Source organism: Ambystoma mexicanum, chromosome 6q, assembly GCF_040938575.1.
Source record: "Ambystoma mexicanum isolate Mex_15411 chromosome 6q, UKY_AmexF1_1, whole genome shotgun sequence".
NCBI lineage: Eukaryota > Metazoa > Chordata > Amphibia > Caudata > Ambystomatidae > Ambystoma > Ambystoma mexicanum.
Window position 1 is genome coordinate 1686277256 of NC_090937.1, and position 72089 is coordinate 1686349344.

The window sequence follows — 72089 nt, forward strand, 5'->3', positions numbered from 1 at the left end:
GAAAGTTCAAGGCATACACGGACCACAAGCCACTCCTCCCCATATTCACAGGCTCGTCATTGCACCCCCCAGCCAGAATAGGGAAATGGCTACTCCACCTACAAGAGTATGACTTTGAGTTGGCATACCAACCTGGCAGCGGGAACCCAGCAGATATTCTGTCCAGACTCCCCAGAGCAGCCACGCCAGGGGAGGTACACGTGGCTGAGGAAACAGAGGAACACATCTGCAACGTGGTTCACACGATGAAACCAAGAGCCATCGGCATCGAAGACATTGCGGAGGCCACACAAGCCGACCCATGCTGTGACCTGGTAAAAGACACGATCATCTCTGGTGAATGGAAATCCTTCCTACGGAACATTCACTATCGCACTGCCGAAGCCAAAGAATTCCTCGCTGGCATGTTCGCAGTAAGGCAAGACCTGTCAATCACGGAGGAAGGGCTCATATTAAGAGGGACCCGAATATTCATCCCCGCAAGCATGCAAGTCAGAGTCGTAGCGTTAGCACATGAAGGTCACCAGGTTGTGGTAAGGACCAAGGCCCAAATCAGACACTATGTATGGTTCCCATGGCATCGGCGAGAAGGTGGAGCAACTGATCGCAACATGTCTCCCATGTCAAATCACCAGCGCCCCGCCGAATCCCAAACAAATACTGTCGGCAGAACGAGGGTCCTCCAGATGGGACGCAATCAGCGCTGATTTCTACTAAGATACAGGAAGGCACGTACCTGTTAGTGGCAATCGATGACCATTCCAGGTACCCAGAGGTTGAAATCGTATCCTCCACAGCAGCAGAGGCAGTCATACCGGCCATGGAAAAAATGTTCGCCACTCATGGCCTTCCACAGCGAATCCAGAGTGACAATGGACCACAGTTCCAGAGCGATGAATTCAAGAAGTATCTAGCCGACCTCAGCATCCATTACCACCACATAATGCCAAGATGGCCAAAGGCCAACGGAGACGTGGAAAGGTTCTTGCGAACCCTCAATAAAGGACTGCGCCTTTCCCGTGTCAACTCAAACCCCTGGAGGGTGGACCTATACAGGTTCCTAAGAAACTGCATAGTGACACCCCACAGCACCACAGGGATACCACCAGCAGACATCATGTATGGAACCATGATCAATTCATCCATCCCACAACATCCGAGCAGGGGTACGGACACGTATGACAGGGCAAGAACTCAACACAGAAGGACTGTGGCGAACGAACACATGAGCACAATGAGACACGCCAAGAGGTCAAATCACTGAGTCGGTGACCAGATAATAATGGTGAGGAACCCATCCAAGTCCAAGCTGGACACCCAATACGACTCCAGCCCATGGACCATAACACAAAGGCGAGGGACCATGATAACAGCCACAAGGGGACGAAGACAGGTCACAAGAAATGCATCATGGTTCAAAGCGGTACCAAGAGACTTGTGGACAGACGGAGAGCAGTAACCAGCGGAAGAGGAAGATCCGTAAATACCCAGTGGCTATCAGATCTTTAGAACTGATCAGGACTCCGGTCGTGGTACGGCAGTCATCATCCGAGACACACTGATCGCTCATAGATGCACTTCCTTATCTATTGATGGGTGTCAATACACATTAATACAAATTGTTATGGATCCCACCATTTGCATTCTCACTGTTTACTGACCTCCCACAGCCACGCCGCTTTTTGAAGAACAGCTTCTCATGTAACTTAGTGATTTCATCAAGACTACATCTTACGTTGTTATTTTGGGCAATTTCAATTATTGGGCCTATCACCCTGATGATCAAGAGGCTGCTAATCTTATCCAGTTATTGAAGGCCCTCACCCTTGAACAGCTTATAAAGACCCCCACGCACAAAGATGGTCATGTCCTGGACTGGGTTCTCTCCCTTCGCCTAGCCCTGAATAATTTAGAAATTTTGGCAAATTTTGGCATGCCTGTGGTCTTGACAGAAGAAAGTTATCGCAGAAAGAAAGGGAATTCATTTTCCTAACTAAAAGTATAGAACTGGGTCTCAATGAAAAATCAGAATGATGAAGCCTACCTTATCCAATCAGTCACAAGATACCAACACGGGGCGACCACCAAAGCTTGTTCATGGTATATATAGGAACAGTTAATGAGACCATCTTACACGTGTCATGTGAGATACCCATAATCCACGAGACTGGCGTACAAGACTGGCTAAAGATAACATTTGGGCACATTGGAACCCAATCACCCGAATGAGACTCAGAGTTGAATACAGGACTAAGGCCCGGCAGGAACTAAGATTATTTCCAACTCTGAGTTATAGTAATAATTTAGAATGTAATTATAAAAAAACGCAATTACATTGGGTTGGTTTAACCTGTTAGATCAACCTGACTCTAGAATGGGAGTACAGAGTCTAGTCATGGAACTCTTGAGTGGGACTCAACAGATTGGGAACCCTCCAAACATATGGAGGCACAATAGCCAACAACTTGTGTTGAAAAGTGGGGTATGTAGGCAAACACATACACTGTGGTAGAATCTACCATGTGGTTTGCGGGTAGAGTTTTGCGGAAACCTCACAAGACTGGATGAGAACAAGTTACAAACATGAGCCTGGGACATCACGTTTCATAATCTGAAATTTTGGATGACAAAGCTAATGGGCTGTAAAATCCTGGAGTAGAGCCCAACAATATGAACATTTCCCCTAAAAAGAAGGTACGTATAATAAGAACTTATGTGTCAGAGAGCCGGGGACCTTGGAGGTGTGCGGGGCACTCGCGTTTTGGTGCACGCTGTTGCGCCGCGTGGGTTCGGTGAGCATTGGAGCCACACGAAGGTGCGAGTGGGGAGCCGAAGGCAGGAGACGGCCAGACATAAAAAAATAGAAAAAGGAATGAACACCCGGATACGCCGCCCCGATCACGTGACAAGGTAGTCACATGAGGATGTCAACGAATAAATAGCCAAGCTTGACACTAAGGAAAAGCAGGCGAACGGCAACATCAGAAGAGGGCCAAGCGGACGGAGGAGAAGGCAGACGACCCAGACAGGAGCTGGGCGAGGAGCAATCTGAACCCCAGATGGGGCGGGCCAGCAAAAGAAACCCCAGGTAAGATTGGAGGGCTTGAGAGCTAAAGTAGACTGTCACAGCAACACAAGAGAACAATAGACTGGGTCAGTGTAATGTAAGAAGAATGATCTAGCTTTTCTTTCCCCGCTATCTCCCTTCACCCAGAAACAACATTGAGTGTATCCATAAATATACCTATAGAGGACCCCGCACTGCCAACTCAAGATAAATGGAGTGATCTGCTGAGAGTTGCTAATTGAAGCCAACATACTTTGAAAAAAATCCCGGTACAACTACAGCCAAACTGTCATGTACAGGCGGGCAAGCAGGGCTAAGCAACGGATGCATGGCCCTTTAAGAACACTACAACCAGGTGCTTGGAAGTTGGCATGGCAACGCTGGCGTCCTCTTGGCATTTCCCACGGTCGACGCTGGAAGCCGCGGAACGCTGTCATGTGACCTCTCCTTCTTAGTCCCCGCCTTCGCTTCGTATCGGTGCTTCTGATTACGAGTGGTGGCCCCTCGTACCTAGCTCTTTGTATCCTGCTCCCTTGAAATCCGGTCTCTGTAACCCTTTCCCCCCCCGTTTCCTCCTGTATACCTGATTGCCTCGTTTCCTCGACCCGGACCGTTACCTGGCCTTGATTTTGGACTGCTTGGTTCTCGTCTACTGCCTGCATCGTTCTTCGACCTCGGACTGCATACGGACTTCTTGCCTTCGCCCTTCTGTTGTGGTTGCTCTTCGTTTTTGTCTTCTGGATCATCACTCACCTGGACTGCGTGTGGTCAATATTGTGGAACATTTTGAAACTTTCGAAATTTGGATTCTTGACCTTGGAACACTTGGAGTTTTGGATTGTTGAACTTTGGAACTTTTCGAACTTGCGACGCACTCTAACAAGTGTGCCCTAGGCGTCCTCGTGCCGGCGGGATAGGTGGTTGGGTTCTTCTTGGACTTGGCATCGGAGTTCCTTCCCTTCCCTGTCCCATCTGGTTCTCCCAGGTGTTGATCTGCATAAAACACGGTAAGCCATAGTCTCATAGGGGAAAGGGGTGGTTATTAGAATTGTGGAACACATTGCAATTTGTCACTACTTATCGGGTCTTGTTCAGAAGGGCGGTTGGTTATACTTTCTGTATTGTGTTAACTCCTCACTTGCAGATCCAACGCCTGTCCTCGACTACCCGTACCACCCATACTCTGCATTATCAACTCCTGCGGCACGTGTCTACTTCTGGGTCATCTGGATCTCATCAGGTATCCTTTTTTTCCTCTGATTGATCGCTCTAGCTGTCCATTTCTGGAGCCAGAGGGTTCCATCAGGTGGAAGAATTCTTCGGCTACACGACGTGGGCAACTGGATTCTGACATAATCAGAAGCCTTTAAAATGGATACCAATGAGACGCTGTCCACTATTTTACAATTGGTGGCCGATTTACGTAATGACATGACTGCGGCTCACTCAGCCACGCAGCGACGCATTGATGAGTTGCAGGCAGGGTTCCAACCCCTTGGGGTAGCAGCGCCTTCCTTGGCTAGTGTCTCTGGGGCAGGTGCTGGTCCTCCCCAACAGGGTGCTGGACCGGTTTATATGACTGCCCAGTTCCCTTTGGCTCCGCCGGAACGGTTCAATGGAGACCCCAGGACATTTAGGACCTTTCTGAACCAATGTAGACTGCAATTTCTGTGCCGTCCTGCTTCTTTTCCGGATTCCACTACCAAGGCGGCATTTCTGTTATCCCATTTAGGGGGTACCGCAGCTGCTTGGGCTAATCCGTTGCTGGAAGACGGCAGCCATCTTCTTTACAACTGTGATGCCCTAATCGAGGCTATGAGTCGTGTGTTCGACACACGGTATGCCACACAAGCTACTGATTTGGAACTGCTCGGTCTCCAACAAGGCAGTTCGCCTCTTTTGTCCTACCTAGCCAAGTTCAATCAGTTGGTGGCGGAAACCAGTTGGCCCGAAGAGAAGAAGGCCTCTCTCTTCTATAAAGGGCTATCCGATTCCCTGAAAGATACACTGGCCACCGTTCCGGTAATACCTACAGCTTTTTCGGAACTATTGGATTTGGTTCTCCAGATTGATTCCCGACAAGCAGCCCGGAGGGGTGAGAAGAGAACGGCTCCCCCTGTTGCTCTTTCCGTCCCTTTACCTGCCGCCGGGTCCTCGGAGCCCATGCAGATCGGGGCACTTAGATCTCCTCTGTCGGCTGAAGTTAGGGAACACCGGAGAAAGAATGGTCTATGTTTCTACTGCGGAGGATCCGATCACTTACTCCGAGAATGTAGCAAAAAACCTGCTAAGAAACAGGGAAACGCCAAAACCCGGTGACTGGAGGGGTCCGGATGCCGGGTATTTCTTCAAGAGACCCCACAGGTTGCAGTCCTTATTGTCTTTCTGTCTCCCTGTCGTTCCCCGGTTCTGAGAAATGGGCCGTGATGATGGTCCTGGACTCAGGAGCCACGGGGAATTACGTGGATGCTGCCTATGCCCGGGAGTTGGGTCTGCCGGTTATGCACAAAACATGTCCTGAAGTGGTGAATTCGGTGGATGGCTCTTCCTTGGTCTCTGGGTTAGTGACGAAGCGAACTACTGACCTCACCATGATCACAGACTGCGGTCATCAAGAGGACATATACTTCGATCTCATCGCAGCACCACAGTTCAAGTTCATTCTTGGCTTGCCATGGTTAAAGATGCATAATCCCTCAGTGGATTGGCATTCTGGGGAGGTATGTTTTCCGTCAGAATACTGTGAAAGTAATTGCCTTACTATCAGCTCAGTGATCACCAGCCCTAGTCAGGCTCTTGCTGAAACTACCCGTACTGTGAGGGCAGTTGTCAACACTGTCCTTCCTATGGTATACAGGGATTATCATGACGTATTTGACGCACGTGGGGCAGAGATACTACCACCACACAGGCCCTATGATTGCCCTATTGAATTGATCCCTGGAGCCAAGATTCCGTCTGGGCGCATATATTCCCTAACCCCTCAAGAGGACGTGATTTTGAAGGAATATATTGACAAATCCTTGAGTACTGGCTTTATTCGTCCTTCTCGCTCACCTGCTGCCTCACCCATGTTCTTTGTCCCTAAGAAGGAGGAGGACCTGCGTCCTTGCATCGATTATCGTGCTTTAAATGCCGTCACGATCAGGAATCAATATCCGATACCTCTGATTTCAGTCTTATTGGACCAATTGGGTGCAGCTAAGGTATTCACTAAATTGGATTTGAGGGGGGCCTACAATCTCGTACGGATTCGCAAAGGCGACGAGTGGAAGACGGCCTTCAAAACCAAATATGGCCTCTTCGAATACTGTGTTATGCCCTTTGGCCTGTGTAACACTCCAGCGACCTTTCAATACTTTATCAACGACATATTTCATGACATGCTAGACCAATATGTAGTCGTTTACTTAGACGACATCTTGATCTACTCTCCTTCAGTTGACACTCACGTCGTCCATGTATCTAACGTTTTGCAACATTTAAGGGAGAACCATTTGTATGCCAAGTTGGACAAATGCAAGTTTCATGAAACCGAGGTGGAGTTCCTAGGCTATGACATCACTAGCCGGGGAGTGCAGATGAGCCAGTCTAAGATTGCCGCGATATTGGAGTGGCCTTGTCCTAATACCTTGAAGGCTCTGCAATCCTTTTTAGGCTTTGCGAATTTCTATCGGCGGTTTATCCATGACTTCTCAGCCATTGCCTCTCCACTCACTAAACTAACCAGCACCAAATGTGTGTTCAAATGGAACAAGGACGCTCAACGGGCTTTTGAGACCTTAAAGTCTGCCTTCACCACGGCTCCCATCCTTCAACATCCGGATCCGTCTTTGCCTTTCATTGTGGAAGCAGATGCGTCAGATGTTGCACTGGGAGCTATCCTGTCCCAGCTTTGCCCGGAGTCCACTGGTTTACATCCTGTTGCGTATCACTCCAGAAAACTCACCTCTTACGAGAGGAACTATACGATCACCGAACGGGAATTGTTAGCAGTGAGGGACGCCTTTATGGTATGGAGACATCATCTTTTGGGGTCCTCCGAACCGGTTCGAGTGTTTACTGATCATCGAAACCTCTTGGCACTGCAATCGGTGAAGTGTACCACGGCGCGTCATGCCAGGTGGCATGAATTCTTTGCCATGTTCAACTTCACTATTACCTATCGCCCCGGTTCCCTGAACTCGAAGGCGGATGCTCTTTCCCGCATCCATGGAGTCCCCGAACCATCCGAGCTTAAGGGCGCTCTTCTACTGCCCAATCAAGTGGTGTGTGGGTGTACCTTGCGCCCCTCTCTGAAAACAAGGATCCAAGACTGGGTGAGAACCAACCCCTCCGAGATTGCTGGCCTGGGATTGGAGATCATCCATGCACTGCCTTATAAGAAAGATAAGATATATGTACCTGATTCCGACACGAGACACACAGCCATACAATGGTGTCATGATTCAGCGATAGCTGCACATCCAGGTACTGGGAAAACTGTTGACCTTTTGAGAAGGTGGTGCTGGTGGCCCTCCATGTCACGCGACGTTAGGGAATACATCGTTTCTTGTGCCACTTGTGCACAGTGCAAACATCAACCGGGCAAACCTGTGGGCCTACTTCAACCCATGCCTATACCAGAGAGACCTTGGCTTATGGTTTCTATGGATTTCATAGTAGAGCTTCCAGTGGTCGACGGCTATGACACCATATGGGTGGTCGTGGACTATTTCACTAAATCAGCCTTGTTCGTACCCTGCCAGGGGATTCCTTCTGCTCTGGTCTTGGCGGACCTGTTCTTGAAGAACGTCTACCAAAGATTCGGTCTGCCCTCCATTCTCGTTACTGATCGGGGACCACAGTTCACTTCTCGTTTTTGGAGAGCAGTAACTTCAACGTTGGGTATAGACGGCAGGTACTCCAGTGCTTACCATCCACAAACCGATGGGCAAACTGAAAGGCTTAATGCCACCATGGAGCAGTATCTACGATGTCTTACCCACCAACGCCAAGATACGTGGGTTTCTGTTCTTCCTCTGGCGGAGTTCGCCTACAATAACTCTATGCACACAGCGACAGGTGTTTCTCCGTATTTTGCCCTGTATGGCCAACACCCCCGTTCTTTGCCCAGTATTGCTGATTGGCCGTTACACAATCCGGCTGCCTCTGGTTGTCTTAGGAATCTATCCGATACCCACACTATGGTCAAGAATCAGCTGTTACTGGCCCAGTCTCGTACTAAGTCTTCTGCTGATGCACATCGCTCCCCGGCTCCTAGCTACCGACCGGGGTTGAAGGTCTGGCTGTCCACAAGGAACCTACATTTGACTGGTCGACGAGCCCTGTTGCCGCGGTTTGTGGGTCCCTACAGCATCCTGCAGGTTATTAACCCTGCTGCCCTCCGATTGGCCCTTCCTGCTAAATGGAAGGTACACCCGGTATTCCATGTCTCTCTAGTGAAACCATGCCACCCATCTACCAGACTACCTGCTCGTCCCCCGCCGGTTAAGGTGCGCGGGTTTGATGAATTCGAGGTGGGTGCGATCTTGGATACCAAGGTTCGAAGGAGCAGGCGACTCTATCTGGTCGATTGGAAGGGCTATGGTCCCGAAGACCATACGTGGGAACCTGCGGTAAACATCCATGCTCCGGCCCTTCTGTCTCATTTCTGGTCTGCTCGGGGGGTGAGACCCCCTTTGAGGGAGGATACTGTCATGTACAGGCGGGCAAGCAGGGCTAAGCAACGGATGCATGGCCCTTTAAGAACACTACAACCTGGTGCTTGGAAGTTGGCATGGCAACGCTGGCGTCCTCTTGGCGTTTCCCACGGTCGACGCTGGAAGCCGCGGAACGCTGTCATGTGACCTCTCCTTCTTAGTCCCCGCCTTCGCTTCGTATCGGTGCTTCTGATTACGAGTGGTGGCCCCTCGTACCTAGCTCTTTGTATCCTGCTCCCTTGAAATCCGGTCTCTGTAACCCTTTCCCCCCCGTTTCCTCCTGTATACCTGATTGCCTCGTTTCCTCGACCCGGACCGTTACCTGGCCTTGATTTTGGACTGCTTGGTTCTCGTCTACTGCCTGCATCGTTCTTCGACCTCGGACTGCATATGGACTTCTTGCCTTCGCCCTTCTGTTGTGGTTGCTCTTCGTTTTTGTCTTCTGGATCATCACTCACCTGGACTGCGTATGGTCAATATTGTGGAACATTTTGAAACTTTCGAAATTTGGATTCTTGACCTTGGAACACTTGGAGTTTTGGATTGTTGAACTTTGGAACTTTTCGAACTTGCGACGCACTCTAACAATTGTCCCCTAGGCGTCCTCGTGCCGGCGGGATAGGTGGTTGGGTTCTTCTTGGACTTGGCATCGGAGTTTGTTCCCTTCCCTGTCCCATCTGGTTCTCCCAGGTGTTGATCTGCATAAAACACGGTAAGCCATAGTCTCATAGGGGAAAGGGGTGGTTATTAGAATTGTGGAACACATTGCAATTTGTCACTACTTTTCGGGTCTTGTTCAGAAGGGCGGTTGGTTATACTTTCTGTATTGTGTTAACTCCTCACTTGCAGATCCAACGCCTGTCCTCGACTACCCGTACCACCCATACTCTGCATTATCAACTCCTGCGGCACGTGTCTACTTCTGGGTCATCTGGATCTCATCAGGTATCCTTTCTTTCCTCTGATTGATCGCTCTGGCTGTCCATTTCTGGAGCCAGAGGGTTCCATCAGGTGGAAGAATTCTTCGGCTACACGACGTGGGCAACTGGATTCTGACACAAACATAATTAGACCTGTGGGGTAAGAACTAAAAATGCAAATGTGCATGCCTTATGAATAAAAACGTACAGCCAACTAGAAGCTAGGCGAAAAGCGAAGTTAGAGACCTGTGGAAGAGCGGTGCTGTGGTAGAGACTTTGGAAGATTCATGTTGTGTTGTGTCCTTTACAGTTAGGAACACAGAGACCCAAGATAAACCATTCAGAGGAGAAATTAAGGAAGTTGTGGCACAATGGAGGGACTCAGCAGAATAATTTAAATTATTGGCTGGAACGACATCCTGACACCTGGGAAAAATAAGACCACTAGGTCAGTATGACATGTGCATGGCAAACTATACCATAGTAGTGAGGTGAGAAAAAGCTCATGTTGCACACTCTATGGGCCTCATTACACGGACGGCGGTAAGCATGCCGCTATCAGCGGCATGGTTGCCGCCAGTATTTTACCGATTCCGCCTTGGGGAATGGGGGAATTACCACCCCATTCCAAGGTTGGCGGGCCGGTAATTCCCCATTCACCAAGGCCCTTCCCCATTCCCATTTGAGCCCCCATAGGGCTCAATGGGAATGGGGAAGGAGCAAATAACGGTACCGCTATTAGCGGTACCGTTATTTGCCCTGAAGTCCCTCAGTGGGTTCCTTCCTGAACGTGTGGTCTGGCCACACGTTAAGGACGGGACCCGCTGAGGGACCTCGTAGTATGGCACTAAGGGATTACCGGCACCGGTGCCCTTACCGGTGCCGGTAATCCCTTAGCGCCATCCGTGTAATGAGGCTCTATGTCTTTTGTACAGGGGTGTTCCCCAGTGGATTAACAGAGGTGGTGAGGAGCAGTTCCCTAGCATATATATCTGGAGGTGTGGTTACAACAAAGACGGGCCAAAGCCAGAACTAAAAGGAACGAGGTGATTGTTGCAAAGGTGAAAAGATACGATAAAGCCTATAGATATATTAATGCATGATGAAACCATGGTGTGTGTTACAAGATTATGACAAATAATATTACATTTAGAAAGGGTGAGATAAAATCAATCACGAATGACCTGACCATGTAAATCCTGTACCAAGCTTGTAAGAGTAATGATGTCTAAATAGATGAATAGAAGGAGCTAGTTAAGTTAATTATTCCCTTCTGCTGCAACATTCTGTGCAGCAGGCTGTTTGTATTAATAATTACAACCGGGATGTTTCTCGAGTATTAAAATTCGAATATCCTACACTTGCTTCCCACAGATATCCGTTTGGTGGTTTGACCGGAAGAAAGGATTAAAGGGAGGCCATTTGAAGTCAAGCCCCCGAAAAAAATCTCAAAGAAGACAAACACAAATGTACATTTCAAATGAATGTGGTACAAAAAAAACCCTGAAGAATTTCCTAGCAATAAGTGTGAAAGTGTATAGGAATGAAACATGTTGGGTATGGTATGAATGTTATATGAGAGAAAGCATGGGTGATATGAACACAGAAAGTCAAAAACTGTATGGACTGGGGTGTGCTTCTCTATGAGAGAGGATAGTGAACAACAGATCCCTATTGAGAAACTACTCTTATAAATTGTTAACTAATTGGAGAACTACAACATTTTGAATTTGTACAATTGAATTGAATACTATTGTGGAATGTCTGTTTTTTTAGAAATTGTTTATTAAGAACTCTTTAATATTCTAGATGTGAAATATTTTTACCAAATGTTTGATATAAAAACTAAATAAATAACTATTTTTTGATATAAAGTTAAGCTGTATGTGAGAATCTAATGAGTGTTAATCACATACATAAGGGAAAACCCGAATGGTCTTGGGGAAGCAAGTGACCCTGTGAACATATTATATTGTTAAAAATTGTTTTTGTAGAGGGCTTTTCACAAGAGGTCGATATAAATATTTCCTCTGGTCTCCCAGGAGTGTGTTGTATGCCTGTGGTCTGACCATAGTTTTATTTCCTTTAGCTTGGACCCTCCTGGTAAACTTGCTCAACTTAATATCAATCGTGGAGTTGAAATGGCTATAAGGAATACCCGTAAACTTACTCCAGCTTCCTTCTGTGAACTCGCCCAAACTTTATTAGCTAATCTGCTCTATTCGAATAGTACTGAAACCCTCATAGACCAATACAATGAGACCAGTTTGTCCATAATGAATACACTTGCTCCTCCTTCTGTCAAACTTGTTAATACTGAAACCCTGGGAAAATCCAGATTTCAGGTCTCCGAACATTGAAGAGACAAAAAGAGCAGGGGTGGTGGAAAAATGCCTCCATAGACAATCCTGTCCTATATCGCGAAGCTGCGTCTGAGACTTATAAGACTGCCATTCTGGCTGATAAACGCGACTGCTATGAAGAGTGCATTAAAACAGCCTGGTCCTCCCAAAGAGAACTCTTTACCATTCTTAAGGAGTTCAAAGGGAAGGACAACCTCTTTCCTGCCATTGTTAAGAATGATCAGTGGTGTTTGGATATCCAACAGGCTCTTATTGATCAAATCTAATTTTGCAATACCTACTACTATTAAACCCAATGCTGCCTATTTTATTTTCATTTTAAGGAGATAACAGAATCTGATCTCCTTAACATCATTTCTCACCTCAAGCCCTCCTTTTGTCCTGATGATATTTGTCCTCCCTCTAAAATGAAAGAATCATTTCACTGTTTGGCTCCCTTTGTCACAACTGTTGGTAATTCCTCCTTTGTTACCTCCACCTTCCTTGCATCGCTGAAAAACTTCTGGATTTCCCCTGTGATTAAAAAGACCACACTTGATCCCGCCCTTGTATGTAATTATCGTCCGATCACTAATGTGACTTTCTTGTTGGAAATTTTGGACCGGTTGGCATATAAGCAGTTTCAACAACATATCGAAGACAATCAACTACTGAGCTCCTTGCAATCCGGTTTTCGTGCCTTACATGTCACTGAAACGGCCTTGCTGGATTTGAAAGCTAATCTATGTCATGCCCGTCAACTCAGGCCAGGTTGCTCTGCTGATGCTCCTGGACCTCTCTGCAGCTTTTCGATCTGCTGGATTATTTGTTGCTGCTGGAGAGGCTGGGGGTCATTGCACATTGTTCTAGTTGTGCCTTGCACTGGTTGGCCTCCTTTTTGGGCTCTAGATCCGCTTGTGTCACCTCAGATAGTTTTAAATCTCCTTGTGAACTTCTCACATGTGGTGTCCCCAAGGAAGCATGTCTCTCCCCTACCCTTTTCAACCTTTACATTTGTCCTTTCTTTGATCTTCTGGATATCATCAGCGTGGGTTATACTAACTACGCTGATGCTACTCATATACTGATTAATCTTACAGGTGACTATGGGGAGGATCTCATAAAAATCACCTCTATCTATGACATCGAGATATGGATGATTGATAACTCCCTTGCTCTCAATGGAAACAAAACAGAGCTTATGCTCATTGGCACCAATCAGCGATGGCACAAGGCCTGAGAGCCGAGAAAGCCCCTGTGCAAGCCGTGGCGCCGATAAAATATTGCGATCCCCGCGTATTCATGGATTCAAAGGTGCATTACTAGCCGCCGCGCAAGTAAAAACAAGCTGTGCGAGGAACACCCACAACACGCCCCCACGCACACCAAAAAGCAAGCTAAAGTCCAAACCAGGCGAAAGCCTCTGTGTCCACCCCTGAGACGCCATCCAGTACCCCTGTTAGTAGGCGCATCTGCACCGCAAGCCCAGGCTGCAACCCAGCTAAATCTTGCCCCCTTCTCCCTCCAGACTGGATACCACTCCCCAGCCCCATCACCTTTGACACCCCCTCAGACAGCCCCCTCCACACTGGCCACTGCCCCCCACACCCTTCCAGACTAGACACCAGCCCCCCTCACTTGTGACACGACCCCAGGAGGGCCCCTCCAGACTGGACACCCCCCCAGGCAGCCCCCTGACAGTCTCCCACAACACCAGTGCAATGCATGTCTGCAGCTTACCTGAACCTCTGTTCTCTGCCAGCACCATGAAATGGAACACCAATATGTCCACCGCAAACACGATCAACAGGAAGCACTGGAGATCCATTCAGGAATCGAGCATCTGCTGACACACCCTTCAAGACCTTAACCAGCCCACCCCGTACACATGTACCTATGAAATTCTGCAGAGCTCCTGTTCCAGACATGCCAACATTCTGAAGCACCCAGGAGGGAGAATTTCTCACGGAAAGCGGGAGAACATAATTTCCCCATAGGCTTTCATTGAGGTCAGAATCGTTGATTGCGGAACACTGTGGGCAGATGAGTAGGTGTATGTTTTGAAGAAGTAGGTCTGGCAGGAGAGTAAAACAGATGGGAACTGAAGTAGTAGGCCTGGCATGAAAGTAACCCAGTTGGAAGTTGAGAGTGCTGTGAAGATATCCTGCCAAAAGAGCCAGTTGTTGTTTATGGTTCTAAGAAGAAGAAAGTTGAGAAAAGCAGATATCAACAAACTGTGTTTTGTGAATCTTACAAGTTGTGTCAAAGTCATCCTGACCAAGAATATCATTGATGCTATTTGATGAACTTTAAAATATCCATTTCAAGAAGAAGAAAGATCTTTTCTTTCTTGAATCATGGATTGTTTGATAAGAGACAACGGGTCTCATTATGATACTGGCGGTAGCCATGCTGGTAAAACCGTCGCGGCTGCCGCCGCTATCATTTTTTTTCTGGCGCCCGTGAATGCTCAATTATCGGGTCATTACGGCCTTGCTGGACCCGGTAATTTCCCATTCGCAGGCAATGGAAAAAAATGCTCCCCATTCCCATTTGAGCCCCATAGGGCCCAATGAGAATGGGGAGGTCGGATGCACCGGCACCATTCAAAATGGTGCCGGTGCATCCAACATGCTCTGCTCGCGTGTGCTGGTACACCCGCCAGGCCAGTCCTGGCAGGCGGGAAGGCACCCGTGAGCAGAACTCATAGTTTGCTGTTCCGGTAACAACGGTACCGGTAGCTTACCGGTACCGTTGTTACTGGACCGGCAAACTTATAATGAGGCCCAATGACATTTTCAAGAACTGTGTTGGAACTTTATTTCAAATCCTGATGTCCTTGTTTCTTTTTGTTGAACAGTGGAACTGAATTCAGCTTAAAACCCGGGGAAGGGGAATTCACCCTGGTTATAAGAAGATACTTTGGGCCTCATTACAACTCTGGCGGTAGCTGTGCCCTTATTAAGGCCACGGCTGCTGCCGGAGTTGCATTTATTCCGGCACTCGCGAATGGGCAAGAACCGGGTCATGCGGAGCTCGGTGGAACCGGTAATTGCCCATTTTCGAGTGCCCCAAAGGGCTGGATGGGGATGGGGACGTCGGATACACCGGCACATTCAGAGTTTTGCCGGTGCATCCGACGTGCTCTGCTCGCGGGTGCCGTTACACCCGCCAGGAAAGACCTGGTGGATGAAACGGAACCCGTGAGCAGAGAATGTAGTATGTGGTCTGGGAACTACAGTAACTGGCATGCTTACCGGTACCGTAGTTCCTGGACCGCCATGGTTGTAATGAGGCCCCAGGCACCCATAGCGGTTCCCGCAAATGGACCTCGTAGTAGGGCGGTAGGGGATTACCGGCACCGGTCTCCTTACCAGTGCCCGGTATCCCTTACCGCCCTACTCGGAATGAGGCCCAGTGTACCTACCAAAGTAGGAGATACAGAAAAAAAAGACAAAGGGCCTCATTACACGGATGGCGGAGAACCATGGCGCTATTAGCGCCATGGTTCATGCCGGTAAAATACCGGCACCGCCTTGGCGGAAAGGGGAATTACCGCCCCATTCCAAGGTTGGTGGGGCGGTAATTCCCCCTTCCACCATTGCCCTTCCCCATTCCCATTTTTGCCCCATAGGGCTCAATGGGAATGGGGAAGGCGCTAATTACGGTACCGCAAATTGCGGTACCGTAATTAGCTCCCTGGGTCCCTTTGCGGGTTGGTTTTTAACACCTGCAAAAAGCAGGCGTTAAATCACCCAACCCACAAAGGGACCTGATAGTAAGGCAGTAAGGATTTACCGGTACTGGTATTTTACCGGTACCGGTAAATCCTTACCGCCATCCGTGTAATGAGGCCCAAAGTAAGGTCTTACATTAAGACAGAGGTCAACAAAATGTTAGATCTTGGGGTGATTGAACCCTCTAGTAGTCCTTGGTGCAGCCCACTGGAACTGGTTTCAAAAGCAGGTACTTCTGAGTTGAGGTTCTGTGTGGATTACTAGGCTCTGAATGCTGTCACCAAGACAGATGCCCACCCCTTGCCTAGAACAGATGAGCTGGTGGATACTTTGGGTGCCTCCAAATACCTCAGCACATTTTACCTCACTGCAGGCTATTGGCAAATAGCTCTTGCAGAACATGCCAAGGAGAAGATAGCTTTCTCAACACCAGATGGTCTTTACCAGTTCAGGGTAATGCCTTTTCGTTTGAAGAATGCGCCTGCCTATTTCCATAGGCTTGTGAATCATGGGTTGGATGAATTCTGTCTTGCATATCTGGATGAAATAGCAGTTTTCAGTGCCACCTGGCAAGACCATTTGAAACACCTTAGGATTGTGCTACAGGCTCTTCAGAAGGCCCACATGACCATACAGGCTAGTAAGTGCCAGATTGGACAAGGATCATTGGTACAAGCAGTACAAGACTGGCCTACCCCCACTCCTCAGACCCAGGTGAGAGCCTTTTTAGGACTCACTTGGTACTACAGACATTTCATGGCATACTATGGCACCATAGCTGCCACTCTGACTGCTCTCACAACTCCAAAGAAACCCAAGAAGGTAACTTGGTCTGAAGAATGTGAGAAGGCCTTCAATGGCTTAAAAGACTCCTTGTGCCAGGCCCCTGTTCTCAGGGCCTCTGATGACCAAATACCTTTTATTGTGCAGACAGATGCCTCTGACACTGGGATAGGAGCTGTACTATAACAAGTAGATGAGAAGAGTAAGGAACACCCAATTGGCTTCATTAGTCACCAGCTTAAGGACAGAGAGCTCAGATGTCCACAGTATAGAAGTAATGTTTCTCTGTAGAGTGGGCCCTAAGGAAGCTGAGGCCCTACCTATAAAGGACACACTTCACTGAGCAAACTGACCATAACCACTTAAAGTGGCTAATGAACACGATGGGAGAGAATCCAAAAGCTGCTCAGGTGGTCCATAAGTCTGCAAGGCTTTGACTTCACTATTGAGCATAGGCCAGGTGTCCAACATAGCAATGCTGATGGATTGTCCAGAATGTTTAACCGACCTGAATATGAGACTCATCCAGGGGTGGATTAAGTCCCCCTGTCCTTAGTCTGGGAGAGGCGAGTGTTAGGAAAGATTTCATTTTACATGTAATTTTCCCTCCAGTTGTACACCCCCAAAATTTTTGCTGCTGTTTAAACACCTTAGTCTGACATTGCCAGAGAAGCACAGCCTTCAGCTGCACTCCTCTGGGCTTTCGCTCACTTTTTATGGTGAAACTGACATTGTCCTTTTCCAACGTTGCAACTTTTCTTCAACATGTAACAAGTGCACAATGGGCCTCATTGCGAGTATGGCGGTAAGGGATAGCGGGCACCGGTAACGAGACCGGTGGCGGTGATCCCTTACCGCCATACTCCGAGTTCCCTTTGCGCCCTCGCCCTTAACGCCTGTTGAGCAGGTGTTAAAGTCGAGGGCGCAAAGGGGCCTCCAAGCCAATAACGGTGACCGTAATGAACGGTCACCGTTATTTGCATCTTCCCCATTCCCATTGAGCCCTATGGGGGCTCATTTGGGAATGGGGAAGAGCCTTGGTGAATGGGGAATTACCGCCCCGCCAACCTTGGAATGGGGCGGTAATTCCGCCATCCACCAAGGCGCTGCCGGTCTGGGTACGGCGTCAACCAAGGCGTTAATAGCTCCATTGGTTAGCGCCGTACTCGAATGAGGCCCAATGTACCTTACAGTACAGTGCACTTGGGTCTCATAGTCAATTATAATGGCCGTAGATACTCTCGTAGGACTTTTTGGATATCTGCAGATGTGTCATGGACAGGGCTGGTGGCAGCTTATCTTTTCATATAATTTTAACCCTTTCCTGCCATTTAAACCGTGTTAACCACGTTTGGCAGAAATAGGTGGCCTGGCTCCAAAATGGCCATGCCACGAGGTTCTTTGTCCTGTCCTTTGGCCATCTTGCCCCTTTGCCTTCCCCAGGTCGAGCCGACCTGGGTCAGTCCTTATTTGGACATGCAGTTTCCCACAAAACTCCAAGCTTTTGCGGGCTTCTGCATGCCTTGTGTGTGTGCCTCCAGGATGTGGGCTAGGGTGTCTGTCCCCAATACTCATCCTGGGTGCTAGAGAGTCTGGAGTGCTGTGAATGACTGGGCCACCATGGGCCATGATTGGTCCACGTATGGATTGTGTGTTTGTGAGCAGATCTCCCATTGGCTCCTCTCTGTTTTGGCGCGAAGGGAACTTTGAATAATAGGAGGCTGAAAACACCCATACCATGTCGATCTCTGGAGTTCTCACTGAACGAAGGATAGGATCCAAGTATCCTGAAACTAAGAAGCCGAGTCGAAGGAACCGCTGGTGAACCGCTGGATGGTTTGGCACCCTGAGCCCGCTGTCGTCCTGTGGGACCCCCCTGCATCTGGTCGTCCTAGAAGGTCTGCGAAGACGCTTTGACCCATTAGAATAGTGGGACCAACAATTCTCAGCACCTTCAACAAACCCTGCAAGTAAGCCTTCTCGGAAGTGTCCCTGGGCTAAGCAGTGGGCTGACCAGCTTACGCAGGACCTTTGCTTTGTCTCCGCTGCCGTTTTGAGGATGCCCTCGAAACTTGGTATACTGCTAGCTCTGTGTCTCCGGCACCCTCACACCGAATTTCTAACACTTAGCATTCCCGTGTCTGAAGTGAGACGAGTGCGCCAGAACCAGAGTAAATGCGGTTACCGTGTTGCCCAGCCACGGCAATGATCTTTGCAGGTGTGCTGCATTTGTGATCCTCTTGCCCCTGAAGCCTGCTGCAGTGAAACTGGCCTGATCCATCCACCAGGAGTGGAGAAATTGCCACTGTCCGTTTGGGACTCCTCACTGTATCTTCGCCGCTGAAAGCCGCAGAGCTGTCATATTGCCGCAGTAGAACCCACAACCGAAGTGGACTCGACTCGCGAAGTTTGGTCCGGAGTGTGCCTGGAGCCAGTGAGTAACCCTAACCTTAACAGGTGGCCCCTAGCGCATCCATACATCATTACGCACAAGTGGCTCCTGGAGGTCCCTCTCCTTTCCACTGCTAGTGCGAACTAGCAAACTATTCCCAAACCTTGTAATCACCCCGCCTTCAAGTGGCGGCCCTCCTCGAATAGTGGGAATCTATTCTTCATTGCCTCACCCATCTTCCTGAGCTGCTAGAGACCCCTGAAGAGACCCGTTTTGCCCATTGGAACAACCGCGTACGCCTGCACTACATGTACTTTTGAGCATAAGGCTCCCCTCTTCTTAGGGTGTGGACTGCCTCTTAGGTGTGTGTTTGATGTTGAAAGGGACTAAAGACTACCTGCACTGCCTATTTTCCTTCCCCTCTAGGTTGTGAACTTAATTTGGGCTTTTAACCCTTTAGACCCCAATGGTCTTGTATATATCTTGTATTGATTGTGTTGTGCTGGTTTAGTTAGATTGCTGTGATTCTTTTACTGTGTTTTTGAGTTACAAAGGCCTTGTAATAAATGTGTTTATATTTTTGATATATACACCTGTCTGGGAGTAATTTGTAAGTGTCCTTGCTCTGTGTGCTCATTGAGGTCTTTCAGTCACCCTCATCCCTCCTGAGACTTAGGGCCTCATTCCGAGGTTGGCGGTAAGGTGTTAACGGCCATCGGGAGCAGATGCGCTGGGGCCAGAAGTGTGGGGTTGGGAGGGCAGGGAGGGGATTGTTTGGAGGGTGGGGGGTAAGGGACAAAACACTTACCTGAATCCCTTGCAGGGGAGGATGGCAGCCTCCAAAGGCTCGGAGCGGGGATTGCCCAGTTCTGATCCTCCTCATTGGCTGAGTGGCTGCCACGCCCCCCCCTCTGGAAACAAAGGAAAGGAATTCTGGGCGAGGAATTCCTGGGTCAGGGAAATCCCTGGCGAGGGCAATCAGAATGTTTGTTACATTCTGATTCACCATCGCCGAGTACTAATGAACTTTATAATTTAATAAAATTGAATTTTTGGAACAATAATCTAAAAGTTGTCCACCTCACATTTCTGACCCCTCACAGAAGGCCTGTGGAGAGGTCCAGGGCATGAGAATAGGGTGTGACCAGAAGGAGGGGTAAGTATTGGAGTGTAAGGGTGTGTGTGAGGATTGTGAGCATGAGACGGGGGAACTTGGTGGAGTATGACAAGAAGATAAGGGCATTGGAATAATTTGGGGAGGCAAAGCGAAGGGGGTGGGGAACGGCATCCAGAATGGTCACGCCCATTGACCATTTATGTAATAAATTGCCCCAATATCGTGATAAAATACTTAAGTACCACTTTCAGGGGGTACAGGACTGTGCAGGACAGTGTTTCCGAGAATGGCCAGGAGAAGGAACGTTCATTGGTAGAATAATACGGGAGGGTAGCTCAGGGGCAACGTTTTTGCCTTGGAAGCAAGACGACACAGAGCCACACAGGTTCGATCCCCGGGTCCGTGATTATAAACCTCTAGGTATTAAGCGCGTTATAAATAACCTATCATATCATATCATAATAGAGAATACATTTGCATACTTATTAGCTACGTACAAGGGACTTAAACTTAAGAAATGGCTTAATATCTTAGGACTCTGGAAGCTTTACGAAGAGAAAAGGTGGAGGGGTGAGCAGGATAGTGATGCTGTAGTGTCACCCAATGCTCTGCCCCCTCCCTATGGCTTATACTCAGCGCTGAAACCTACAGCAGGGTATATTAACCTGCGACACATGTCTGCTGAGCGAGAGGGTGTGAAGAAGGGGGAAGGGAAGCCAGAAGGGGACGGGGTAGGGAATGACGAGAAAAGAGCAACAGAAAGTATTTAGCAGACATAGAAAAGAGCACACAGCGCCAGCCAGAGACGATGTTCCAGGACTTAGAAAGGGTGATTGAAAAAGGGGTCCAGAAACAGGAGAAGGAGCAGGGGGCAGCTGGGGGTACAGAGGGCTGGACATTGGAGAAGATAATGTTCAAACTAGAGAAGGGGGTTCGGAAGAGGAGGAGGAGGAACAGGAGGGGTCAACTGAGGACTACACCAAGTTGGATAGGGAATAGGAGACGGATGCGGAGGGGGAATAGAGGGCATGATGAAGGCTGGGACCCGGACAGAGAGTAGGAGACAGGGCAGAGGAAAGGGAGAAAAAAGGGTGACAGGGTGGAGTTTAGAGACTGGTCCCAGATTCTCTGCAGTGGAAGGATGAGGGTGGCAGTGGCAAAAGCCCTGCAGAGATGGGGGGGCCCAGGGCCCTAGACCCAATTGCCCCTGTTGCAGAAGGGGAGAGGCGACGTGCACCATGTCCCTTGGCAGACTATGGACAAGACAATCTAATATACAGCTTTCCCTCCCTTATGGCAGGAGCGAGCAAATGGATACATGCCCTCACAGAGGAGACAGCCAGGGTGTCCCTAGCAGTTGGGGATATCAAGAGACTATTTGCAGCAATATTGGGGGAACAAGGAGATAGGATATGAGATCCAGCTGGTGTTAGGAAGCAGGGACGATCGTCCCAGGCTCCCAAGCGGTGTCGGATAAGGTGAAGGCTGAAGAGTGTGTTGTAGGTGATGAGGGTGCCAATAGAAGTTGTAGTACGGGCAGGCTATTATATTTTTAGGTATAAAAGCGCACTGAGAATGAAACACTATATTAGAAAATAGCAGCCGTTTTGAAATTGAGGCCTAGCACTATGATGCAGCCAGGTCAATAGGCCTGGGCCCAGAACATAGAGATAGGTGGGTGCATGCAGGGTCAGGTTGCAGCATGGGCAGCAGTGAGAAACACCAGACTCACAGAGATTCATAAACCTCTCATTGTTCAATACTATTAGCACTTGTATACCAGAAGGAATGCACCCTGGAAGGCCAGGAGGGGTCCGAGAGCTCCATGTGAACAGTTATCCCAAGAGAAGGAGGGCACAAGCCTCTGACCTGTACCAGCCCAGACTCTTAAGTTATAGCACCCAAATGCCCCTGTCCCAAGACCCCAGCATTCCAAGATACCAGCCATCCCAGACCACCGACTATAAATCTGTTAGGGTACCCATTTATCTGGAAGATCATAGCAGAACAGCAGACCCAACAACCTGGATCCCTGTAACAATTATACGTTTTACTTTGTAAATTGGTACTCACAATTACAGTTTTCGTTCTGGAGTAGACGCTGTCCAGTAGCTGTCGTGCCAAAGAGGTTGCGTATGGAAATGCTTCCCCCAAAATGTTCAGAGGCCAGATAAGAGGACTCTGTGCACCTCGGGGGCAGCACCCTCGGGAAACCCTCTTGGAGTAGAAAACCTGATGCAATCCAGGAAGATGAGATAAAGGATGCAGTAATTGGCTGTTAGGAGGTGGTATCGTAGAAGAAGAAGCAATATCAAGAAGTAGCTGTGTGGGATGGCTTCTTGAGTTATGTTTCTGTAGTTATCTGCGGGAGTCCGGTAGAAGACCTGCTGCCGGGGAAGCGGTGCGCAAGGAAAGACAGTGCACTGCAGGACTGCGCACCAACGGATGAAGCCAGGAACCAAGGTATTCGCTGAAGCAGGGACACAAAAGAGATTGCCACACAGAGAAAGAGAAGACCAGAAGCGGCGGAAGGTAGAACAGGAGGAACTGCGGAAGAGAGCAGCTCGCGCAAGAGAAAAAAGGAGCGAGGAAACGGAACGGCAGAACGCCGATAAAGAAAAGTAAGGCGGAAAGATGCCAAGAGGTAAGTTAAAGTAGCAGGTCAAGTAAGAAGGAAGAACAAGACGAAAGAAACAGCAAGGGCAAGACTAGAATTATCACAAGCGAAAGTAAGAGATGTGCAGAGTCAAAAGGATAGGCGCACGGAGCGAACAGAAGAGATGCACCTACCCGTTGGGAGTGGAGCAAGATATGGAACGGGGTTGGTGCATGTCGCCATCTTGGAAATGACTAGACCTGTTGATGTGCGCAAGAAAATGGCATTAAGAAGTCACCATCTTGGATTTCCTTGTAGGTAATGTGGATGATGTTTCTTCCACTGCATCCATAAGGTTCTAGGGGGAACTCTAACAGTATGCCCTCCCCATGGTGTCGTTGGTCCAGGTTTCCAGGGATGAGTACGATGAAACCTTTTCACCAATTTGGGGGTGTACAAGAGGGCGTAGTGACCTCTGACGGGCCCATGGGATCAGAACTCGCCCTCAAGTACCTTAAAACGAGATAGCTGCACCTTGAGGAGGATGGGGTGCAGCATTCTCTTACTCCAACACCAATCAATAAGGACAACTCAGTGGTTTGGCAAAGGGAAGTCAGTTTAATGACAAGTACAAAAAACGGGGAAACAAATGGAAATCAACAGTGATGTGATCGCCTGTCTCGCTTCAACTTCCAAATTCTTTATTCAGACAGCAATAGTTATAGTACATTCTCGTCATCATTGACGTGTAAAACTCAAAGTTTGTCATGCAATTCTATTGGTCGGGAAAGGTAACTTAAGTATAAGTGCTATATCTGTATATGGTAACAGAGCTTGAGGATTGTATAACTCTTATCGGGTGGGCGTCTACGCCCATCCCTCTACATCACTCATAATAGACGTCACTACAAGTACAACGTCTCATTGGTTCTACTAGCTGTAGGACCCTAGATTATGTGGTCCATTGTGATTGGGTAGGTTACACCCCTAGACATAAATCTCCACTTTAATTAGCAGCATGCAGAATGGACATCCAGGTGCCTTGTGCCCCAAGATTCACCCTGCCTTTCTTCCATCAATCAGTGCTTTAGGGCTATGTGTCAATTAGTTGGCTAAGGATGGCCTCGAAACTGTAGCTTCTTATCAGGAAAAGTTATGGCATCCTCGGGTTCTGGGTGACATCAGACGTTGCTACCTCTTCGCGCCTGGCTGGTCACGTGTCAGTTCACCGTGAATCTGCTACATTTTCCTTCTTTTCGTGTATTTGATTCTTCCTTAGCCTCGCCACCTGCCTGGGCCTCCCTATCTCAACCTTCACGGGGCAGGCTGCTATGCTCTGAAGTTTCGATTCTTCGAAGCTGCCGCTCTCCTCCCTTCCTTAGGTTGACCTTGAATTCCCAGGCATGGGCTGCTTCTTACTGAGTTTCGATTCCGCTCTTCCCTTCTGGCTTTAGCTGGAATATGAATCTCGGTCTGTTTGACCCCTTGCATCCTGGGCTTAATTCTGCTTTATGTAAAATGGAGTTGCACTTGTATAGTGTGCTTTATTGAGGCAGATATACAGTTGGCGCTTGCCTCTCTATTCTTCTGCTAAGCATAGCAAGCTGTACTGTTTTCTTAGCTTCTTGCGTTCCAAACCTATTTAGAAGCGTTAGCTGGTTGAATACTTCCATCTTGTTTTACAGCTACGTTTCCCTACGTTTCAACATCTCCTTTTTTTCTAAGTCCATTACATCTATCTTCATAGCTGTTCGTCATGGCGTGTCATCTTTTGGTTGTTGTTTTCGTTCATCCGTGAGTCTGTCCAGGCCCTCGTGTCGTCACCGCTTGCCTTCCATTAAGGCTCTTTGGGTCTCTTCGTGGACAGTCTGTAGGTAATCTTCCTTCCTTGTCAGCTGCTGGCACGGCTGTCTAAGCGGGTACCGAGCTGCCCAAGGTTGTCTGGTTATAGGCACTTCAACAGGTATTGCTCTTCTGATGGGCACTGGGCAGAGTCCTAGTGCAGCTCTCTGTTGGTTCATTTGTTCCTCATACGTCACATACCTTGGCGAGTATGTTCCTGGTACCTCAAAATGGGGGGCTGGGGTGCAGGCCATGTCTGGGACCTCCTCTATAGGGGTGTCTACTGAAAGTGCTGATTTCCATGTACGATTTGAAGGACCATAACCCTTCCAGTCTATGAGATACTGTAACGATCCCCAGTGATATCTAGAGTCACAGATGGCTGACACCTCATATTCTGGGCCTTCAGGGGTATCGACTGGTGGGGGTATATGGATTTGCCTTCATTTGAATTTATCTATAACATGAGGCTTGAGTTGTGAGACATGAAAAACATTGTGTATTTGGTTCAAAGAAGAAGGGAGTAGTATGCGGTAAGCCACTTCTCCTATTTCCTTGAGTACTACAAAAGGACCAACACACTTAGGAGAGAGTTTAGAAGTTATCATACGCTTAGGAAGGTATTTTAAGGAGAGCCATACTTTGTCTCCCTGGTTGTAAGTGGGTTCCTGCAGGTGTTTCTTGTCTGCTTGTGCTTTAGCTTTGCATCTGGCATCAACGATTGCTGAAAGGGCAGTCATATGTCCTGCTTGTATTTTCTTTTTCTAACTTCTTTTTATTAACATTTTTAAACATGAACAATCCCAACAGTCCCCTTCCCTCCCCCATCCCCCTTTTCTCTCCCAAGAAAAAGAAAAAGAAAAAACAAGTCAGCCACTTCCAGTGTTCCTTAGCCCTCCAAATTGCTAACATAATCCCCTTCCGCTCACTGTAAATCCAACAGTCTGAGACGCTGTGGGCGCCAGGCAATCCTAAAGTCGCCCCGGAGAAAAGCCAACACCTCCCCCCATTCACTCGCAAAATTCTGTGCTGCATTGTTCATAGCGTATGTCGCCCAATCCAACGCGACTATTTCCCAGACTTTCCGGAGCCAATCCTGGCTTTTCCAGTGTTGAGCGATCAAGGATATGCTTGCGAGGATGAGCAAGGCCTGCGCTCTTGCCCTAGCACCCGATGCGAGTTCTGTGTTCTCGTGCTGTAAGCCCAGCAGGATCAGCTCTGGAGGTATGCTTCCCCCAGGGACAAAGGCCTGTTGCTGAGCTTTCTGTATCTCATCCCAGAAGGGCGCTATTTTGGGGCAGCCCCACCAAATGTGCTCTGCAGTCCCCGCTGCCCCACACCCTCTCCAACATTCCCTTGATGTCCCAGGGTAAAGACTGTGTTGGCGAGCCGGGGTGTAGTGCCACCTATAAATAAGTTTGTACCAGGTTTCTTGGGTCTGGGAAGCTTTTGCCAGTTTTGGAATCATTCTCCAAAGATTCTCCCATTCTTTCTTCTCTATTGCCCTTCCCTTCTAAAATTCTGTACAGACGCGAGATTAGCCCCTTCGAGCCGTCATTGGACATTAAGAATTTTTCAAATTGGGTGGGGTCTCTGGTAGCTGCCTCCTTATTTTCCGAGTGCATCAACCAATGCTGCAGTTTATAGTACCTCAATCTCTCCTCCTCCCCCAGGGCGAAATCCCTTTTACATTCAAGAAAAGAGCTAATGTCCTTCCCGATAATCATATCCTGCATCCTCCTACACCCCCCTTCCTGCCACTTTTCAAAGGCCCCCTTCTCCAGCCCTGGCGTGAAGTCCCCATTCTCAAATATTGGTGTGAACGGGGAAGGGAAGGTAGTGATGCCTCTTTGTTTGGCTAGCCTGTCCCAGTTATCCGCCATCAACTTGGTGATGGAACTCATGTACATGTGTTTTGGACGATGGCACCTTGGAAGCCATAGTACCACGTCTAAGTCTTGCTTGGCTACTGCGCTATCCATTTTCACCCAATGTTTCACTTCCCCTTGTTGCAGCCACTCCCTAATAACTCACAACTGTGTCGCCTCTTAATACTGCCAGAAATCAGGGCGGGCCTGCCCCCCTTCCCGTCTCGGGGCTGTAAGCAGCTGTCTACTAACCCTGGCCTTCTTCCCCCCCAGATAAATGTGTTCTTTATAGTTTGAAGTTCCCTGAAGAAGCGCTCTGGAACCGCTTGGGGCACTGCTTGAAAGAGATATAAGAGACGCGGGAGTACGACCATCTTTATGGCTGCTATTCTCCCTAGCCATGAGACGCGGAGATTCCTTCGTAATGTTTCCCACTAGCGGGGGGTAGTTGGCTGCGTACCACCCAGGGAGCGTCGTGTTATCTTCACCCCCAGATACACAATTCCCCCGGGGCGCCAGGTAAACGGAGAAGATCTTTTGAGCTCCACCCGCTCCTCATTTCCCAGGTTCAGCACCATCAGTTCTGATTTGCCCATATTGATACGCAATCCTGACACCCCGCCCCCCCCGAATTCCTCAAGCAACGACCTACTGGTCCTGCAGGAGTGGGACGGATCCGTGAGGGTAAGCAACATATCGTTGGCGAAAGCCACGAATTTATGCATGGGTCCCCCCAAACGGAATACCCCGGATGGCCCCTGACTCCCGAATGGCTTGAAGGAGCGGCTCCAAGTAAATAGCGAACAATAGAGGGGACAGGGGGCATCCCTGCTTGTATTTCTAACACAACAAATCCCATAAAGACGGCTTCCTCCCTTTAGGCTATAAGTCTGTCTATTGCACCTGCCAGACACATACAGAAACTATCCTTTCAAAATGTAGATAGGCACACAAGGTTTTTCAAAAAACTGTACATATTTTAATGTCTATCAATTCATAAAACACAATCATAAAAAGATCAAAATACATATAAAAAACCCTAATGGTTCACAAAAAATGTGCGTCCTTCTTTCGTAAACACCATTTCATAACAGTGAGTATGCATCAAAACACATTTCGCCATGTTCGTAAACCAAACCATAACATGTGCTCACAATCAACTCTGCGTTTTCAGTGCAACATTCCCCCTTTTTTCTAGAAAATAAGTGTGTCAACACTAGACATCTGTTTCTAGAATCTATATATGATTTTATACTACAATCAAATGAATTTTTCTTTGTATTTGCCATAGATTCTGTCTTCAGGACACTTTCCCTTTTTTCATCACGCAGTCATATTATACGTGTTGCATACAAGGAACAAACAAGTGCGTCCAAACAGATCTAAAAAATTAAAACAGACAGACATACAAATAAATATCATGTGTGACTTTGTGTATTATGTCAACAAAGCAGAAATGCCAAATACATATTCTTTTCTGCCCATGGGATATCCTTTAGTAAAGCCCTAATCACAGCTTGATCCGAGCCGTTTGGACACCAAACCTATATGTATTCGAGGTACATTATCACTCAATCCATACTCATTTCGAGCATTATTTTAATTTACCATACCACCATTACTACACAAATTATTGGTGTGTAACACAATGTTTGTGGTAATTCCATCATGGTTTATACAATTACAAAAAAACAACATTTGTTTGTCTCAAGCTCCTGTATAATATTCATTGTTCACTTGTACAGCCATAGTTGTCTAAATTTCCACAATCCTACTCACTGGCAAACGTCACAGAGTACTATCTATGTACCTTTTTATTTTCATTTCTTGGTACACCCCTCTGGATCCTCTAGAATGAATAGGACCTGTATTAAAAAAAACTGTTTTTCAAAATGATCTAAGCCGTGGTCTGTCTGCGATGTAACAACAGAAAGTAACATAGGATTGTCATCAAGTCGATATAATACTTCAATATACAAACAACCCCCACTCTATGTTCAGGCCATCTTTGACTGTGTTAAGGTCAGGTAGAGAACTCTTCAATATACTCAGAGAGTTAGAATCCCCTACCGCTCCACCGGATACCTGTACTAAAGACACGATCTTGTTCACCAACATTCAGAAAGCACTTTTGGATAAAATAACTATGTTACAAGACAAAATAGAATCAAAAGAACTAGTCTCTCCACTGCCACACCACAATCCACCCCTCCTGCCCCACACTTGAATACCTGTGAGCTATCCAACGTCTCTTCACTTTCTACCAAAGAGATAGAGGACATCATTTTTAAATTAAAACTGTCAAGATGCCAGGGAGACATCTGCCCGGCCCCCATCATCAAAGAGGCAGCCAAGGAAATGGCTCCCTTTATTACCTCCATAATCAGTGCCTCATTCAATACTAGCTCTGATCCTTCCATTGCTTAAGATACCATCACTAGATCCCAATATACCCACCAACTATAGACCCATTACCACAGTCCCTTTTCTATTGAAAATACTGGATAGAGCAGCCTACCTGCAGACTCAGGAGCATTTAGAATTTAGAAACAAACAACCTCCTTGGCCTCTGGCAATCAGGCTTTAGACCGAGACACTGTACAGAAACGGCCCTGACTCAAATAGAACTAAAAGACAATGGGAAACTTGTCCTCATTTTACTTCTAGATTTGTCGGCGGCATTCGACCTAGTTAACCACAAAGTCCTATGTAACCATTTAACCTCTGCAGCTCACTTCTCCGATGAAGCTACCACATGGATCCATTGACAACAGATCAATGAGAGTCTTTTCTCCTACAGCCTCTGCTGAGCCAGCTCCAGTCGTCCGGTCCGCATCGGGCTTGGTAGAGCTGTTCTTTCACGTACCCAGCATTCCTCAAAGTGTGCCTGTGTGCATCACCTTTTATCCTCACAGGGAGTGCTAATAAGTGGCAGGTGTAAATGGTTAGAGCTTAGTGCCTGACTCTGCCTGGCCTCATTACATGGACAGGGCCAATGCAAGTCAGGGGAAGTAATCTCTTTAGCCTCATTCCTCATCTTCCTTGGTGCAGTACATTTGTCAAAATAGTATGGGGAGGAATTATGGGAGTTGTAGTTTCCCATAAAATAAGCTGGGATAGGGGTTAGATAGGGATATTATGTCTCACCATTGGGTGCTTCTCCCCCACTCCCGATGACCCCCTGCCCAGGTGAACTTCCCTCGTTTGTCCACCACAGGGTCCGGATCCAATGGCAATGGCCTTTCCCTGGCCACCTGAGTACAGGATTCCCGGGTGCTGGCTGTGTATCGCAGTAAATGCAAGATATTTCACGGTAATTGATTTGAAAAATGCTTTTTCTCCATCCAGTCGCTCCTGGTTCGCAATACTTCACTGTGTTATGACATCATTGTAGCCGATTTGTGCACACAAGATTACAACAGGGGTACTGTGAGTCCCCTAGTGTATTCCACAGAGTTATCCAGATGGATTTGAGCAATTTGCAAATGCTTAGTACAGTGACACAGTACGTAGATGGTGTCCCAGTGTGCAGCATGATGTAGAAGCAATGTAGACAAGACTCCAGAAATCTTCTGAAATCTTTAGCAGCAAAGAGGTACAAGGTAGACAGGGGGAAACGACAGTAATGTCAGATGGAGGTGGCGTACCTGGTGCAGATAATATCAGCAGAAAGACAAACGATAACACCAGAAAGAGTTGAGGCAATACACCGCACACCACTGCCCCCCATGGGAAAAGAGATTCAGCAGTTTTTGGGTCTGTGCAACTAATGTAGGTCATGGGTGTTTGATTATTCAACCTTAAAGGCTAAGACTCCCATTAAATGGACCTCAGACATGAATGGAAATGTTGCACATTCAAAGAGGCACTGGCTAATGCCACAGTTGAACTAGCCTCCCTCGAGAAAAAGAAATGCACTCTTGAACATCTCTGAAGGAAGAACCCTAAATCCACTAACAAAGCTGCCTTCGAGTGCTTAGCTGAAACCTACAAAACAGCCATCATCACCACCAAAGCCAACATCTTTAATACCAGAATCTCTGATGCTAGTTCCAACACCAAAGAAATTCTTATTGAGCTTGAAACCCCTGCCCGCCTTCTGACAATCGCCATAAAAACAAAACATGGTGCACGCTTATCCAATCTGCCCCAGACAACAAAACTCAGAAAATTAAGAGACAAAGCCATTTTCTAAAAATCTCTTCACCACCCATGCCACCAACCCCTTCAGCCAGCATATCCACAACTGCAACATATCCTACTCTGTTCCTCTGGTGTTTCCCCCCCAGAAGTCCTAAAAATCATCCAAAACCTGAAAGCTTCTAACTGTGTTGGTGACACATACCCTTCTCAAATTGTCAAAATGTGCGCAGAACCCCTGGCCCCTACCATAGCTGGCTTCATTAATGCATCCTTCAAATCCAACTCAATCCCCTCTGGGTCACGCCTCTCCTGAAGAAACCCAACTTAGATCCCACCATCCCCACTAACTATCACCCTATGCCCACAGTACCCTACCTACTCAAAATCCTGGACCGCACTGCTTACTTGCAACTTCAATCACATCTTGAAAACCACAATTTACTAGGTACCCACCAATCAGGCTTTAGGTCCAGACACAGCACAGAATCTTCCCTCCTTGACCTCAAGATCCAACTTAACTCAGGGATAATTGCGAGCTGGCAATCCTCCTCCTACTAGACCTCTCTGTGGCCTTCGATTTGGTAGATTTTGAAATCCTCTGCAAACACTTCACCACAACTTTCCACCTCACACCAGAAGCCACACTATAGATCCAATCCTTCCTATCTGGGTGATCCACCAGGGTCTTTGCAGGGCCTGAATCCACCGACCCCATACCTGTGTCCTACGGTGTCCCACAAGGTTCCTGCCTCTGCCTCACTCTCTACAGCATGTACACCAAACCCCTCTTTGACCACCTAGACAGCCTCAACATACCTACACCAACTTTGTTGATGACACACAGGCCCTCCACAACCTCACTGGCAACCACGAACTAGACTCCAACAATGTTAACCACATCTTCATATAGGCCTGGATGGCCACCCATCATCTTTGCCTGAATGATGAAAAAACAGAGCTCCTTATTGTGGGCTCCCCACACTACCTCAAACACCTCAGTCCTGCATTCTCCTCCTTCTGCATTGACAGAAACACTAGCCCCGTTTCCGCTTATGTCAAAACACTAGGTGTTCACCTGTACGCAGAACTAAACATGCAAAAACATGTCAAAGCTAACGCTTACTCTGCAGCTTATTCCATCAAACTCATAATCTGCTTCAGAAGATTACGTACCCCTGTCTCACCCTAGCTAGAGCCATCATAGGTAGAAAACTGGACTATTGCAAGGCCATCCTAGCAGGGACCTAAACCAAAAACATCATAAAACTCCAATTGTTCCAAAACAACGTTCTCATAGCAGTCTGGGCATGAAGCGCTCTGACCACATCTCGGAAGTCAGACGTGAGACTCACCATCTCCCTATCAAAGCTCATATTAAATTTCAACTCTGCGCTATCACCTACCACTGCTTACACAACACTGGCCCCCCTACCTCATGAACCGTATCATTAAGAAACACAACAGGCGCAATCTCCGCTCCACCACCACACTAGCCTTGCACATATCTAGGTTTGCAAGAAAGAGAGCTGGGAGCACCTGCTTTACTACCATTGCTCCCACTCTCTGGAATGCCCTCCCACAGCACATCCAGGACAAACCTGCTCATTCACTCTTCCGTAAGAAAGTAAAACCTTCTCTGTTCAACTCTACAAGCTTGATGTTCTCCCTGTATATGACAAATTATCTATACTGTAATGTAATCTTCAAACCATCCTGCAACCCAACATGTGCTGTCTTCTTAGCGCTGTGATATCTCTGGGTCTGGGTGCTGCCAACAAATGCAATGAATATAAATAAATAAACAAACAGTGTTGGCAACCCCAAACTACAAGGAGAAGTTTTATTTGTTTTCTCATTCTGATACACAGTGATGACGGCTGTCCTCACCCAGAGGAATACACAGGGGCACAAGCCCCTGGCATATTACAGGGGTCTTTCCCATGTGAGCAAGTGCTTGCAGCTGCAGCATTTGCCATAGAAAAGGCAGCCACCATAACAATGGGATGCCCAGTGGTTTTGTACGTGGAAAACTCACTCTTTGCGAACCTTTAGAAATCAAAGTCCACCTTAACCACCCAGAGGGCCTCGGGATACGAGGCTATACTGACAAACCCAGCAATTGAGATTGCCCGGTGCTAGTTGATGACCCCAGCAACGCTAATTGCACAGCCAGCTGCACAGGAGAATATGTGCATGATTGTGCATCTTACATGGACAGAAAGGAGGGGAATCCACAGGTAAAGGAGAAATCCATAGAGTGGGGAGACATGCTCTTCGTTTATGGGTCATCACTAATCGATCTGTACATGGGGTGTAGGCACACTGATGCCACAGTGGTGTATCATCAGGAGGGAAAATTTCATGTGTGTCCCAAATGCGGTTGCCATCTCATTATACGGCACAGGTGGCAGAATGAGTTGTCCTAATAAAAACGCTAAACATCTCAGAAGGGCACGCGGTTAACATCTTCTCAGACTCAGCATAAGTTACCTCCACAGTTCACTCAGGATGAGCCTGGTGGGAGAGGTAAGTGATGGCTCCCCTGTTTAGCTTGCACCATTATTGGCACACCTAGTTGAAGTGTTGCCCCTCTGGGTGGTGGTGGCCATAATAAAGTGCGCCGCCCAAACAGGTGGCCTGGATTTGATCTCACGAGGCAATGACATGGCTGACAGGGCATCAAAACAAGTGGCCTATTTGCCTGAAGGAACTACAAAATTACTTCCCAGAAAACAAGCAAAGTTACCCATAATGGCGCTCCTCTTTAAAAAACGTGAACGCCCCAGCACCACCAAATCATTTAATACACTGCGCATTGTTCAGATAATAGATTTACAAGGTGAGGTGCTCCAGGATGAAAAAGAGTTATGGATTAAGAGAGGGTGCTCCCTCTCACCCCCCAATCTCATGTGGAGACGAAAAAGCATGTGCAAGCCAGTGATGCCAAAATAATTACTTAACGTAGCACTAGAGCAGCTTCACTTTTCAGCCCACGTGTTGAAAGAACATGTGGCAGCAGACATTAGTGAGAGTTGGTTTATACCCAACCTCCATGAACTAGTAACCGAGTTTACCAACAATAATATAATAATAATATCTAGTTGTTTTATATAGCACTACATGCACACAGGCACCTGAGCGCTGAGAGAACAGTTGATATTATCATCCCACAGCATTTTATTGCTTCGTACTCAATCTATCAACCTCGGAAGGATGAAAGGTTGAGTTGGCCCTGCCAGGATTCGAACCTGCATTTTCAGGCTGCACACAGATGTCAGAAACAAGCACTCGGCTCGCTGTGCTATTTGACCGGCTATCTGATCAGGAACCATCAATAACAAATCAATAACCTGCTGAAAATTCCTGCTTGGGCGCATTTTTCAAACTGTTAGAGGAACGTTACCGTGTCCGGAAAGACCCTTCTCGCAAGATAGATGTGCCTCTTATAGGTACATGATTGTTGTTACATGTCCGTTCTCACATTGGCTTGAGGCGGGACCCTGTGCCCATAATGACGCAAAATCTGCAGCCAGATTTCTGGTCTGAGGTGTTCCAAAGGTGGATGAATTGAGGTCAGACAATGGGGAACACTTTGCAAATTACCTCTTTTAGGAGGTCACATCCCTCCTGGGGATTAATCATCGACTATGCTCATTGTAGCACCCGCAAGCCAAGGATGTTGTGGAACATTTGAATGTATTACTTAAAGAGCGCTTGGCCAAGTTGTTGGCGACACTTGGTAAAACGTGGCTCCATTGCTTGTCTCGTGCTATGTTTGCTTTGCACAACTCAACTTGGGGCGGATCACCATTTGACTCTGCATGAAATTATTACAGGGAGGAGAATGCGTGCACCTCTCACTCCTGCATGCACAATTTTGGACGCTAAGAGTTCAGCTCAGATCCTGGGTGATGAGTTTATTGCATATCTGAAAGAGCTCGCAAGGTCTGTCAAATACATTTTTCGTCAGGTACACCCACATCCAAGCCAGCTGGCTAGTGAAACAGCCTCAACAGATACTGCAGATGAAGACACTTTTGCCCCAACAGCACTGCCTCTTTACCCGGGGGACAGAGTACACATTTGCAACTTCAACAGATCCTGGAAGCAGCCTTGTTGCACTAGGCCCAAACCATTGTTTACTCCACTCCACTGTTGACCGATGTCCATGGATCCATCATTCTGTCATCCGCAGAGGCAACAGCGACGGTCCTCATGAGGAAGAGGAGAGGACAGCCACTTAATGGGGAGCATCTCACAGATGTCCTTGACTTTCTTTTCAGCTATTAGACTATATAGAAGGCTGGTGGACAAGATGAATAGTGTGCTACAAAGCAGTGGTATCAGAAGTAAAAAGAAAGACTTTATTGTGTAATGGTGTGGTATAGCATTATTGTGTGTTGGTCTATGTGCTTTTATTTTGTGGATTTTTATATATAGGGACAAAGTTGCACTGGTACAATTGAACACAACCCAGTGAGAAATAAAGGAAGCTTATTTAATACAGAGATTGTTCATGGTGGCATTGGGGGCATGCAGTACACAGCATCTGGTAATGTGTGGTATGACAACATGAGACGTGGAGAAAGGGAGAAGGCAAATGGCACGTGCTATCTGTGCTCACTCATCGCACACCTCACAGGGTTGCCCAAGCTCTTCCTTCCCTAAGAGGTCACAGAAGGGGAGGAAGGGTGCATAATGTGCTTATTCTTGTGTAAGACAAAGGGTTTGTTCCAGGGGCTTTCAGTCATGGTACATTAGGTGGATGAGGGAGAACAAGCATACACAGACAATTATATACAACTAGAAAGAGGATGAGGGAGAACAAGCATACACAGACAATTATATACAACTAGAAAGAATGTATCCATATAACATGATGGCCAATGGGAGGAGGGAATGGTACAGTGTTGAGCTGATAGACTGGTGGGGTTTGAAGAGGATGTGGTGAAAAAGATAAATGATAGCTGCAAGGCAACCTGGGATAAATATGTGCATGCATTAATGTGGATAGATGAGAGACATCAACCAGTCCACATAAAGCCTCCTACACGATTCTCTTTTTGCTACAGGTCTACGAGGTTGACACATCTGGAGTATAAATCCGGCTGCACAAAAGTCCTGAGCATTCCAGCACGGAGGAGCGGTACAGCAGTACTCATTATCCACTGATGGGTGTGTGGGACCCGATTTGAGGGGACTCTGCTCTCATGTCATGCTGCAGAGCACTGCCCTGTTAGTGCCTCGATCGGACTTGGTGCCCTTCTACAGTGACCATCTTGCAGGGCTCAAAAGGAAAATGGCAAAAGCAGAAAATGTACAAGGGTCACGAGCACACACATTGAGAAAAGCTTGGCTGCAATTCCACCACAGGTTTGTCTGTTTTCGAAAGCATCAACATTCTTTGCTCTTATCTTGCTTCTAGGGGTCCAATCAGCCGCAAAAGCAAAATTGCTGCAGGTGACCCGACACAAACTACTACAGTCAGCCAATTCCACAGAAAAAGGACTAAATGCAGTGAGGGAGGGACAAGTATTTCCCTTAATGATACAATCTGCCGCGGTGCCAGGGAAAGTAGCATGGGTCGAAGGATATGATGACAAAGGAAGACAATGGTGTGCGATTATCGCCATCGAAGAAGGGTATCGAGTGACTGACGTCACCAATGACCATCTGTTCGAGGAACACCCTGACCGAGAAGAGACAAGGGTGGAAGTGAGTCTCATATTTTGGGTCAAGATGATCAAACGGGAGGTGCCACAGAGAATGATGCTGGCACTGATACGTCCAGAATACTTCGAAGATGACATGGCCCAAGTGCCTGTCACAGTATGGACTACAGGGCCCTATGATGTAGCCTCCTGAAGGGGGCAGGTGAAGTGAAAATTAAACTGAAACCAGGAGCAATTTTACCAAGAGCGTGTCAATATCCCATGTCCAGAGAGGCAGAGGAAGGGATCGCAAAGACAATTTACGCCATGATGGAGCAGGGAATCCTAGTGATGTCAGAATTGCTGTGTAACACAGTGATTTACCCTGTCAAGAAATCGAAGGGAGGATCTTGGCTTTTAATCCAAGATTTAAGAGCCTTAAACGATATTGTTGAAGCTGTGTTCCCTCTAGTCCCGAAGCCATCTACAATCCTATGTAACATACCCACCGAGGCAAAATATTTCACAGTGATTGACTTGAAAAATGCATTTTTCTCAATCCCGTTGCACCGTGACTCACAAGACCTGACGTCATTTACTTTCAGAGAAATGCGCCTGAAAAGCACAAGGCTGCCGCAGGGGTACTGTGAGTCACCATCCATTTTCAACAGAGTCCTGCAGATGGATCTAAGCAATATTGCAGTAGACAGTGTCGTCTTGCAGTATGTGGATGACATTCTGATCTGCAGCATCACTGAGGAACAATACAGGTGCGACTCTGTCCAGCTACTGACTATCCTGGCTGAGAAAGGATATAAAGTTGATAAGGAAAAGTTACAACACTGTCAGCGAGAGGTGCTGTACATAGGCCAGTTAATCTCACATGAGGGGAAAAGGGTAACCCCAGAAAGGGCTGAAGCTATAATGAACACGGCTAAACCGCTGACGATGAAACAAATGCAAAGACTCTTAGGCCTGTGCAATTATGTCAGAGCATGGGTCTTCGACTACAGCTCGTATGCCAAGCCCTTGCTTCAGGCCCTAAAGAAGACAAGCGAAAAAATCGAATGGACTGAGGCAATGGAAAAGGGGTTTGCAGAACTCAAGGGGGCGATTTGTAAGGCCCCAGTTCTCGGGATTCGTAATTATGCAGAGGAATTCTACCTGTTCTCACATACCAATGGCAACTTTATGATGGCAGTGCTCGCTCAGCGGACCTCACTGGGGTACAAGCCACTAGCGTATTACAGCGGGATTCCGGACCCGGTCATGAAAGGCCACTTCCCATGCAAACAAAATCTAGCTGCTGCGCGTTTGCTATTAAAAAGGCGTCATCCATTGTGATGGGGTGCTCCATGACATTGTATGTTGAGCACTCGCTGTTCGCCATACTAAAGAAGCCAAAGGGCAAACTGACATTTCAGAGAGCATCTGACTATGAGGTGATTATCTCTAGCCCATCTATCAAAATAGCTTGATGTAAAACGGTAAATCCAGCTACGTTCATAGCTGAACCAGTCACTGAAGGAGAACGATACATGACTGTGTGAATTATGAGGAATTCTATGATGAAATCCCCAGGGTAAAGGAAAATGCCCTGGCAGGTGGGGAAATCGTCTTTATTGACGGGTCTTTGATAATCGACCAAGAAGACGGACAAAGATATACAGGCGTTGCCGTAATGAAGCAAACAGAGAGTTTCAGGTACTCGTCAGTGCGCGAATACCATCTCACTATTCTGCGCAAGCTGCAGAATTATTGGCGCTGATACTCGCAATTGAGAATCATGCAGACCAAGAAGTAACGGTGTACAGTGGGCCTCATTACACATTATGCGGTAAGGGTTTACTGGTACCGGTAAGGGTACCGGTACCGGTAAACCCTTACCGCCTTACTACGAGGTCCCTTTGCGGGTCCTCCCTTAACGCCTGGTTTTTCCAGGCATTAAGGACGGGACCCGCAAAGGGACCTTGGTGCTAATTACGGTACCGCAATTTTCGGTACCGTAATTAGCCCCTTCACCATTAACATGGAGCCCTATGGGGCTGACTGGCAATGGTGAAGGGGCAATGGTGGATGGCGGAATTAGCGCCCCCACTCACCTTGGAATATGGCGCTAATTCCACCATCCACCAAGGCGGACCCGGTAAGGGACCGGCGTCAACCATGGCGCTAATAGCGCCATGGTTTACCGCACAACGTGTAATAAGGCCCAGTGACTCCACCTATGTGACGTCAACCGTGCATGCAGGTCTAGCACGCTGGAAAAGGAGGGGCTACCTCCGAGCGGAAGGCACGCCAGTGCAACATGCAGCCTTGTTGGAGAGGTTGATAAAAGCACTTCAGCTCCCAGTGGGCATAGCGGTCGTGAAATGCGCCGCCCATACCAAAGGGACGGATTTCGTGTCACGTGGAAATCATGAAGCGAACACGGAAGCTAAGCGTATGGCATCCAAGAGTGAACCAATCATGGACGTGGGGGTGGCACGTACCCATGAGCGAATGATGATAGCATGAGCCACACCCGAGGCCTATAGTAACATGGGGCAGCCGCAACTAATGGAACTCCAAGGGGAGGCACCCCAGGAGGAGAAATATTTGTGGAAGCATCGAGGGTGTTCCTTAAACCCCTCTGACGGTTTGTGGAGGCAAGACAGCACTGGTAAACCAGTATTGCCTGTTGCCCTACTAAAGGTAGCTTTGGAACAATTACACTACCCTATACATTTGACAAAAGAAAATCTCGCTGCAACGCTCTCAGAAGACTGGTTTACACCGAATTTAGCAGAGCATGTTGCATTTTTCATGGTGAACTGCATTATCTGCCAGCAGTTCACCGCTGGGCACACATTAAAAGTAGTGAGAGGAGTTATCCCCCGGACAAATGGACCATTCTAGCACTTGCATATCGACTACGTCGACATGATCCAAGTATGCAACGGGTGCAGATATTTCATTGTTGTGGTGTGTCCATTCTCTAGATGGATAGAATCAGGTCCCTGCACACACCCAGGCTCTACCTGTGCTGCACAATTTCTGGTGAGGGAGGTGTTCCCTAGATGGGGAATATGCAAGGTAATGAGGTCAGACAATGGGGCCCACTTTGTCAACTCAGTGTTCGAGCAGATCAGCTTGTTGCTTGGTATAAAGCACAAGTTCTCATCAGCGTATCATCCGGAGGGGAATGGCATATGTGAGCGGCACAACGGCCTGTTAAAGGAGACTATAGCCAAGTTGAAGCTCCCATTAAAAAAGGGATGGCTGCACTGTCTACCACTGGCATTGTACGCATTACGGAACTAACGAGGCTCCGACCATCATCTCACGCCGCACAAGATAGTGACAGGAAGGAGAATGAGGACCCCGCTTCCCCCCCTTGAGATAGAGCTAGATGTGATGCCCAGCTAACTAAGGAGTTCTTGGGGACAGAGATGCAGGATTACCTGAACTGTATGACATCCATCGTCTCTGTCATTTCAGGCCAGCTGCAGCGACGAAGAAAAGGGTGCAGCGCAGCAAAAAACACAACAGGAAGTGCTGAAACAGACACCGCGCAAGGTTTATGTGCACCCCTCATCTTCCCTGGTGACTCTGTTCTTATAGGGAACTTTACAAGGAAGAGGTGGGACGAGCCACGATTCAATGGCCCTTTCGTCGTGGAGGACTGCAATCCTTCAGCCGTCAAAGTCCAGGGCAGAAAGGCATGGCTCTTCCTGAATGACATTAAGCCTTATATAGGAGAGAGCCCTCCAGCTGCATCCAACTGCGAAGAAACCACAGACAACGGGGAAGAACCTCAGCACGTGCAGACAAGATCTATATCGAGGAAGAAGGACGCAAGAGCAGCCAAGTCAAGATAAAAGAATGCTGGTTTTAAAATTGTGGTACCGTAATTAGCACCCTGGTCCCTTTGCGGGTTGGTTTTTAACGCCGGCTAAAAAGCAGGCGTTAAAGTACCAACCCGCAAAGGGACCTCGTAATCAGGCGGTAAGGGTTAACGGTCACCGGTACCCTTACCGGTGACCGTTAACCCTTACCGCCTACCGTGTAATGAGGCCCAATGGCCCTCATTACAACCCCGGTGCTAAACCATGGCGCTATTAGCACCATGGTTGGTGCTGGTGTTGTAATGAGTCCGCCATGGTGAAATGGGGAAATGCCGCCCCATTCCAAGGTTGGCGGGCGGTATTTCCCCATTTCACCATGGCCCTTCCCCATTCCCATTTTTGCCCCATAGGGCTCAATGGGACTGGGGAAGGCGTTAAGTACGGTACCGCAAATTGTGGTACCGTAATTAGCACCGAGGTCCCTTTGCGGCACCCTACTTTAACGGCTGGTAAAAACAGCCGTTAAGGTCGGGTCCCGCAAAGGGACCTCGTAATCAGGCGTTAAGGGTTTAACGGCACCAACACCTTTTATGGCGCCGTTAAACCCTTAACGCCAGGGTCGTAATGACCCCCAATAATATGGACACTCTGTGCATCACAGTTGCAGGGTAAGGAGAAGCGTATCTAGAGCCATAACAACGTTGACAACATGAACCTGTAAATCAAGACACGCAAAGTATTATAAAAACTAAGACTTGAACTACAAATAAAGACATTTCTGAGAACTCGACACAGTATACTGAAGCAACCACTATCAAGACTTTGTTCACCAAATGCATGGTAGCTCCCAGTAGAAATCTCACGTGGGATGTGCTCACCTAATTTCAGCTAGTGGTCATATCATACCCGTCGCTCATAGGGAAAGAAACCAGTGTCACAGACTTTATTCAAGATCCCGCAAACAAAAAGGTGATCTGGCAGCTGCTGACTGTCATCACGGAAGCTTTCGCCGAACTGCCCGAGCACAGTAAAAAGGACACCAATGCTTCCACTACCAGCAGACATTGAAGAGCTCACCTTCACCTTGTTCTTTCGAATAATTGCGAAATGCCCGAGACTCGTCGGGAGAACAACTGATACACACACCTTCATCAGAGACCCAAGAAATACTGAACGACTAAACCAGCTGTGGACTAAATTAAATTTCCTTGTGGCAATTCACGCAATGGGAAGGTGCAAAGACTATGCGAATCAAAAGAAAAGTTCGTAACCAGGACCCTGCAAAACAGGACAAATGTTCCTATCACCTCAGGAAACCCAGATGGCGCACAATTTCCTATTCAGACTAGTCACAGACTATCCAGAAATGGTGGGAAGGCCTGCAGATGTTGACGTCATCACCTTCCTTAGAGATCCAGCCAATACCCCACACATGGGCACACTCCTCCACAGAATTATGCTCACGGTGGAGCTATCTACCTTCCAGCGAGAATACTTAAGGAGATTCCAGTGAGACTTTCTGCCGTGGAACAGACCGAGAGAAAGAGACACAGTGCTTTACTTTCCACCGAGGGATAGATCAAGAAGAGCAGAAAAGAGAACTACACCATTTTATTTTTCCTTTCCCTTTTTCTATTTTTTCTTACTTTTATTCTTATTTTTCCATGTTTACTTTTATTTTTATTTTTGTTTTTATTATTACAACATTCTATTTTTGTGTGATTTTTAGCAGTTCCATCTTATCATTCCTTCGCATTGAACAGGGTCCAGCATGAACTCAGGACCAAAGCAAATTCGAGGTGTGCACTGGGACCTCACTTACTATAGATATGCATAATGAATGTAAAGTGCCAAAGATGTTAGCCTAACCTTTTTCCATAGTATAGCAAAGGAACTGTACTCCGTACCCAGAGACTACCGTCATCGCCCGCAAGAGGGGGGACACTTGGAAAGCACTCGTTACTTTAGAATTAGTGAACTCTTGCTACGAGATCAGAGCAAGTAAAGGAATAAATAATTGACTATGGACTTGTTCGAAATGGGGGCCCGGAACAGTAACTTAGTTCTACCACCAGCAGAGGGGCGCCCCGGCTTCCCTGGGAGGAAATGCTGCCAGATGTCCTACAAGTCTATCATGTGTATATGCTTAGTAATTATCATTGGGCCTCATTGCAGGTCGTGCGGTCCGGAAATAACAGTGGCGGTAAACCCGCCGCCACTGTTAATTCCGGACTGCCCAATCTCGAGTCCTGCAGGCGGGAGCTGGCATTCCCGCCAGGTCTGACCTGGCGGGTTTACCACCGCCCGCCTGCGGGCAGACGTGAAAACACTGGCATTATCACAAGATGGTGCCAGTGTTTCCATGGTCCCCATTCCCATTGAGTCCTAAGGAACTCAATGGGAATGGGGATTTACACCATTCTGCCTCCGGAATTCCCGAGTTGTAATGCCCTGGTAATACCGGGAATCACAGAGGCGGAATGGTAATACGAGTCCGATGGTAACCAGGTGGTTTTACTGCCTCGGTTACCGCCGGACTTGTAATGAGGCCCATTGTGTTTTTATCCTTGACTATTCTAACTGCATTTTTTATCGGTGCACAAAGTGTCTCAATTTCAGTGCACCTGCCAGATAATTAATGTTGTATGGTGGGGGTTGGCCTGGGCCCCCACCAGCAGTCACACGCACTCACACATGCGTATACACTACGCAACATCCCTCCTTTTCCCCCAAACAAGAAACAATTATAACATGTGCATTCAACAATAACAGTTCAAACATGTGCTACCAGTCTTCCACCTGTTCGAGTCAGAGTCCATAATAAAGTCTTGAAATCTCTGCGGCGGCTTCCGCCCCGCCTGGCTAGGGTACCTGTGTGCCTCTTCTGGAGGCGCCTCTGGTGTCCCTGGAGCCTCTGGCGGTTCGTCGTTCCTCGGTGGAGATCCTGCGTCGGGTCCTGGTCCCGGCACCTCGCTTGCTTCCAGGTTTGGCATCGCCTCTATCCGCTTGAAGAATGATGCATTCCTCGTGACCGTGCCTCGGGCATTAGCTGCTGTAACCATGGACCCCTTGATGTGGGTCACTCCCAGCGGCTGTGCTTCGTATGGTAAGGACAGCTTCCCTTAGGGACGTCGGTTCCGAACCAGCACCGTGTCCCCCACTGCAATCACCTTTTCCGGTAGTCTCCGCCTGACACTCTCCCTCTCGTTCTGGGCGGCCCTTTCCGCTCGCCCTCGGTAGTTATCAATCTGCCCTGGGCAGCGCCCTTCGACCTCGGGCAATAGACCCTTGGGAGCTCGCTTGAAGAGGGCCTCCGCTGGCGCGACCCCTGTAGACTGATGCGGGGTCGTGCGGTACTAGCGCAGAAAGTCGAACGTATTGCATCTGAGATCTTTCCCTCCATTCAGCGATATTCGGAATACTTTATTCAGCGTCCGCATGAAGCGTTCCACCTCCCCATTCGCTCTAGGCCAGAGTGGGGTGACCTTCCGATGTCTGATCCCTCTTTCCTCACAGTACTGAGCAAATTGCTGCCCCTGAAATGGCGCTCCGTTGTCTGAGCATATCTCAACAGGGAAACCATGAGTAGCAAACATCTCCATGGCCAGAATGGTGTGGTCACTGGCCGTGGACTCAACCATCTCCACCTCCGGGTAGCGCGACCATTGGTCTACCACAGCCAAAAAGTACATTCCTCGGCACGTGGACCCGAAGTCTGCACTGTCCCCCACGGGCATTCACTCCTTTCCACGACCTGGATGGGCGGTCCTCTCTCGAGCGGACTCGCAGCCTGGCAAGGTATGCATGCTCTCACAAACTCGTCCACCCTGCCCTCCAGGTCCGGGAACCATACCTTCAACCTGAGGCGTGCCTTCATCTTTGCCGTCCCCTGGTGCCCCTTGTGGGTTAGCTGCAATACCTTGCCCACCAATGTCCGTGGGATGACAATTTGGTGCCCTCTCAACAGCAGACCGTCCTCCGCCACTGACAGTTCATGTCGTTGCCTCCAGAGAGCCTGTAGATCCTTTTGAGCACCATCGTCTCTCCTGGAATTGTTCATGAGCACCTCACGCCACTCTCCACTGGCCACGGCCTCTTTGATAATCAGGAATACCTCGTCCGCATTCGACTCCTCTGCAATCTTGGCGGGCTAGGGCAACGGGTAGTGCTGACTCCACCACTAGGTGCACTGCTTCCACACAGTCCGCCATTTCCGCCGAGTCCCAGGGTCGCCCATCCCCCGGGTGGCGGGACAGATAGTCTGCGGGGTTGTGTGTGCCGGGAAGATACAGCAGCTTGACCCCGTATTCCATGAGCGATAGCATCCACCTCTCGATGCGTGGCAGTGGCTTGGTTGATGCCCCGGACATGATCGGAATCAGGGGCTTGTGGTCCGTCACAACAACTACAGGCTTGCCCAGGATGTAGATCCTAAAATGCTTGCAGACCAACAAAATGGCCATGGCTTTGCGCTGAATTTATGAATATCGCCTCTCAGTCTCGGTGAGCGCCTTGCTGGCATAGGCAATGGGCCACATGGTCCCCTGTGGGTCTGCCTGCATGAGGACTGCCCCTAGTCCCACCAGGCTGACGTCAACCACGATCTCCGACTCCCGGTCCGGATTGAAATACCCCATTGTCTCTTGCCCCGACAGGGTGTCATTGATGTCGGTGAACGCTCTTTGTTCCTTTGCCGACCAGGTCCAGGACACATCCGTTCTGGTCAGAGCCCGCAAGGGTTCCGACAGCGAGGCCAAGTCGCGAATAAAACGGCCACAATAATTGACCATGCCCAGGAAACTTTCTGCGGGTGACTCCGGTGGTGCCTCTTGAATGTCCCGAACCTTCTCCGGATCTGGCGAGATGCCCCCAGCGTGAAACACAAACCCAAAGAATTCTAACCGGTCCTTCAAAAAATGCACACTTTTGCTGGTGTAGGCTTAGTCCCAGGCCTCGGAGTCTCTCCAGAGTGTTTTCGAGGCGCTTCAGGTGTTCGGCTTCCGTCCTTGCGAACACCACGATGTCGTCCGACATGTTGATCACCCCTTTCAGCCCCGACAGGGCACCCCTGATGGCATTCTGGAAAACATCCGCTGCCGATGAGACCCCGAAGCGGAGCCTCTTAAACTGGTACCGCCCGTCGTGAGTCATAAAGGTGGTAATGTATGACTCGGGGTGGAGCTCCAGTTGATGGTAGCCGGACCTCAAATCCAGTTTAGAAAAGATTCTTGCCCCCTGTAGCTCACCAACAATGTCATCTAGGGTGGCTGTGAGATGACGTTCCCTTTTGATCGCCATGTTTGGCAACCTCACGTCTATGCAGATCCGGACTGCTCCGGCTGCTTGGGCTTTGGGGCGACCACAATCGGAGAAACCCAAGGAGTCGGCCCTTCCACTCTCTCAATGATGTCTCGGTCAACGAGTGTTTGCAGCTCCTTCTCCACCTGCGCCCTCAGGTGGAATGGGATCCGGCGGTGTTTGAGTGCTGTTGGCCTCACCGACCCATCGATATGGAGCCTGATGGGGTCCCCTTTCAGCTTCCCGATCCCTTGGAAGATGGCGTCAAAATGCTGCAGTAGGCGTTCTAGGTCCGTGTGATACACAGCGAGTGTGAAGTGCACAATATTTAGGGCTTCAGAGGCGGCACAGTTTAGGAGGGAGTGCGGGCTCACACTTGTCACGAAGAACCTCGCTTTAATCTTGCTGTGTCCATGGGACACTGGCTCTGCAAACACCCCCTGGATTGGAAGTGGCATGTCTCCCCCAAAGGCATATATCAGTGCCTTGGATTCCACCAACTCGGGAGGGCCTGGAAGGGCTTCATAGTGTTCAGTCGCTAGTACACAAACTGATACCCCCGTATCTATGAGAACTGGGGTGGGAACTTCTCCGATGTTTACCGTACACGTCAGTTGTTGGCTTCCTCTGGGACCAGTGGCAATTCTTGAGATGAAGAAGATCTCTTCCTCCTCCTCTTCCTCCTCTGCCATGTTCAGGTCCTGCAGGCCTTGTTCAACTGACGACACACCCCTCACCCTCCGGGTGTTGCTCCCGCCAATTCTCGCGGGCCCCCTCACGGCTGCTACCGGGGTGGCTGCCCTGCACACTCTTGCGTAATGTCCCTGCGTGCCACACCGGCCACAGACGCGCATCTTTGCTGGGCACTCCCCTGCATGTGGCAAGTCATAACCACAGTAGGGGCACGACTGAGCGTTACCAGTCACAGGAAGATCATCCCCCCGCCTAGGGGTCCATCTCACCCTCCCTGGGGCAGAGCGCCCAATGGCGAACTCCTCTTCGCCCTTGCCAGGGTGTGTGGCCGCATCCATTTTCGCCCCCCTTGCTTCCGCCAGTTCGTAAGCTCTCCCTGTGTCCAGGATTTGCTGTAGGGTCAGACCAGGTTCTCTCAGCACTTGCCTCCTCAGCTTCCCAGAAGTGCACCCTTGCAGCAGCTGGTTCCGGACCATCTCCTCCTCATTCACCCAACTGCAGGAGCTTGCTAGGTGCCTCAGCCGCGCACAGAACTGGTCCAGCGATTCTTCTTCTAGCTGCTTTTCCGCACACATGACAAATCTGTCAAAGTCTACATTTGCCATGGGCAGAAAATGATCTTGGAGAGCCTGTTTCACGGCATCATATGTGACTACCGGGATATTGAGGGAGTCATAAATTCTGTGGACCTCCGTGCCCGCAGAGTACACCATGATGGCAATCTTCGCATCGTCATCCTGCTCCCTAGGGGCCCTGAAAATCATTTCTAGTTTTTTGACCCACAGGAGCCACTTTGGCCGCAGTTTGGATGGCGGGCCAGTGGTGTCAAATTCGGGTATGGCGCTTAAAACGTGCTGTGCATCCTGCATGGGACAGGCGCAGGGGCACCCTCTTCTCCTCCTTCTCCACCCATGAAGGTGGTGGGATAAAGTACTCACAGATTGGTGCATCACAGCAGTGGAGAGATGGCCCCGTCACCAGATGAGATGGTGGAAGTCCAACACCAATAGCTGGATATTGCACAAAACACTGTGAGTCCAGGTGTGGAAAGTTCTAGGCACCCCCAACAGGTCTTCTGACCATCCTTCGTTTTTTTTTTTTTAAGCCACAGCCCTGATGTAAGCTAGGGCTGTGGAAAGTTCTAAAAATTGTAGCGCAGGCAGTGGGGATCGCAGCCAGCGCACGAGCACCATCCTGGGCCGCAACCGCTGCGATCCGCGTGAATCAAAATGGCCGCCTGGCGAGTCCTTGCCGACACGGAGCACAAGCCTCTGCCTCTGATGCCTTTGGAGCGGAGATGCAGTGCTCCCGCGTCGTCCTCGTTGCCAGTGTTGTATGGTGGGGGTTGGCCTGGGACCCCACCCGCAGTCACACGCACTCACACATGCATCGGGCAGAGATCACACGGGACGCATGTGTGTTGCTCAGGTCCCCGGCTCCAACTGCCGGAGGGACCGTCTTTATTTTAACAGCACATGCGCGAGCCTCGTTGCTGCTCGCGCATGCGTCCCAATGCATATGCACTACGCAACAATGAACGCCTGGGTCCCAAAAAAGCACCCAGACCTTATATAGTTATCCCAGTCCCAAGAAAAGTTGATGGTAAAAGTAATGAACTAAAATTGAATGTAATCAGCAGTGATTCATACACATTTGAGGTAATGAATGAAGAAAAAGGCTGGAGACAGGGTCAGCACAGAGTGAATGACATTATAGCACTGACCACTGCACGCACCCACACACAAGATGCACACAGACAAGGGCAAGTGTCAATGGCTACGGGGCCTCCAACAAAGGCAGCAGAGAAGGAGAGACTGCCTGCGGAACAATCAATCCCAGAAAATAGTGGAAGCAACCGAGAAGAACCAAGTGAGAAACCAAAGAGAGAAGGCATAGCAAAATCCCTCAGAAGAACAGAACTAGCCACAAAGGAATTCACAGAGAAAACACAAATGCTGATAGACTATTTGTTCCCAGCGATAGTCAGAGCAAAGAAACTGCACGAGGAGCTGAAAAATAGAACCGTAGAGACTATGGGCCTCATTACGAGTCCGGCTGTAACCGAGGCGGTAAAACCACCTGGTTACCGCCGGACTCGTATTACCATTCCGCCTCCATGATTCCCGGAATTACCGGGGCATTACAACCCCGGTTTCCCGGGAATCACGGAGGCGGAATGGTGTTAATCCCCATTCCCATTGAGTCCTATTGGACTCAATGGGAATGGGGATCATGGAAACACCGGCAGCATCTCGTAATGCAGCCGGTGTTTCCTCGTCCGCCTGCAGGCGGGCGGTGTTAAACCCGCCAGGTCAGACCTGGCGGGAACAACACCTCTCGCCGGCAGGAGTCGGGATCAGGCGGTCCGGAAACAACGGTGGCGGCGGGTTTACCGCCACCGTTATTTCCGGACCGCCTGATTTGTAATGAGGCCCTATAACAGCAAGCACACCAGCTCCAACTCAAGGAACAAGCCTTATGCCTACAACACAGCCACGCGTTGGGAGGTTGGTGAGCCAATGGTGGTTAGAGGAAGTCTATGACAGACTACAAAAGGGAAGGAAAGGAAACACAAGACCTTCTCCGACCACAGTGATGCAGCCAAGGCAGCCTGCTCCACCGAGACGCCCAGAGTGGAAAAGCAGCACAGACGCATTTAGAGACATAGGGCCTCATTACGAGGTAGGTGGTAAGAGATTACTGGCACCGGTAAGGACACCGGTGCCGGTAATCCCTTACCCACCCTATTCCGAGGTCCCTTAGCGGGTCCCTTCCTTAAACGCCTGGTTTTACCAGGCGTTAAGGACAGGACCCGTTAAGGGACCTCAGAGCTAATAACGGTACCGCAAATTGCGGTACCGTTATTAGCTCCATCCCCATTCCCATTGAGCCCTATGGGGGTTCGAATGGGAATGGGGAATGATTCCCGGAATGGGGACTTACCGGGTCCTCCAAGGTTGGAATGACCCGGTAAATCCCTATTTCAGGAACTCAGACCCGGAATGCGGTAAGTGGGTAGCCATGGTGCTAATAGCACCATGGCTACCTCCTACCTCGTAATGAGGCCCATAGTCATAGCAAACTACAGAAAAACGCTGAGAATCAAGAGAAGCCCACATGAAGATAACAATGAGCTCAACGATTACCTGGACAGCACAGCCCATCTCGGAAATAACATATGGTATCAGCACATGAAGGAAGTAGGACGAAGACAATCAGGAGGGTAATGCTTCGTCTGTGCACTCCTACCATACAGCATGGGAAAATCTAAGATTTTTGTAGCTGTAGAAATTGATGTCCTACAGCACACTGTATGTCACACATAGCAATGTGCAACACTAGAGGGCAATTTATGGGAAGAGACGCCTCGCTGATATGGGCCACTGAAAAGGATGACCCAGATGAAGATGGATATGTCCAAGACATTAAAACAAGAAACAGGGCGCACACCAAGAATCACGTGATCAGATACGAGAATCCTGATGTCAAAGGATCAGGAATATGATGGGAAATAAATACAAGACTGAACGTTCAAGGAAAAACTTTGCAAGAGGCACAAATGTGAAAGAACAGAGGCAAAATGCAGATTTGGGGAACAGTGGTTTCCCCAGATGGATGGGAAGAAGGAGTAGTAATCTGCCGAGCTTGGATGGTCCTTCGAGCCTGCCGAGAAGCAATAGAGAATTTGCAGAGGTTATGCAAACCCCATTGGCCAAAGTTGGTAAAGCTGCTAACATGGGTCAAAGATAGAGGAGGACCCCTGCAAATAGTACCACTGGAAAGCCCGAAACTATGCTTCAGAAGTAACGGCATGAGAAAGATGGGAGAGAATGCAAACTGCCGTCGAATCTTTGAAGCCCCAGGAATGACACAAAGAACCGCAGTCATCATGGACCAATACTGGGCATGTGGATCCAAGGCATACATAAGACTGCCGAAAAACTGGGGAGGCATATGCACACTGGTGAACGTCCACGTTCCTGCACTAGTGATCCCAAAACACAACCTGGATTTGGAGCGTTTTCCGAAAGCAGATGCACATCTAAGGAGAAGGAGATCTGTGGAACTGGTATCCAGGATGAAGAGAGAAAACTAATTTTCTGCCAAATCAGAAGAGGCATTTCATGCAATCCCATATGAACACCGGCTGTTCAGCCTCACCTCAACAGTGTTCACCACCATGCTCTTGCCACACATCCACGTTGGAGTGAATGCCAAGTGGTTGCAGATAACCATATGGGAGTTACTTCAGACAATCAATAGTACTATTAAGGGGTTCAACGCAATCAAAGAAGAACTGAGAGCATTCAGATAGATATGTACTCGGCATGATCACAGCAATGGATGGAGGTGTTTGCGCAAAATTCGGAGAATCGTGTTGCACATTTATACCATCACATGATGAAGAAAAGGGAACCCTGACAGAAGCCATAGGTATGCTGACAAACCTGAAGAACTAGATGATCGATGAGACTGACAAAGTGGATGATGACAGCTGGTTTGGAGACCTATTGTCGTGGGTCCCACAATGGATGGCAGACATATTCAAGTTTCTGGGAGCCTTACTAGCAATGGTACTGCTAGGATTCTGTGTTATCAAGATAATCGTCACACAGTGCCAAAAAACTGCAAAGAAAGCCATTGGGATGAAAATAATGGTCGATGTCGAACCAGGATGGAAGCCCAGAGACCTGACTGATGAAGACATAAGAGACTTTGTGAAAGGCAGCAAATTTGCACCAGAAGTAACAAAGTTTACATATCCCAGGAAACAAAGAAAGTATGAAGGAAAATGGATCTATTGCCGCCCAAATGGACAATGCCAGCTAATGACCTGGAATAAAGACGAACATGTAAAAACAGCAGGAAGTTTGAAAGGTGTGATAAAAATATGGACTCCCAAGATGCACACATTCACACCATTGTGTACAAACCCTGAAGATGACGAACAAGACACAGAAGAATCCAAGGAAATAAACACAAAAGAAAAAGCAGAAGTGGTCGATGAACCGACCAGAGGGGGGAGTGTAGAGGAGGTCCCAGACACGGCCTGCACCCCTGCCCCCCATTTCGAGGTACCAGGAAAGTACTCGCAAGGTACGTGACGTATGCAGAGCAAATGAACCAACAGAGAGCCGCACTGGGAATCTGCCCAGTGTTCATCAGAAGATCCGTACCAGTTCAAGCGCCCATAACCAGACAACCCTGGGCAGCACGATACCCTATCAGACAGACATACCAGCCGCTGATACGAAACAATGAGTATTTACAGACTGTCCATGAGGAGACACAAAGAGCCTTGATGGAAGGCAAATGGTAATGACACGAGGGCTAAGTAGACTCACATATGAACGAAGGTAACACGCCAGGGCGAGCAGCTTCAAAACCAGATTCAAGAGTCACAAAAGAAGAGACGACGTTAAAACGTAAGGAAACGATGCTGTGAGACAAGATGAAAGTAACCAACTAGTTAAACATGTGTAAATAGGCTTGGAACGCAAGAAGCTAAGTAAACGATACGGCTTGCAATGCTTAGTAGAAGAATAGAGCGGCAAGCGCCAACCATATATCTACCTCAATGAGGCACGCTACACAAGTGTGACTCCATTTTGTAAAAGCAGAAGTATGCCCAGGCGGCCAGAGGCCTAACAGGCCAGGTTTCATATCCCGGCCAAAGTCAGGAGAATGAGCGGAATCGAAACTCAACAAAGAGCGGCTCATGCCGGGGAAATCGAGGTCAATCTAAGAAAGGGAGGAGAGCGTCAGCTAACAAGACTCAAAATTCAGAGCATACCAGCCGGCCCCGTGAAGGTCAAGATAAGGGAGGTCCATGCAGGTGGCAGGGCCGAAGCAGAATTAAATACACTAAAAGCTGGAAACTGAAGCAGATTCATGGTGAACTAACACGTGACCAGCCAGGCGCGAAGGGGTACCACCGCCTGATGTCATCCAGAACTCGAGGTTGCTATAACCTTTCCTGATAAGAGGCTACAGTTTCGAGGCCATGCCCAGCCAACTAATTGACACATAGGGCCTCATTACACGGAAGGCGGTGATCCAGGGTGCTATTAGCACCCTGGACCATGCCGGTAAATTACCGGCACCGCCTTGGCGGAAAGGGGATTTACCGCCCCATTCCAAGGTTGGTGGGGCGGTAAATCCCCCTTCCGCCATTGCCCTTCCCCATTCCCATTTCTGCCCCATAGGGCTCTATGGGAATGGGGAAGGCGCTAATTACGGCACCGCAATTTTGCGGTGCCGTAATTAGCTCCGAGGTCCCTTAGCGGGTTGGTTTTTAACGCCTGCAAAAGGCAGGCGTTAAAGCACCAACCCGCTAAGGGACCTCGTAGTAAGGCGGTAATGGTTAACGGTCACCGTTACCATTAACGGTGGCCGTTAACCATTACCGCCTTCCGTGTAATGAGGCCCATAGTGCTAAGATACTGATTGATGGAAGGGAGGCAGGTTGAATCCTGGGACATTCTGCATGCTGGACCATGTAATCTAGGGTCCTATAGATAGTAGAACCAATAGAACGTCGTGGTTGTTGTGACATCTATCACGCGTGATGTAGAGGGTTGGGCATAGACGCCCACCCGATAAGAGTTATCCAATCCGCATGCTCTGTTACCATATACAGATATAGCACCTATACTGAAGTTACCTTTCCTGACCAATTACATTCCATGACGAATTTGTAGAGTTAGACGTCAGTGATGACGAGTTTTGCCTATAACTATTGCTGTTCGACTGAAGTTCGAGGAAGTTGGAGCGAGACAGGTGATTGCAACGATGCTGATTCCCATTTGTTTCCCTGTTTGATGTACTTATCATTAAACGGACTTCCCTTTGCCAAATTACTGAGTCCTCATTATTGAGTCGTATTGGAGTAAGTGAATCCTGCACCCCCATTCCTCATGTGGTGCAGCTATCTTGTTTTACAGGTACTAGAGGGTGAGCACTGACCTATGGGCCCGTCGGTGGATACCTCGCTCTCCTGTACAAGGGCAGAACCCAAGAGTCCTTAAGGTTGTTAGGCACTGTGCTGGATGTGAACGATGAGTTGATGAGGGATGTGATGAAAGGAGCAAGATATTTGGCTGTCTTTGATGACTGGCGCTGGGCAGATATAACCTTGGCATTTGGAGGGTTTCAGCGAGTTAATTATGTCTTCAACCACTTTAGTAGTTATGTTGGAAATTCGAATAGATTGTTATCATCCATTTGTGGGGTGTGGGTGGAGGGGGTGGGGTTATCAGTGAAGATGAGGCTTTCTTTTTTTGACGCGATTTTGGCTTGTAACATGGCAATTTTGCCTAGGAGTGCATCTTGTAAGTTTGTGCACCAAGAGGTGTCTTTGGTACATGTATCTGGAATGGGGGAGGGGGATTCGAGGTCTCTCAGGATGTTGAAAAGGTCTTTGGTATTGGATTTGGTGTTACAGATTCTTTCATTGTACATGTTCTTTTTAGTCTGCATGATTGGTGACTTGTAAATATTGGATGCAAGCACGTAGGATGTGTTATTGTTAGTGGAAGGTGTCTGTTTCCATGCTAATTCAGCTTGTCTTTTAGTTTTACGGAGCATTTTTAGTTCAGGGGTGAACCAGGAGTTAAGATGCGCACGTGGTTTGGCTTTCCGTAGTTTAAGTGTTGCTATGGTGTTTAAGGCCTTAAGGATGGTTGTATTGTGGAGCTCTACTAGTTCAGTGGGGTTATTGATGGTGAGTGAAAGGTTGATGATAGGTTGGAGTAGAGGGAGGAGTTTCTCTACTGTGATGTTTTTGCTATTTCTAGTGAATGTAGGTGGAGCATTAGGAAGAGGACCAGCTGTTTGAGTGCCTTTGTTGATGGTGAAGGTGATGAGGTGGTGGTCGGTCCAGGCGCATGGTGTGTTGGAGAGGATGGTGGTATTGCAATTGAGATCAGCTATCCAGTCATGGATGCGGCCTTTGTTGTGTGTGGGTTGCGAGATGTGGTGGGTGAGTCCTAATTCAGAGATGGTGTTGGCGATGGTGTTTGCTTTGTCATCTAACTGGTCGTTGAAACCTAGATTGAAGTCGCCTAGGATGAGTAGTCGTGAGTTGGGTTTGGTGTTGTTGGTGAGTAGCAGAGCTATGTCGTCGTTGAAGGATAGGATGGGGCCTGGCGGTCTATAGATAAGGTGGGTGGTGATAGTGCTTGTGTGGGTTGTGGATAGTTCGATGGTGAGTAGTTCTGCAGATGGGAGAGATTGGTTTTGTATGTGCCTTATGTTAAGGGAGCTTTTTGCGATAATGGCTACTAGGCCACCTTTGGCTGTTTGTCTGTCTGCGCGGTATATTATATAGTCGTTGGGTATAGCTAGCGCTATTGCGGGGTCGGAAGCTGGGTGGAGCCAGATCTCAGTGATAGCTATGAAATCAAGTTCATTGAGGGAGATGATGTCGGCTATATCTAAGGCGTGGGCGACTAAGGATCTCTCGTTGATGAGTGCGCCTTTGATTGTTTCAGAGGTATGGCATGATTTTCTGATGAAGGTGCAAGGGGAGGAGGCGGTAGGGCAGGGAGTCGTCTAGTCAGTAAGTAGAATGGGGTGTGTGAGATGAGTGGCTGGTTTGGGTTTGGTGCTGTTTTTTTTCTTGTGTGACTTGGGAAGGGTCGAGAAGATATGTGTTCTGGATCTGAGGCGGTCGAGTCTTGATGTGCCTATGCTGGGGTAAGATTTACTGGTAGTGAGATTCTTGAGGGTGGGCATGCCAGGGAGGGTGGTCTGTATTGCTTTTTGGGTGCTGGATGTATATGCTGTACTGTGAGTCTTGGTGAAGACAGGCTGGAAAGGGTTTATATTGGGTAGGAATGGGGTGGGACAGGGGATAGGATGGTGTCTTTGGCATGCTGGTCTGCTGAGGCCATTGGGGTGGGAGAAGAAGTGCCATCCTGCACATGGGGTGTCATGAGGGACCACGCAGAATGGAATCATGATGACGAGGGTCCAGGTTAACATATCTGAAGTTGGATCGGCCAAGGGGGGCTTAAATAGGACTGTATTGCTGGGCTGGGACGCGAGCTGGAGCAGCGGTATGCAGTATGCTCAAGTGCCAGTGCGCAAATAGATGAAATCTGGGCTAGAGTGCTATTACACAGTCAAATTAAATGCTAATGCGTAATCAACTAGAATGCTAAAGCACAAGTAGGTGAAATGTGGGCTCAATGCTAGAACATGATCAAATAGAATGCTAGTGCATGAGCTGTTGAAATCTGGGCTCTAAAGCTACAGTGAGAGCGAGGTACTAATGCAATGGTCGGATGGATGATACAAAAACCGACAAGTGACGTGCTGATTATAGTGTCAAGGAGCAGTGGTTGCATGCTTTGTCAGCTGTAGGAAATGTAACCGGGCGAGACACAGTATGCTCATAGTGTTCAAAGTGCCGTGTCTAGAGCGAGCAGGCGTGGCAGACAGAGAGCGTATACAAGAGCTGTGCTAAATGCAATGTTACAAGCTCGGATTGAGGACATAAGCTGCTGCAGGTGAGGGGCTGGGCCTCATCTCTGCCTCCCTTTATGCACCTTCTGCCCATCCTTTCTCCTGTGCATGTGGTGGGGGGAGAGCCTAGGTAGTGGGGTGAGCCCCCCTCCCCCCCCCTTGACTTTCCATTATAGCTCCTCTCTGGGTGTCTTTTCAGCGCTTGGAGAATCTAAATCACTTCATTCTTGTTAAAGATGAATTAATAATCTAATGCCTGATTTCTGCAGCCCTGAATACTTTATTGGTGTGTCTCGTGATCAGCAAATGTGGGAAGCACAGGCTGCAAAGGTGAGTAACTGCTGTGGCTTCTGCCTCTGCACAGGGTGTTCTTTGCTTCTGTGTTCCCACCTTTCCTCTCCTCCTGCTCCATTCCCACCTTTCCTCTCCTCCTGTCCCCTTCCCCCTTTCCTCTCCTTCTGACCCTTTAACCCTTTCCCCTTTCCTCTCCTCCTTACCCTTTCCTCTCCTTCTGCCCCTTACCCCTTTTCCTCTCCCCCTTTCTTCTCCTCCTGCCCCTTTCACCACTTCACCCTTTCCTCTCCTCCTGCCCTTCTCCCTTTCCTCTCCTCCTGCCCTTTCCCCCTTTCCTTTCCTACTGTCCCTATAACTCTTTATCTCTTTGGGGTAGATCTTTATCCTCTGCAGGTGCCTCGCTCTGGAACAGCTTACCTGCCTTTTTCCGTCTTGAGCCAGACACCCTTAGGTTCCTTAGGCACTTGCCTCCGGGCCTCACACTCAGCCTGCATTCCTACACTTAGAATATGTTGCATGAGAGTGGCATCCTCTCTGCACTTAACCCTGGCCCCTGCTGGACCAGGTGCACTTGTCCCCCTACCCCCTCCCTCACATTTCTGTCTGCGCTCTTGCACTACCTTGAATGTACTAGGCTTAGCATGCTTGTCTGTCCTGTCTTCCTCTATCTCCCCGCCTCAGCTTTTGCTGTACCTGAATGCGTGGCGCATTGATGACCAACCTTTTGTCTTGTATGTCCCCCCCCCCGCCCCCACATAACCCCCCAGTCTTTGTCATAGTTGAAATGCCCGGGCCTAGTATGCAAGTTGTTGCTGTTAGATCATTCAGAATCTTCAAGGCCTAAGAATGACAACTGTATTCCCTTGTTCCCTTCCCGCCTTGAAGCGCTTTGAAGCACTTCACTTGTCTATAAGCACTTTACAAATTTACAATTACAATGTCCCCCTTTACTCTCCTCCTGGCCCTTTTCCCCCTTTCCCCTTTTCCTCTTTTCTTGCCCCTTCTTGTCCTGCCCTTCCCACTTTCCTCTCCTCCTGCCCTTGCCCCGTTCACACATTCCTCTCCTCCCGCCCTCTCCTGGAATTGGTGTCCATGGCCTGCGGATCCCTGATTCTGGGTCCTGGTGTGGGATCTGTGTTGAACTTCATGGTCACTGGTTCAATTACCTGTAAGTCCACTCAGGCCTCCATCCATCCTTCTGACAGTGACAGAATTGAGTTGTGTAACTATGGAAACCTCTTATCCCTCTATAGTGCTGGGATACCCAATGGAATTGAAAGTGAACTCTACAAGTACACCTATTATGTTACGTTAATACCTTCCTCTGTATCTTCCTATTGGACTCAACAATGTGCTCTGATGGACACAAAAAATTGACCCTACCGACAAGGCTTAGTAATTATTTTTCGGTCCTTTTTTCAGGAATCCACACTCCACTTTCCATCTATTCTGCTCCTCATTTTATCGTGAAGTATCCCCTGCAGGGTTTGAATCATCACTCTGATACTGAAGGCCTGTTGCTGTGTCAAAACCTGGTGAGTGGTGGCTGTTTGGTAGTGGATGAAGGTGTTCATTTTGGACAGTGGGAGAAGACTTTGGGGTTTATGGGAGACAGCAGGTTTGACCTCTGGGTAAATTGAGCAGGGATTCTGGGATTTGCCCTGACCAATTCCCCGAGGAACACCTGATGAATGCCTTGCACTGCCCTCGACTGGCAGTAGTCTCAGCAGACCACAGAGCAGAGAACCTGAGCATGTTCGGTTACGGTCTGGGGCATCTCTCTGCTAATCAACATACTCAGGATGGGAAAATGGTTGACTGCTGTCCTCACGTTTTAAGCTGCCCTTCCAATACACCTTAAGTGCTTGCCTCTCATAACTGATTAGCAGTTTATCATAAAGGGCCTCATTACGACCCAGGCGCTAAGTGGTTAACGGCGCCGTAAAAGGCTGCGGCGCCGTTAACCACGTAGCGCCTTACTACGAGGTCCCTTTGTGGGACCCGACCTGAATGGCTGGTCTGGACTAGCCATTAAAGTAGGGACCCGCAAAGGGACCTCGCAGGCAATTACGTAACCGCAATTTGCGGTACCGTAATTGCCGCCTTCCCAATTCCCATTGAGTCCTATGGGGCAAAAATGGGAATGGGGAAGGGCCATGGTGAAATGGGGAAATACCGCCCCGCCAACCTTGGAATGGGGTGGTATTTCCCCATTTCACCATGGCGGACTCGTTACAACACCGGTACCAACCATGGTGCTTATAGCACCATGGTTTAGCACCGGTGTTGTAATGAGGGCCAATGTCTAAGTTTCCACACAGACCCTTTCCCTCATGTGTCACCTCGAAATGCTTGTTTTGCTCTTCATGGAGTACAATGTATCTATGAGAGAGAGAGAGAGAGAGAGAGAGAGAGAGAGAGGGGGGGAGAGAGAGAGAGAGAGAGAGAGAGAGAGAGAGAGAGGGGGGTGGCATTGTGAGCTAGAGACATGGGACATGTCTGGAAATGGCCAGGGGTAGGAGTGCAAGGTTGCAGGTTGTTTTACAGTGTAAAGCCTACTTGCGCCTTCCCTGACCAATGGCCTCCCCTCTAAGATCACCTACCACCTTACACTACAGTGTGGAGGGGCGGCGGAGAGCGGGGTTGTACAGGGGAATTAAATAGGCACTTTGATAGATATGTGTGCAGTCGATTGTTGTCCTTCCAAATCACCTTGGTACTGAGAGCATGATGTTAAAGCCATGATTAGGATCTAATGTGACGATCATAATGGGAGCTTTGAATTAGCACATATAGAACACCTAGAATCAGTATTGCTACGCAAGAAGGCCCGACCAGCAGCGTTCAACGTTGTAAGAGGCTGGAGTAAGGAAGCTAATCTCCGATTGTGAAGTAGGAAAAAACACGCGCGCAGACATAAAACAAATGTAGAGAAAGCGCTAGAGCATGACCAACATCAGCAGACAGAAGCCATTAGGAACATGGACAGGGCTTTCCAATTAGATGTACAGAAAATATATCCTGAGCAAGACTTGCATAGATCAGACAAACTAACAAACTAAATATTAAATGAGCGAAGAAATGAACATCAAAGTACTGACCCAGTTGCACCTCCTCCTTATGTACCTCCTATTCCTGTGATTCCATCCGCACCTGCAGTAAGCAGTTCCTCTTCCCCTTTGCCTGTGACATCATTTCCTCCACCGCCTACAGAGCATGAGTTAGCCGCGTTAGCAGGCAGTTCTACAGAGATGGGGCCTGCACAAGGAAGTATTAGACAGACTTAGCAAAGGAAGGAAAGAAGAACTGAAAGAATGGTCCGAAACGTATATTGATGATGACAATGAAGTGACTGTGCAAAGTTCCATATCTGCTCATAGAGGCCTTGGTGAATAGCAGGTATTGTTAGAATGCATGGGGAATTATCTTGTGAAAATGTGGAGTGATTTGACCGATACAGTGGTACCGCAAGAGTTGCGCGATTTGTTTGTTCTTTCAAATTTGCGAGATAATGCAACGAAAGTACGAGAACACGTTGGACGAACATTTGTGTTTAAGCGAGAACTTGAACGTTTGCATAAAGAGCTATTGAAAAAAGATAAACCGCATAGGTCGTATGTCCAGCAACAATTTTTGCCACCGTTGAAACCTGTTAGTGAAGAAATGCGGATGTGTACGCAAGATGCGCTTAGATGGATTACGGATGCCGCCATTTCCCCAATTGAAGTGCATGATACGTTTAGTCAGTATACACCAGAGATGCAGAGAAAGGTATTACAGGTTATGGTAGAGTACCTACAGGAGGAATGTATGAAGAATAAGATATGTTGTCCCGCTGATCTAATGACAATTTATAAAAGAGCATTCTCGCCTGAAACTGGAACGACTGCTATTTCACTTGATTTAGCGTTGTTGCTTAATAGACGAACAAATGTAAAATCACCTAGTTTGCAATTACCCATGAGGGAGGTGCCTCCCACGTTTGTCCCAAAAGTAGAGGTTGCTGCTGATGGAGCGATTCCAGCGCGAACGATAGAAGCTCATTATATCGCACAATTTGTACATGTCCCTTTTTCGAGGCAAGAGGTAAATACTATAAAGCAATGGTCCCTGATATTAGGAAGAACCCAGCAGGATTCTATAAGGAAATTGAATCTGTTTTGAATTCATTTGTTTTTACATTGAGTGACATTGATTTATTGTTTCCCGTGATTCTTCCTGTAGACATATGGAAACAGGTTAGAAATATAAGTGACGCGCCGATGTTAGGCGATACATGGGAGAATCTGACCAGTATTGATAGTGAGAGAAAGGCTGGAGAGAAGCCACCGCAGGTAATGTTGGATTTACCATCGCGAATATTAGAGAAATTGAAAACTTTGGTGCCCGAGAAGAGAATAGTTTGGGACAAATTGACTGCTTGTTTGCAGGGCAAAGGGGAAGGAGCAACGGATTATTTTAATCGATTTGAAGAAGTATTTGCAGATTTTAGTGGTCAAGATCTAAGTACTGAACCCGGAAAGAGATTGGCCCTCATTCCGAGTCAGTCGGTAGGGGATACCGGGCACCGGTAAGGAGAGCGGTGCCGGTAATCCCCTACCGCCAGATTCTGAGGTCCCCCAACGGGAACTGTAAGGAACGTGTGGTCCAACCACACGTCCCTTATGCGTCCCGTTAGGGGACCCGTAGGGGACCAGGGCGCAAATAACGGGCTTGCCATTCGCAAGCCCTATGGGGGCTCAAATGGGAATGGGGAATGGTTTGTTCAATGGGGATTTACCGGTCCCTCCAGGGTCGGAATGGACCGGTAAGTCCCCATTGAACAACACCGGAGGTGGTACCAGTATGGGAGGCAGCCATGGAGCTAATTGCTCCATGGCTACCACCATACTCGGAATGAGGGCCATTGTTTGTTGATAAATTTGTGCGAGGGTTATTACCGAAAATCCAAAGTTTAATAATGACATCTGAAAATGCATGGCAAGCAAAAACACAAAGTGAAGTATTACACATTGGACAGTATTATGAGAACAGAGTAAATTCGGAAAAGGATAAGGAACTGAGGGACAAAGGGAATTTGAAAACAAGAGTATTGTTGCAGCAAGTATCAAACAATAATAGAGGTGGTGGGAACGCACCATCCAGAGTCCAATTTGCATTAACGTCCAATATGCAAGGGGGTCCAATAGGGATTAATCAATGTGCCTATTGTAGACAAGAAGGCCATTGGCAAGCACAGTGCCCGCATATACAGAATAGAAATGGGACTTTTCCAAGAAGACAGAATAGAGGTCGCCTGGGAATACAAGGACAGAATAGAAACCAAAGAGCGCCACAATTTCAGGATAACCATGGTAATCAGAATCAGAACCAGAATCAGAATCAACAATGAAACAATACAATTGGGGGGAATGTTTTTGACAATCAGTCCAATGCATATTACTCTGGCGACTTTACATCTGATGATGTATTGTTCTACTAAGACAGCCCGAGACAGGGGTTGGAACCAGTATCTATTCCCATAGACCAGAAAGGGCCCTACGTAGAAATGAAGGTTGGGAATAGGGAATACATTTTTCTAGTGGACACAGGTGGATAAAAATGTTCAATTGACCATCAGCGGGTTCCAGAAATACCACTGTCAGGGCAATAAGAATGTCTCAGTAGGGTTCTCAGGTACGCCAGTAATTAGTCCAGTGTCACAACCAGTACCTATAACACTAGGTCCATACAGAGTCTTGCCCATTTCTTTTGACGAAAAATTGCAGCAAAAATTTCTTGGGATTACATTTATTGAAGACATTGGGGGTCATTACAACCCAGGCGCTAATTGCGCCAACTTTACCACCATGGTGTAAACTACGTTTACACCATGGTGGATGGCGGATTTACCGCCCCATTCCAAGGTGAGTGGGGCGGTAAATCCCCATTTCCCATTTTCCCTTCCCCATTCCCATTTTTGCCCCATAGGGCATAATGGGAGTGGGGAAGGAGCTAATTACACCACCGTAAATTACGGTGGCGTAATTAACATCATGGCAGGTTAGCGCCATGGATTTTAACGGCTGCTAAAAGCAGCCGTTAAAATCAGAATAGGCGTTAAGGGTTAACGACGGCGGTAACCCTTAACGCCTGGGTCGTAATGAGGCCCATTGACTCCTGTATCGCAATTTGTATCTAAGCCACTACCGACTGAATTGAGTAAAGTACCGGCTTGTATATGGGCAGTGAACGGCAATGATGTTGGTTGTTTGAAAGTATAGCCAGTAAAGATTGTTTTGAAAGAAGGAATTACATTGCCGTGTATTCCGCAATATAAAATTTTGGCTGAGGGAGAAAAAGCGTTGAAATGCATTGTATCAGATTTGATTAAAAGAAACGTAATTGAAGAAACTTCTGGTAGTACTTGCAATAGTCTGATTCTTCCAGTTTACAAGAAAGGAGGTAATGATATACCTTACCATTTTTTAATTGATTTACGTGGAGTGAATAAAGTGGTTGATCCTCAATTTCCCTTAGTCTTGGATGTGACTACAATTTTGACTATGATCACAGCCTCTGCTTCGTACTTTATTGTCATTGATCTGAAGAATGCATTTTTTAGTATCCCAGTACTTCCGGATAGCAGATATTTGTTTGCTTTTACTCTAGGAGGACGTTCATTTACATTCACACGAATTCCGCAAGGCTACATTGAGAGTCCAAGTATTTACAGTAGAGCGTTGAAGGACCAATTAGATATGCATGAACTACCGACAGGCTACGTATTACTACAATACATAGACAATGGGCCTCATTACACGGACGGCGGTAACCATGGCGGTCGTAGCGCCATGGTTGCCGCCGGTATTTTACCTATTCCGCCTTGGTGAATGGGGGAATTACCGCCCCATTCCAAGGTTGGCGGGGCGGTTATTCCCCATTCACCAAGGCCCTTCCCCATTCCCATTTGAGCCCCGATAGGGCTCAATGGGAATGGGGAATGAGCAAATAACGGTACCGCTGTTGGCGGTACCGTTATTTGCCCTGAAGTCCCTCAGTGGGTCCCTTCCTTAACGTGTGGTCTGGCCACGCGTTAAGGATGGGACCCACTGAGGGACCTCGTAGTATGGCGCTAAGGGATTACCGGCACCAGTGCCCTTACCGGTGCTGGTAATCCCTTAGCGCCATCCGTGTAATGAGGCACAATGTGTTAATAGCACCAGACACAGAAGGGATTTGTAAAGAAAGTACAATTGCATTATTGTCACGACTCGCTCCCTTCGCTCCCGTTCCCACCACTTGGGGGCATGATTTGGGGTTTATTCCCTACTGGACCTTTCCTCCGAACCTTATGCTACAGTGCTGTGATGAATTGGGAGCGCTAAATCCCTATTTTCCAAGCTACTTCCCTTCAGGATCCATTCCAGGTTTTTGGCAGCCAGCATGCTTCTTTAACCAAATGACTATGCTTCCCAGAATGCCTGGCCCACTGCTCCACCTCCACCCTTGCAGGACAAGGTTGGGTGGAGGATAGGCAACAGCTGTGGCTGCAGGTGCAGCAATCAGCACACCTGAGGCGTGTGCTCGTTAAGCAGCTTTAAAAGCCTCAGTCTTACTTCAGTCCAGCGCTGGTCATCGTTTGCAGTGTTCCTGTTGTGACTAGTCCCTTGTTCCTTGTTCCTTGCCTTTGTACCTAGTTCCTAGTTCCTGTTTTCTTGTTCCTCCGCCCTGAATCTCGGATTCATGCGCTAATTGATTTCTGCTCCCTTGATTCCCTTTTTGTCTTCCTCTGTTTGCAGGCAGCATTTCTCAGTGCTTTCCCCTTTTAGATGCAGCCCAGTTTGCCTGTGTTCTATATTTCTTTGACTCTGTCCTTTGCTGCTGTAAACCCGTATGCCTTAGCCTTCCTCTTAGATTAGCTTCCTGTCTTTTCCTTGGAGGGGTAGGGAGAAGTTTGCATTGGTTATTTCGTTTTTCCCTGCTCCTGATCCTTACTTTCTATTGGGATCCATTCCATGTTTTCCATTGCACGTCTGCATTTATTTCCCATTTGGTTATTAGGTGTGGTGTGCGGTTGTAGCTAGCTCCTGTGTGAATGCTTATGTTTTCCTCACTAATTTGTAATCACTATTACAACTTAGGTATTTCGTTTTCCTCCCATTGCTGTTCTAGCCTTTCTGGGTCCCAGTTTCATCAACAGGATTCGTGGGCTAGCTGACATTCAAGAGGTTTATCTCGTCCTCGTGAGTACAGTTCTTTAGTTCCCTTATTTAATACCATCAAGAGTGTTAGTTCACAGATCCTGTCATTGCTTGCCCTCCACGTGGGTTTAGCGCTGTCAGTACCTGTAACAGCAATTGGGGGTAAGGCGCTTGCCGACTTTCCTCGCGGTCAGGTGCTTACCCCACATCCCTTTTCATATATTGGTTTTGTTGTCACACTCTATTTGCACTCCTGGGTTCTAGCATACATGAGTCGTTGTTCCTGTGTGCACGTAGTTTAATTCGAAGCTATTCACTGTGTGATTTAGGGCACATTTCCCTTGCCATATTCGCTGCCTTTGTACTCGCCTGACTAATCCTGACAGAATGACCAGCCCAAAATTCCCATTGAATATGGCAAGTTTAAGAAAGAAAGGCAGCAAGGCCTCTAACAAGTTTGTACCGAAAGCTTTCCCTACATTTACCTGTGACAATCAAATCACCAGTCCTGACTTAAATGAACTCCTTGTCACGAATGGGCATTTACGTGCAAAGTATTTTTCCCATAGGATGGCACATCCTACATTGCCTGATCCTAGTTCTATCTTTTGTTTTGATCCCGATTCTATGTCAGCGCAAGCCTTAGCCGCAGAAAACAACACACTGTTAGACTTATTATACAAGAGTACCTCTGTTGTTGAACCCCATGATTCCAGTTGTGCTTCACCTCAGATAGAACAGTTTCATGGTACAAACATAAAGAATGGAGGGGTTCCTTGCATAACTTCTGTTTTCTACCCTCAGTCTAAAGCATACTCCTTTGCACAGGTACATACTGTAGTCCCTAATGCCAAGAGGTCTAATGTCAATAGTTTGCTTAAGGGAAACACAGACCAAGTTGGTAAGAGAAACTATAAATCACAGAACCTGCAAGCAGTAGAGGACAATGTACAATCGGTGCACATCCAGATTGCTAGTGCAGGATCCAGCCCTGATGCCACTATGCCTCCCCCTGTGCCTACTGATAGTGATGTACAGTTAATGCAGGGCATGCTAAGAGCTAAGCTTGAGGAGTTAAGACAAGAATTCATTTCTTTACAAGAGGAGAATAAAACCTTGCACTCTTTACTGAATACACCTCAGACTTTATCCGTTGATGTTGATGAAGTGAACACTGTTCAGCCCCTGAGTGCAGAGACTTTGGTAAACCATGATATTTGTCAATAAGTTAGATCTATTGGGAGTGAAGGTCTTTCGTCTAGCACAGCGCTTAATCTGGGCACAGTTTCTAACAATTGTTCTGCTGTTTGTCAGGGATTGCAGTTAGCTGAAGATTTACAAGCCACTCCTTTACCTAAAATTTCCTGTTTAGCAGTTTGTCATAATTCTGAGCTAGCACACATACAAGCTTCTGATTTCCAAACACAATCCACAATGGTGGCATACACAGATTCAGTCACTACAGTAGGCTTAGGCCCTACTCTTGATACAGCTGCTGAGACTGAAGTAGATGTTAAAGCTGATGTGGAAAACGATGTTACCTCTGGGTTCACTCTTCCTTCTGCCAATTCTGATCAATACGAACAGTCAGAAACAGTACAGATTTCATCTTCTGATGGACTCATTCCACAGTATACAGAACCAAAAAACCGGCAGGCGATTCCTGAACTGTTGATTGATAATCTGCCTCTTTCAGAAGCTAAAACAGAGGAATGGACAATTGACGAAATCTTGATTAACAGAGACTTTACTATGGTGATTCCACTGGTTGATTTTGACTTCTACAAAGAAAGAGACTCTGTGTCACCCACTAAAGAAAGGGACTGCAAGGGTACAGCTCAGTCTTTGGTTACTGGTGCCAAGGAGTCTACTGCCCTAAAGGTGCCCTCCATTCCTGAGCCACCAATGTGTCTGTCAACGTCTGAGACTTCTGTCTGTCCTCTTACAACCATTGACTCTTCTATGATCCAATCCACAGCCCTGCAGTCATCTTTGGCACACGTGTCTTCAACCAATGAACCGCTGCCATGTCTGCCATTTACTCAAGAGCCAGTCCCAAAGACCTGGACATGTTTGTATCCAGCAACCGAGATTGCTTCAGCTTGCATGCCTTCAGCCTCAAGGTTTCCCCTGGCCTGCCTGTCTTCAGCTACAGTGACTCATCCTGCAGATCATCCTTCAGCTTTAGAGCCTCCGGTAGTCCATCAAAAGTGCATGTCTTCAGTCCCGGAGTATACTGAGTATTTGCCTTCAGTTCATGAGACGCCAGTATCCTGCTTAGCCTCGCTGCCAATATCAGAGGTATACCTGTCTACACCATCAGATCCTGCTGTATTTTCTTCTGCTCCAGCGATTCCTCCTGAATCCCAACCATTTACTGTCGATGAACGTCTAGCTTGCCTTTCTTTTGCTTCAGGAGGAGCACCAGAATGCCTGCCTTTTCCACAAGACGATCCTCCCAACTGCTTTACTTTAGCATCAGAGCCTCCAAAAAATGCAGCATCAGAGTTTGAGACTTTTGCCAGCTCCCGCTTCAGAGTCATCAAGCTGGACCAAGTGGTGAGTCAGAACCACTCACCTGGGTGTGCACAGGGGGTGGTGCAGACCGGCGTATTACCTACAGGACTTGTGCAACAGAATTCCGCCAAGAAGCACCAGTTGGGTGCTAGTAGCCAAAGGAAGGGAATGACTGCTGCAGTTCAAAATGTGTCTGTTATTGCTCATTCTGCGAGTGTGCCTGAAATACCAAGTACTGCGTCTATCACTCCTATCAGTATGCCAAACGTCCCTGCTGTTGTATCCCACGTGCAACAAGGTGGTTACACGACTGTCACCAGGAGTACCAGCCTTGTACAACACATTGGACTTTCAGGTCTCCAAGGCGTAGAACATGTGCAGTCAAACCTTAGTCACTTTCAACCACAAGCCTTTTCCCAGATGGATGACAGAGGAAAATCTGAACCTCTACCTCAGCCGCCACCTTCTCTAATGGCTGAACATAAACCTTTCCTGAAGCCAGCAATTTCCTCACCTCCCGCATGTCCACTCTCGGCAGAAAGGCTAACAGGGCTTCTAACATTGTCTAAGGCATGTTGCACCAGCCTGCCTCCCTCCTCAAAGACTTATAAGGGTCCACTCCCAGTGACTGAGCTTCCTGGACCTTCCAACTCTGCTTCAGGTCCTGCAAGTCCTTCATGCCTTTCTTCGAACCATGAGTCTCTTCCTCACCAGAAGCCACCGTTTCCATCAGTACCACCTCCACAGACAAAGCACTCCTATCATGGAAGTCCATCTGCCTTTGCCCACAGGCCACCATTTCCATCAGTGCCACCTCCAAAGAAAAAGCACTCCCATCATGGAAAGAAGATGTCTCGTGTGGGTGGCGGGCACCCGAAGACGGCAGTAGGAGGGGGTATACTGTCACGACTCGCTCCCTTCGCTCCCGTTCACACCACTTGGGGGCATGATTTGGGGTTTATTCCCTACTGGACCTTTCCTCCGAACCTTATGCTACAGTGCTGTGATGAATTGGGAGCGCTAAATCCCTATTTTCCAAGCTACTTCCCTTCCGGATCCATTCCAGGTTTTTGGCAGCCAGCATGCTTCTTTAACCAAATGACTATGCTTCCCAGAATGCCTGGCCCACTGCTCCACCTCCACCCTTGCAGGACAATGTTGGGTGGAGGATAGGCAACAGCTGTGGCTGCAGGTGCAGCAATCAGCACACCTGAGGCGTGTGCTCGTTAAGCAGCTTTAAAAGCCTCAGTCTTACTTCAGTCCAGCGCTGGTCATCGTTTGCAGTGTTCCTGTTGTGACTAGTCCCTTGTTCCTTGTTCCTTGCCTTTGTACCTAGTTCCTAGTTCCTGTTTTCCTGTTCCTCCGCCCTGAATCTCGGATTCATGCGCTAATTGATTTCTGCTCCCTTGATTCCCTTTTTGTCTTCCTCTGTTTGCAGGCAGCATTTATCAGTGCTTTCCCCTTTTAGATGCAGCCCAGTTTGTCTGTGTTCTATATTTCTTTGACTCTGTCCTTTGCTGCTGTAAACCGGTATGCCTTAGCCTTCCTCTTAGATTAGCTTCCTGTCTTTTCCTTGGAGGGGCAGGGAGAAGTTTGCATTGGTTATTTCGTTTTTCCCTGCTCCTGATCCTTACTTTCTATTGGGATCCATTCCATGTTTTCCATTACACTTCTGCATTTATTTCCCATTTGATTATTAGGTGTGGTGTGCGGTTGTAGCTAGCTCCTGTGTGAATGCTTATGTTTTCCTCACTAATTTGTAATCACTATTCCAACTTAGGTATTTAGTTTTCCTCCCATTGCTGTTCTAGCCTTTCTGGGTCCCAGTTTCATCAACAGGATTCGTGGGCTAGCTGACATTCAAGAGGTTTATCTCGTCCTCGTGAGTACAGTTCTTTAGTTCCCTTATTTAATACCATCAAGAGTGTTAGTTCACAGATCCTGTCATTGCTTGCCCTCCACGTGGGTTTAGCGCTGTCAGTACCTGTAACAGCAATTGGGGGTAAGGCGCTTGCCGACTTTCCTCGCGGTCAGGTGCTTACCCCACATCCCTTTTCATATATTAGTTTTGTTGTCATACTCTATTTGCACTCCTGGGTTCTAGCATACATGAGTCGTTGTTCCTGTGTGCACGTAGTTTAATTCGAAGCTATTCACTGTGTGATTTAGTGCACATTTCCCTTGCCATATTCGCTGCCTTTGTACTCGCCTGACTAATCCTGACAATTATTGACACATTTAGCAGCACATGGACACAAAGCTTTTTTGAAAAAGTTCCAGTATTGTCGAAAGGAAGTAGCCTACTTGGGTTACCTCCTTTTGAAGGAGGAAAGAAGATTGACACCAGAAAGAATAGAAAGCATTTCTGATATGCCTATTCCAAATACGCAGAAAGAAGTCAGGGCTTTAATTGCCATGGCTTCATATTGTAGCCAGTGGATTGCTAACATTTCGATGATTGTGAAACCAATAGTGGCATTGACAAGGAAAGATGTTACCTTACCTTTGCCATGGAACATGGAATGTCAAGAAGCATTTGACCTGCTTAAAGCTGCATTATGTTCGGCTCCAGTTTTGGGCACGCCAAATTATGATAAGAGTTTTAAGTTATTTGTGCATGAAAATAATGGATGTGCTTTGGCTGTTTTGACCCAGGAAACCATGCGGTTACTTCTCTTCTGCGTTGGATCCTGTTGCATGTGCTTAGCCGCGCTGCTTGCGAGCTGTTGCTGTTGCTGCTGCCGCTGCGTCAGTAAAACAAACCGAGGGAATGGTTTTAGGTCACACTTTAACCGTAATGGTACCTCACTCAATGGACGTTCTTTTAAATAGAATGCAGACGCAACACCTTACATCAGCCAGATTAACAAGGTATGAGATAGTTCTATTTGCACCGCATATCAAAATTAAAAGGTGTTGCACTTTAAATCCGGCCGGGTTAATGCCCCCTCCAAATGAAAAAGGGGGTGAAAAACAATTCCCCCATGATTGCTTAATGGTTACTGAAAAAGAGACAAAAGGAAGAATTGACCTAACTGACACCCCACAGAAAGAGCCAGATGGAGAACTGTTTTGTGACGGTTCCTGTTTTAAATTACCAGATGGCACATCAACTGCTGCTCATGCCATCACCACACTACAAACTATTATAGAAAGCAAACAAATCCCATATAACTCAGCACAAGCTGCAGAAATAATAGCATTGACAAGAGCATATGAAATCTCTGCAAATCTCAATGTAAACATATATACTGACAGTCAGTATGCCTTTGGGGTGTTATACAATTTTGGTCGATTATGGGCTGAAAGGGGTTTCCTGACATCACACAGAACCAAAATCCAACATGGCACTTTGATAGTGAAACTATTGTCAGCACTTGCACTTCCCAAGCGATTAGCAATAATAAAATGTGAAAAAAGTAACGTGTAATGTTGGGAAGGGAAACACATTTGCGGACAAAATTGAGAAACAAACTGCCACTGATTTACACGCAAAAACGTATGTTGAAAAATTAGAAGAAGTACCCTGTATTACAGAGAATGGAATTGCAACAGTTAAGGAAATGCAAACAGAAGCTACTGTAGATGAAATAAAAAATTGGTCTGAGGGCCCAGCAAAATTAGATTCTGAGGGTTGTTGGGTGGACAAGAAAAATAACAGATGGATGTTACCAAATGCCTATGTGATGGCAATGGTCACTATGGCCCACAGTCCAACACACATATGTGCTAGAAAAATGATACAACACCTGGATTCTGTATGGCAGAATCCACACATTAGAAAAACTGCTGAAAGATTAGTTCAAAACTGCATGAATTGTTTACAACATAACATTGGAAAGGGAACAGTGACACCAGTAGGTAGTTTTGGCCCGCTGTCTATGCCATTTGAAGTCATCCATTTTGATTTCATAGAAATGGAGAGGTGCCAAAACTATAAGTATGTTCTCGTGGTGGTTTGTGCCTTCAGTAAATGGGTAGAGGCCTATCCCCTGAAAGACTGTACAGCTATGTCCACAGCTAAAGCCATGCTAAAAGAATACTTTCCCTGTTTCGGCCTACTCCGTGTCATATGGTCAGATAACGGCACGCGCTTTATTGCGGCTGTGATATTGCAAATCTGTGCAGGTCTTCAGATTGATAAACGATTCCATTCGGCTAGACACCCGATGAGTGCCGGTTTAGTAGAATGCCAGAACAGTATCCTGAAAAATAAACGTAGTAAAGTATGTGCGGGGAGCGATTTGAAGTGGCCCGATGCACTACCGCTAGCTTTATTGTGCATGCAAACAACTGTACAGGCGAGGACTGGTCTCTCCCCTTGCAAAATCGTGATGGGGAGACCAGCGAATGTTTGGAATGCCCCTCGACCGAAACGGTTGTGAGACATAGGGCCTCATTACACGGAAGACGGTAATGGTTAACGGCCACTGTTAATGGTAACGGTGACCGTTAACCATTACCGCCTTACTACGAGGTCCCTTAGCGGGTTGGTGCTTTAACGCCTGCTTTTTGCAGGCGTTAAAAACCAACCCGCTAAGGGACCTCGGAGCTAATTACGGCACCGCAAAATTGCGGTGCCGTAATTAGCACCTTCCCCATTCCCATAGAGCCCTATGGGGCAGAAATGGGAATGGGGAAGGGCAATGGCGGAAGGGGGATTTACCGCCCCACCAACCTTGGAATGGGGTGGTAAATCCCCTTTCCGCCAAGGCGGTGCCGGTATTTTACCGCTAATAGCGGTAATAGCGCCATGGCTTACCGCCTTCCGTGTAATGAGGCCCATAGAGTACCCATTACTTATTGATTACTGTAAGCAGTTAACTCAAAACTTGCATTTGATTCATCAGCAGGTGCAGGAGGCTCTTCCTGTCAGATATACCAGCCCAGGACACTGTCTGCAGCCTGGGGAGTGGACACTTGTCAACATTTTTGAAAGAAAATCTTCACTTGCACTCTGTTGGACGGGACCCTTCCAGGTGCTACTGGCTACGCAGACTGCCGTCCGAGTGAATGGACGCAAGCATTGGATCCACGCAGAACACATGAAAAGAGTTCTGTTTCCTTTGCCACGTGAGAAAGAGCTTGATGATCCTGACATCGAAAGAAAGACAGCTTCAATTGATCACAAAGATATCATCGCCAGTTCTCTGTCAGAAGTGCTTCCTAAGCCTGAGAAAGGGCCTGGGGAGATTGCAACAAAGATCGAAAGGCCAGAGGTGCCTCAACTTTATCCGACTGCTGCCTTATCATCATCACGCAGTCCGTCTCAAACTGGCACTGATCTTGCATCTGGAAATGAGAGTGCATTGTTCATCGACCATACTGTACCTGGAGCTGTGAGGTACAATCTACGTTGGCAGAATCGGAAATGATCAGCTTTTGTTTTGCCTTTGTTCCTAGCTCACGGATGACGCTGGGAACGGAGGCCTAGGGAAAAGGAGCGTATGAGCTGTATCAAGTTGGATCAAATTGAAAGCTCTGACACACGGTTTCCTGGTGCTACCATTGAAAAGTGAAGGGCCAATGCAACCTAGCATGGACAAGTGGGGGCATATGGTACCGACACTATCAAATTGATACTTGCTCCTTCCTTTTTGGAGCTATGTGCAAATTCACATCAGCTTGCTATCATCTATAAGCAGGCTA